Here is a 71,843-nt window from a genome sequence, read left to right on the forward strand (position 1 = left end):
TTGCTACAGAAATACTTGCTGACAGGTATTTTGAAATAATTGAAACTGGCATGATTATATTGTTTATTTTGACAAATAAAATATGCAGAATTTTAAAATACTGGGTGCAGAATTTTTAATTTTTTGGTACAGAATTCCCCCACAAGCTACACTCACTCACTCACTCACCTGGCAGATTACAAGGTGGTTTTCCCAGGGTGAGGTTTATCCATTGCACTCCAAGTGTGGTGACCCCTCTATATCCCCACTTGCAGGAAACTTGAATGAATAAGCTGTGGTGGTGGGGAGGGGAAATGTGTCTAGACTTTCCCCAGAGGGCGGAGGTTGGAGAACCCAACAACCACCAGCTGCCTCTGACTCCCTCTTTAAAACCTCTTCCCTCTCTATGCAGGATCTTAAGTTTTCCCAAAGAAAAAAAATCCAATAGGTCTTCCCCTCTATCCCATTCCCCCAGGTTTCTTAGCACACTCCTTCTCTTCTTTCTCCAACACTGATGTCTTCTGCTAGCTCACTTCCTTCAATCTCTCCTTCTGCTCCCATGACCTATAGCAGGGGTCAGCAACCTTTTAGAAGTGGTGGGTCCAGTCTTCATTTATTCATTCTAATTTAAGGTTTCGCGTGCCAGTAATACATTTTAACATTTTTAGAAGGTCTCTTTCTATAAGTCTATAATATATAACTAAACTATTGTTGTATGTAAAGTAAATAATGTTTTAAAAATGTTTAAGAAGCTTCATTTAAAATTAAACTAAAATGCAGAGCCCCCTAGACCAGTGGCCAGGACCCGGGCAGTGTGAGTGCCACTGAAAATCAGCTCATGTGCAGCCTTTGGCACGCATGCCATAGGTTGCCTACCCCTGACCTATAGTATTACAAACACTGAAGTGTTTAAATGTCAGGTCCCCAAAATTGTGACTTGACCTGTTTTTTTTTTTATTGGCCTTTTTAGTTTGAGATATTAGGGTACATTTGGTGATTCAGGGAACATATGTACAACTTATTAATTCTATCTGACATACTACTATGAAAATTGCTGCATCAGTAATGCCCCTCTATGTGTACCCACTATGAGCTGACAGGGTTGTCAGATCTCTGCTAGAGCAGGGACAATGATGGGTCATGACAACTTGACAACTCTAACCACAATGGTTATGCTAAGGAGGGTGAGAGAGTTGGGGAACCAGTTCTCTCCAACTTCCCTCAACAGAGGATGGTGTTTGGAGCAGTGGAAAGTTACCAAGCAGGCCAAAGGGACAAGTGATTAAGAAGGTTATAAAAAGGACTGCAGAGGAGTTGGGGGAGAGCGAGGAGCCATGCAGGCAGGAGGGGAAGGAGATTGGCAGCTACCATAATGAAAGGCAAGCTGAGGAGAGAAGGCTCCATGTTTCAGGACACAGGCCATACACTGGAGCAGGACTTGTGGCTTAACCAAGGCTTAACCAAGGATTCTGACCCGAGTCCCAAGAATGCTGTGGAGCAGTGAGGAAACTGAGGCAGGAAAATGAGTGGTTTATTATTTTGTATAGGTCGGTGTATTTCTCCTGCTATTAAAGAGAAATGTTGTATTCAAGTCCTGTGCAACATCTATGGGGGTTATGTGCTACACATTGTGTGATCCCTTGAAGAAGTAAACCAGAGAGCTCACACCTTCAGCTGAAGCTCTGGGAGTGGGGTGTTGATGCTAAGTGAGGAGTCTGAGGAGTTAGCACTGGTTCCAAGGATTTGACAGAGAGACTGCATGGGCTAAGATCTCAGGCTGGGATGCTAGGCAGAGGCTCTGCACCCTGAGAGCATACCTAGGACCCGCAAGCTAGGGACAGTGCCTAGGCTCTGTTCAAACTCCAGGGGCTGGATTCCTTCACAACAGTCTAGTGAATGGCCAAGAGAGGGTGCTTGAATGGACTTGTGGTGAACACTCAGGTCATGTTTTCAAGCATGTGTCTCAACTATGAGGTCCAGAAAGTGTGTTCTTAATGAAAGCTGAGATTCCCATCATCACGTGCGTCCAGGAGCTTGATATTTAAGAAACACCAAATATCATGCAGGATGGCAACACTGACTTCTTTTTATGCCCCTGCCAGTGCTTGTTTTCTCTTTCTCTTTCATCAGGATTATATCCTAACCAGTAAAAACACAAGAATGTTTTGTTTTCCCTTATATTTGGGTAAAAAGCAGGCTGGGGAAAAGCCAGCCAACCAACCCAACCTAGACACAATCCCAAGCATTCTTGTGGCTTTCAGACAGTAAATGCTCTAAGACAGGTACTGTTTTTCTTCTGTGTTTTTACAGTGTCCGATACAATGGGATTCCAGTCCTGATTGGCGTATTTGAGTTATATCCATAATAGAAATAACTGTGAAATTGGAGATAAAAATTATCATTCTTGTAATTATTTCCTTCATTGCTAGACTTAAATGATCTTTGTAATTTACTAGAGACAGGGTTGTAAGTCCTCTGGCAACAGTGCGAGTGGAAATGAAGTGATGGTTTATCACACGGTGGTGGTGTTTGAGTAGAAATCTGACACTGATTATACTGTTTCTGTTTAATTTTGTTCTGGATTGCCATGTGCATAGTATTAAGCCACAAGATGACACAACAGCCTTTAGCATTTTGGTTGCTAATTTGAATTTGGCCCAGCTCTGTAGCAATTTAAAGTACAAGAATATTGAAGTATCTATGCAAGACTTTCGTGAAATGGGTTGATAGCCTTTCAGTGCAGTGCAAGTGGACAGTTCCTTACAGCACATAAACCACCATCACAATTAGCTCACCCATCTACCCTCTCAGGCTTGTGAATGGAGGCACGAGAGGTGTAGCATGGCATTGCTATTCTAAGCCTGTTTCATAGTGGCACTACTTCACAGGTGTAGGCCTGGCTTGAGATGAATAAATGGACCTGAATGAGGCCCCATTTCTTGGGAGACTAGATTAGGGAGATAAATGGATCAACAGGCTGGAAACATAATATTTATACTAGCTAAGATACGGGTGAATGCTCAGGGAACCATTTATAGTGGACAAGATAACAATGGATAAAATAATCCTGGAACATAAGATGAGATACAAGATATGCATGGACAGTGCATTCTGTACTGAGATTGGTTCCTACAAAGTGAAGCTAATGTAAAGTTATAAAGCAGTGGTTCCCAAACTGGGGTTCACGAAATGTTACAGGGGGTTCTCGGGGGGGGTGGGGAGAATTCCCTAATGGCAGACAGAGCTGTCCATAGGGACCCTGGGTAGCATGGGGCTAGCAGCCTGGAGCCTTGGGGACTTCTAAGAGCTAAGCAGATCAAAGCAAACGTATCTATCACACTGAGAAGATTTAAACTTCAAGACTCCTTATACGAAATAGAAAGGGAGGTGGATTTTTTTGCTGTTTTTAAAATTAAATAGGCTGCTAGTGTTGTTTTAAAATTATTATGAAGAACAAGTTTAAGCTTTGTTGTAATGTGCATTGTTTGCCTGGACTGCTAAAGACCTGAATCCTTGTGTAGGAGGAACTCTTTGAGTTGGCTTCTTAAATACCTTCATGCTGTTTCACATCTGATACTCTTTGATGAAACATAGGAGCCAGAGCCACCAGTTTGGGGGGGGGGTGCCAGTACGTCAGCGTGCCCCTTCCCCCGTGGCTCCCTCCCCTTTTTTTCCGGTGATCCCCTTGGCGCCCCCCCCCCTTTTCTGGCGGTGCCGCCCTGGTCCCAGGGGCTTTGCCCCCACACCCCTTTTTTCTACTGGCGCCTCTGATAGGAGCCTTGTCTTATAACAGACTTAATCAAAAGTGATACAAGCTACAAAACTGAGATCTTGGAAGAGTGTTGCCATTTTCATAATGTAATAAAAATACTGTAATGGTAAATAAAAATTAATAAATAGCGTGTAATAAGCATGTCATAAAAACAAATTTTGTATGTCCAAGATCACTGCTTTTATAATTTATGCTGAGATAAGAGAGAAAATCCCTGGAAATATTAATTTTTAGGAGGGGGTTCACAAGACTTGACATTTCAGTGAAAGGGGTTCGTCGGTTGTTAAAGTTTGGGAACCACTGTTATAAAGGAAGAGATTTACTGCGTGACTTTGAGTGCATGTTACACCCTATAGCCACCCATTATGCTTGAGTCTGATCAGCTCAGCATTGCTATGCTGTATGCCAAATAAAGGAACTTGAGTGATGAGACTAGACCCCAACTAAGTTCTTTGGGAAAGTGGGTGGACAAGATCTCAGAGGCACCCCAACAAGGGGAAAAGGTGAGGGAGCTTGCACAACTTTGTTCTTGGGGGCAACCTGAGGCATTGTGGCCTGTGTAGGGTTGCCAGGTGTTTGGTTTTTGACTGCAATGCCTGGTTGAAAAGGGATCCTGGCGGCTCCGGTCAGGCTGTTAAAAGTCTGGTCGGTGGTGCTGTGGGTCTAAGGCAGACTAGTCCCTACCTGTCCTGGCTCTGTGTTGTGCCCCGAAAGCAGTAAGCGGGTCTGGTTCCTAGGCATGCTGCCCCTGCCCTGAGCACTAGCTCTGCACTCCCATTGGCTGGGAAGGGGGGGGTAGGTGCCCCTAGGTGAGAGCAGCGTGTGGAGCCTCCTGCCCCCCCACCCCCTGCTTAGGAGCCAGACCCCTTATGGGGTGCAATGCAGAGTCAGGACAGGCAGGGAGCCTTCCTTAGCCCTGCTGATCAGCAGCTGCCCAAGGTAAGCCTTGCGCTCCCACCCTCTGCCCTAGCCCTGAGCCCTCTAAACCTGGAGCTCCCTCCTGCACCCCAAACCTCTCATCTCCAGCCCAGAGCCCATACCCCCTGCACTCCAATCCCCTGCCTCAATCCGCAGCCTGGTGCCCCCTCCTACACACCTCATCCGTAGCCCCACCCTGGAGCCTGACCCCCATCCCAAAGCCCTCACCCCCTCCTATGCCTCAACCCATAGCCCCCTCCCAAATCCCTCAGCCCCACTCCCCAGCCTGGAGCCTTCTCCTGCACCCCAAACCCCTCATCCCCAGCCCCACCCCTACCCCAGAGCCTGCACCTTCCCTCCCACACCCCACCTCCCTGCCCCAGCTCAGAGCCACCTCCCACACCCTGAACCTCTCCTTTATGGCCCCACCCCAGAGCACGTACCCTCAGTAGAGCCCTCCCCAGCCAGGGCAGCGAGCCACGGAGGGAGGGGAATGTCGCGAGCAGGGGGCGGGGCTGGCAAGCCAAGGCCTGTGGGAACACAGGGGCAGACCCTGCCTGCCATAGGCCTATCTCCTGCGCCGGGGTGGGGCAGAGGGTTGCGCTCACGATGTGAACAAACAGGCCACGGCTGAAGGGAGGCCCTAATCCTTATCAGGCAGGCGGCCGCGGCCATGACAACGCCCCGTTTTCCTCCCTTATGGAAACTATAGTTCCCAGCATGCACCGCGGCAAAGACTACATGTCCCAGCATGTTTTACGGCACAAACGGACTATAATTCCCATCAGGCCCCTGGGTTTGATAGCCACACCCCCTCCCCCCGCGGGAAGCTGATATTGCGTCGTACATTGGTTTCAGTAGGTAGGTGCCTCTGGCTCCCTCAGACGCCACGGAAGCGAGGAGTCTCGTTCTCGCGATGTTTGAGATACAGAAGCGCTTGTGCACGGGGTTCTCGTTTTCACCCTACATGTCGCGAGAGCGGCGGGGCCGGAAGCTCCACGTCGGTCAGTTGGGCTCAGAGAGCGACGTCTCCGCTGCTGCTGGGTTGGGGCTGCGGAACCATGGTGAGTCCGGCCACGGGGCCAGCCGGGGCCGGGCCTTGTCTCCTCGCGGCTGGCTGGCTGGCTGGCGTGGGGGTGGACAGAGGAGCTGCCCGCTGGGCTGGGGTTGGGGAGGGTGAGTGGGCCGGGACATACAGGTGGTGAGGGGCGCGCAGGGTTCCCTTCTCCTGCGGGCTGTAAAGGAACCAGAGCCCCCAGCCGCTCCCCGCTTCCGCAGGCCAGCGCTGTCCCTGAGGCTGTGCGGGCGGTGCGTGGCAGGAATTAATCCCTGGTGAGATGCTGGGAGGGGATGTGCTGAGGGGACCAGGTCAGGGTGTCAGACCAGTGGTTACATCAACTCCCCTACCTATTTGCCTGGGGGTGGGGAGTCTGGTTCCTTTACAGCTATTTATGACAGCTGCATATTAAAATTTCATACAAATGAAGACTTGTTTGTACTGCTCTACATACTATATCAGTGGTTCTCAATGGGAGTGTCATAAATATAAAGGGAAGGGTAAACACCTTTAAATCCCTCCTGGCCAAAGGAAAAACCCTTTCACCTGTAAAGGGTTAAGAAGTTAGGATAACCTCGCTGGCACCTGACCAAAATGACCAATGAGGAGACAAGATACTGTCAAAGCTGGAGGGTGGGGGGGAAACAAAGGGTTCGCTCTGTCTGTGTGATGCTTTTGCCCGGACCAGAACAGGAATGCAGGTCAGAACTCCTGTAAAAAGTCAGAAAGCAATCTAGCTAGATATGCGTTAGATTCTGTTTTGTTTGAATGGCTGATAAAATAAGCTGTGCTAAATGGAATGTATATTCCTGTTTTTGTGTCTTTTTGTAACTTAAGGCTTAGCCTAGAGGGATTCTCTATGTTTTGAATCTGATTACCCTGTAAGGTATTTACCATCCTGATTTTACAGAGGTGATTCTTTTACTTTTTCTTTCATTAAAATTCTTCTTTTAAGAACCTGATTGCTTTTTCATTGTTCTTAAGATCCAAGGGTTTGGGTCTGTGTTCACCTGTACAAATTGGTGTGGATTTTTATGAAGCCTTCCCCAGGAAAGGGGGTGTAGGGCTTGGGGGGGATTTTGGGGAGAAAGACGTTTCCAAGTGGGCTCTTTCCCTGTTATATTTGTTACATGCTTGGTGGTGGCAGCAATAAAGTCCAGGGACAAAAGGTGAAGTAGTTCGTACCTTGGGAAAGTTTTAACATAAGCTGGTAAAAATAAGCTTAGGGGTTTTCTCATGCAGGTCCCCACATCTGTACCCTAGAGTTCAGAGTGGGGAAGGAACCTTGATGGGGGTGTGTGTGTGTGATTTATTTCATAATTATATGGTAAAAATGAAATCAGTTTTTCAGTAATAGTGTGGCTGTGACATTTGTATTTTTATGTGTGATTTTGTAAGCAAACAAAGTGAGGTGAAATTTGAGGTATGCAAGCCCAATCAGTTTCCTGAAAGGGGCACAGTAGTCTGACAGTTAAAGCTCATTGGTATTAGAGACACAAAGTGTGTGAGGTAATAGCTCTTATAGGACCAACTTCAGCTCTGCTCTGTGTGACTTGAAAGCTTGTGTCTCTCACCAGCAGAAGTAGGTGTTGTTGAGCAATAAATAAGGTCATCGTTTTTAGAACCTTCACATTTTGAAATGCCTCATTCTAGAAAACTTACCTTGGCATGAATTCAACCCGTGAAATTTTAGGTAGTTTTGTTTTGTATTGCCAGAGTTATAGGTGAAGTCAAAATCGGGGTATAATGGAAGGTTTAAAGTTCTTTTTTACTTTGTAGTGCTTCTTTTAAAAATATCATTGGCTTCTGTGTTTGTCTGATTTTTAAAGGAGTTGTTAGACTTGCATCAATTTCTAATGGACAGGTGTCTCCATTACACATCATAGTTTGTGATAGCTGGCTCCCACATTTTTTTCACAACAGAAGTACAAAGGAGAAAACGGTTTATGGGCATACTGGGCAAGATGTTGTATGGAAGCATGCACTGCCCTTCCTTTTCTTGAGCTTATTCTGTAGATAGATTTTTCCAGTTGTGCAGTTCAGGACCTCTTTACAAGCAATATATTCATGTGGATTGAAGAAAAAATGCACAAGAACAATCCTCTGTGCTCTACTGAGACCCTGTCCTGCTCCAGAGAAATCAGTGAGAATGATGCCACTCAGAACCAGTATTTGTTTATATTCTAAAGACTCTCTTAGAAGAACAAAGCAAACAGGTAGCTAAGATAAGGAGTGTGTGGGATGTGTGCCCTCAAAACAGAGCTGCCTAGTTTTATTTTAGGTTTAACCTTCAGTTTTTTCTTATTTACACTACAGATACGTTAAAACAGTTCTGTGCCGTTGTTACGTTGAAGAATAATGTAGCATTCTTAATTTTTCTGATCTCTAGCCTCTCCGACTCGATATTAAGCGAAAACTAACAGCTCGTTCTGACCGAGTAAAGAGTGTGGACTTGCACCCTACTGAGCCATGGATGTTAGCTAGCCTGTACAATGGCAGTGTCTGTGTTTGGAATCATGAAACACAGGTAAACTTTTTGTGCTGTATTCTATTTCTAATTAGAAACAGGAGTGTGTTCAATGTAGCAATATGGTAATTCATTGATATGTGTTTCCTGATCATAGTTATATACGAAGTGCATTCTTCTGCAGCAGACGTATGGAAAGAACTTTAAATAATAATATAATAAAATCACTGTTTTTTGTTTAAAAATCAAAACAAAAAAACTATAATTTGCAGAATCAGCAGGGTGTCCTCAAGAAACTCATGTTTCATGCTGCCACTTATAGTTCAGTGCCATTAAAGATCAATGTACCTAAGGGTGGTGCATTTTCAAATTGTAGCCTCAGAGACAAATAAGTAACGTGATATAAAGCAGATAGATTAGGATGTCAACCCAGCACTGAGCTTTCTGTTTATATGCTAAATGCTTTGAATATTAAGAGTAGTAGGGATGTGATGCACAAAATTGATCTTAAACTTATTTTTTTCTGTTTAATCTCCCTGAACTTGAGGCTCATTTGTTTGCAATCTGTGTGATGCCTCAGCATATGTTGTTCAGGTGATATCACAAACATTAAGAAACAGCCTAAAGAAAAGGAGTACTTGTGGCACCTTAGAGACTAACCAATTTATTTGAGCATGAGCTTTCGTGAGTTACAGCTCACTTCAAGCTCATGCTCAAATAAATTGGTTAGTCTCTAAGGTGCCACAAGTACTCCTTTTCTTTTTGCGAATACAGACTAACACGGCTGTTACTCTGAAACCAGTCTAAAGAAAGATATAGAAGTCTGTGGAGATCACATAAATCCCAGGATTTGTTGACTATATACAGTGAGTTTTATTTTTTGCAAATTATTTTAATTTTTGTTTATTCCAGAAGGTATTAAATGTTTTTAGACTTAGCAAAACTGCACCATACTGTCAATACCTCCTCTTACCTGACTTTATGTTTATACTCACATCTGTTAAAAAGGAGTACAGATCCCTTTCTCTAGGAGCTCCTTGACAGTTCTTAAACTTGCAACTATTTAAAAGTGGGCTGTTTTTAAGAAAAGCTGAACAGATTTTGAAACTGACATTTTCTCTGTAATATACCCCAATATTTCTAATTTTAGACTCTAGTGAAGACCTTTGAAGTATGTGACCTGCCAGTCAGAGCTGCAAAATTTGTGGCCAGAAAAAATTGGGTTGTGACAGGAGCTGTAAGTTGTCATTTTTTGTTTGTCTGTTTCATATACATTCCCCCGCTTTTCTCTTTACTTCGTTGCACCCTTACACACCATCCAGAAGTGTGGTTCTATATTAACTTGTACACTGGAAGAAGATAACAGATTATAGCTGTTTGTTTCCCCAAAACATTCTCCTAAAATCTGTTGAATAGAAGGGCACTTTAAAGCTCAAACTTTCATTTTAAAAACCGAAAAATACAAAGTGGTGGTTGACTTTACATTTAGGCCCAATCTAAATTACCAACTCGAATAACTTCTGGCACTTGCTTTCAATTTGTTTAAAAGATGTAGTATGCACAGTACCTTAACCATGTCCCTGTAATTAGGCTAAAGGACTTCAACTATTCAAGGTAATACGATTTTAAAAGTTTACCTGTTGTTTTTCTATGCTTTTCCTCAATTATTTTTAATACAGAATCTTTAGAGAAATTTTTGTTCACTTTTAGAACACTAAAGCCACTTTTATCCATTGAATGTGCTTCATACTAAAATGTGCTTAATAAGTCCATCCTACTCTTGCAGTTAAGAAAAGTCAGCAAAGTGTAACAGTTGACATCACAAAGTATACACCTGACAGGCTGTAAAATGTGTGTGTTTATATATCTCGTATATAATCATCGTTTGTTTTAACATTTTCAACCTTAACATTGCATTACTAAGGAAGAAAGTCTGAATTAATTTTGCGTGCCTATTTCTGTCAGCCTTTTTAATATTTATAGAAGCAGACTTGCAGGTACAAGCATGTATCAGTGTACTTATCTCTATTTGTAACCACTGAAATAAACATTTTCCATGTTACATTTTTAATCTGTCCTTTAAATCATATTGCCGTCATATCAATCACTGAAATGAAGTTGTTTTAATATGCATCCAGATATGCATGCAGTGTGTGTCTTAATTGGTAATTAAAGTAGATATTGTGTATACCCAACATGTTTCCAATCTGTTACAATTTTTGAATAAGTTTAAGTGGGTCAGAGGCATTTGACCTGATGGAAAATTGTCCATGATGCATTTCTATTTTTTAAATAAATTTATTAAATGGGCAGTCAACTTGAAAATCACTTTTTTTGTCTGAAAATTTTGTATCTACTATAGAAACAAGTAAAAGCTAAGATTTCTATGAAAGAAAATTTAGTGGAAAAATTAGTACTCTTACTTTGCTATCAAATACTTAGTTACTTGTTACTTTGTCTTGTTCATCGTCTACGCTCTCTGTTCAATGCATTGGCATAATGACACTTATATACATCTCTGGGGGAAGCTCACTTGCAAGCTTTTTTCTAGATCTGAAAGATGTTGCCTGCTAGTGACAGAAGTTAGAAAGCTGATACTGAAGAAGTAGCAAATAGGCATGTGTATGGAAGGAGAAGGGAGTAGGCCCAAGCCAGCATATATCATGTTGCTTCCTTCAAAAACATTTAGGATAAAATTTTCAGAAGTACCTAGTCCCAGTGACTCAGTGAGATTTAGGACTTGTCTATATAGAGCAACAATATACAATAGAGGGGTGTGATTTCTGAACTGCACCAATGTGTTGCACACTGACCAGCCCATGCAGACTCTTAGTTTTTGCCAGCAGAGTCTATGCAAGCCAGTGCACTTTAGAAATCCCTCTAGAATATAACAGTAGGGATCTATTATTGACTACCTGACCAGGACAGTGATAGTGACAATGAAATGCTATCAAAATAAAGAACTCAATAATAGTGGGGGATTTCAGTTATCTCCATATTGACTGGGTACATTTCACCTCAGGACGAAATGCAGAGACAAAATTTCTCGATACTTTAAATGACTGCTTCTTGGAGCAGCTGGTACAGGAATCCACAGGGGGAGAGGCAACTCTCGATTTAGTCCTGAGTGGAGCACAGGATCTGGTCCAAGAGGTAACTATAACAGGACCAGTTGGAAATAGTGAACATAATATAACAACATTTAAGATTCCTGTGGTGAGAAGAACACCTCAATGGTCCAACGCTGTGGCATTTAATTTCAGAAAGGGGAATTATGCAAAAAAGAGGAGGTTAGTTAAATAGAAATTAAAAGGTACAGTGACAAGAGTGAAATCCCTGTAAGCTGAATGGACACTTTTCAAAGACACTATAATAGAGGCCAAACTTAAATGTATATCCCAAATTAAAAAACACATTAAAAGAACTAAAGAGCCACTGTGGCTTAACAACCATGTAAAAGAAACAGTGAGAGATAAAAAGGCATCTTTTAAAAAGTGGAAGTCAAATCCTAGTGAGGTAAATAGAAAGGAGCATAAACACTGCCAAATTAAGTGTAAAAATATAATAAGAAAAGCCAAAAAGGAGTTTGAAGAACAGCTAGCCAAAAACTCAAAAGGTAATAACAAAATGTTTAAGTACATCAGAAGCAGGAAGCCTGCTAAACAACCAGTGGGGCCCCGGACGATCGACATACAGAAGGAGTACTTAAAGACAATAAAGTCATTGCGGAGAAACTAAATGAATTATTTGCATCAGTCTTCACGGCTGAGGATGTTAGGGAGATTCCCAAACCTGAGCCGTCTTTTGTAGGTGACAAATCTGAGGAATTGTGACAGATTGAAGTGTCGCTAGAGGAGGTTTTGGAATTAATTGTTAAATTTAACAGTAACAAGTCACCGGGACCAGATGGCATTCACCCAAGAGTTCTGAAAGAACTCAAATGTGAAATTGTGGAACTATTAACTATGGTTTGTAACCTGTCCTTTAAATCAGCTTCTGTACCCAGTGACTAGAAGATAGCTAATGTAACACCAATACCTAAAAAGGGCTCTAGAAGTGATCCCGGCAATTACAGACTGGTAAGTCTAATGTCAGTACAGGGCAAATTAGTTGAAACAATAGTAAAGAATAAAATTGTCAGACACATAGAAGGACATAAATTGTTGGGCAAAAGTCAACGTGGTTTCTGTAAAGGGAAATCATGTCTTACTAATCTATTAAGAGTTCTTCGAAGGGGTCAACAAACCTGTGGACAAAGGGGATCCAGTGGATGGCTTTTTTCTAGAAAGCCTTTGACAGGGTCCCTCACCAAAGGCTTTTATGTAAATTAAGTTTTCATGGAATAAGAGGGAAGATCCTTTCATGGATTGAGAACTGGTTAAAAGGCAGGGAATAAAGGGCAGGAATAAATGGTAAATTTTCAGAATGGAGAGGAGTAACTAGTGGTGTTCCCCAAGGGTCAGTCCTAGGACAAATCCTATTCAACTTATTCATAAATGATCTGGAGAAAGGGGTAAACAGTGAGGTGGCAAAGTTTGCAGATGATACTAAACTGCTCAAGATAGTTAAGACCAAAGCAGACTGTGAAGAACTTCAAAAAGATCTCACAAAACTAAGTGATTGGGCAACAAAATGGCAAATGAAATGTAATGTGGATAAATGTAAAGTAATGCACATTCTGGGGAAAAAAATAACCCCAACTACACACACAATATGATGGGGGGCTAATTTAGCTACAACTAATCAGGAAAGATTAGTTGTAGCACGAGCCCACCTGAGATGGGAGGCTTGCTGCCCTGCCTTTTGCATCTAAACCTCTTTTGAAAACTTTACATATTTTTATGCTCCCAAGTTAACACAGTTTAAAAATGGATTAAAAAAAGTAAAGATTTTAGGACATCATATTTGAAAGCTTTAAAGTGGTGGTGGTGGTTGTTTTTTGGGGCAGGGAGGACTTTGTGGTGTTTTTTGGGGCCATTATTTCCTAAATAGTTAAAAAGAAATCCAAGTTGGCAGTGCTTTTTTCAGTTATTTGAGTGCAACATAGCATCTGTTTTTCTTATAGCATGATGTTGCATCATTGATATCAATGTACGTTTTCCCCATTGACTTCAATGGGAGGAGAACAAAGCCCTTAATGCATGGAAAACACTTTTTCATGCTCCTATAATGTGAAAATGTCTAAGGGAACTTTAAACTTGCCTTAAATTAAAATAAGTGACCTTTTGGGCTAAGACCATCTTTGAGAAACTTTGATCATAGATGAATTCTTCGTAGTTATAAATGCCTTAAAATAGGATCATGTAATGTAAATTTCTGAACCAAAACTGTGTCAGAATAATTATGCTAGCTGGCATTGTTTCCTTTCTTCAGACTTCTAATGCGGTTCTTAAAGAACTTTTATGGATGAAGAATCTTTGAAGATGGAATATTAGTCTTTATTTAATACTTTTATAGAGAAGCTGATCTTAATGTCTTTATTTTCTTCTCATCTGTAGGATGACATGCAAATTAGAGTTTTCAATTACAATACCTTGGAAAGAGTTCACATGTTTGAAGCACACTCCGATTATATTCGTTGCATTGCTGTACATCCTACTCAGCCTTTCATTCTAACTAGCAGTGGTAAGAGATATTTTCGGTATAATTTGATTTTTCTCACATAACTCTGTTTATAAGATAAGTCTGAACAATGAGAAACTACATGGCCTGTACTGTTGTTGCTGAAATAAGAATTCTTGAGCAAGTAGCCTACTTCTCATTTGTCATCTCAAATTACTTCTTTCCAAGCTAGTTTCATGTTTTTAATGGAATCTCAACTTTACTTCGGAGCTGAAATGTAATAGGTTAAGCTCTTGTCAAAGAAGACCTGAAGTCTAGTTGCTTAATGTCTGCCAAACAAGAAGTTCATTTACATGCTAATGATCTGCTGTTTGGCATACTGACATGCCATACTTGGGTTTGACGTATATCAAGATTAATTTCATTTTGCTGGTTAAAACTAGAAGCATTGTAGTGTTTTCATAGTAAGATTTGTAACATGAGTGATATTGGAGTTTATATATAATGTCCTTTCATGAAATAGAATTGTTGGCTTCATGTTTTGCCCACAACATTCAATCTAGGTTCCCTAGTGAGCAAATTTAACTGTTATCTTAATCCTTTAGTATTGATGTGCAGTCCTTAGAAGTGTCTGAGATGAATTAGTGCTCTGACTGAGCCTGAGACTCCTCTTCTGTAAAGGGGAAAAAAAGTAGGCACTGGCCTGTCAGCTTTTCTTTAGGAAGTTAAAGGGAAGAGCTAGTTTTCCAGATGCCTAGAAGCAAAAAGAAGAAATGTTGCGTGCATTACAGAACCAGGGCTTAAGAGAACAAACCGAGGTGCAGTATCTCCTGAAAACAATCAACGGTATGGCTGAACTGACTGTGTTGCAAGAACAGTGAGAAGAATAGCTGGATCACACTCTAGATGGAATGGAGGCTTCATACAGAGTCAAGGATCTGCCTACGAGCAGTTTTTGCTTAATTCAGTGTGTGCCAAATTAGGCAGTTCATCCCTTTTATACCTCTTTGTTTTCAAGGAAGTCCATAACAATAAAGCAAGAAACTAAATCACATAGAAAACAGTGAGAGAAACAAAACTGGAAATCTAAGGGCTTGTCTGCATGAACAATTAGTCTGTGGCAAGCTGGGGTGTGAATCTACTCCATACTAGCCTGCCATGCACTAACTGTCCATATGGGGACTAGATCAAACCACAGTAAGGAACTGTTAGTCTGCTTAAAGTTGACGTGGACAGTTAGTTTGTGGCAGACTAGTGGGGGTAGATTCACATCCCAGCTTTCTGCAGACTAACTGGTCATGTAAACAAGCCCTAAATCCTTATACTAACAACAGAAGAAATTCTCTTCAGGATTCCAGTGTTTGTTTTGATGCTTGTGTCTTTGAAACTTGACCCTTTCCACAACTACTTACTTTTCAGCGTTTCAGACAAGGTTCCTCCAAGATGTTTGTATGTCTCTGGAGCTGTACAGGAGCTATGGGATATGTTACTCACAAATTCCCTTTAAATTTCACTTTTTCAAAACATAAAGCAAACTGTTTAAAAACAATGGTTGGCAGTCCTGGGGAAAGTCTTGGATATGACAGCTGATAATGTACACCCTCCTAATTGAAGGGATAGTGTGTTGAGGTTTTAACACACATTCCTTTCTCCAAAATATTAAGTGTGTTAACAAAAATCCCAACATTTGAAGCAGTAATTTAAAATCACTTTCCTCTCAATTGCTCAGCTTTCACTCTGCTTTTTGTGATGTCTCACTAAATTGCCAAAGTGTTTTCACACCTTTTTTTAAAGAAATCTTTCAGACTTTCATAAAACAGAAAGTAGAGGTCCAATTTCCCAACACCAATGTCCTCTTTAAGAGAACACCGAATGGCCCTGAAATGAGAACCACATGTTTAGCTGTGCTAAGCAGTCTAGACTATTACTAGGTTCTTACTTCTGGCAAGGTAGATACCCAGGTTTCGGTTTAATGCAGATGACTATTTCTTTTTTGGGGGCATGAGGGGAGGGAACAAAAACAAACCGTTGCATTCCCTGTAGTCATCCCCCGCCTCTCAGGGTAAACAGTCTTATGAGTAAAGTCCATAAATTATTTTGATAGTAGCAATGCTTCCCTTTAGGATGGACAAGCCTTGAAAATTGGGTTACTGAGGATTTTATTTTAAAAAAGAGAGTTTTAAATATCCATAATACCTAATTTGAATTTTTTTTCCAGATGACATGCTTATTAAACTCTGGGACTGGGATAAAAAATGGTCTTGTTCTCAGGTGTTTGAAGGACACACTCATTATGTTATGCAGATTGTCATAAACCCAAAGGATAATAACCAGTTTGCCAGTGCCTCTTTGGATAGGACGATTAAGGTACAGTAAATATACCTTTTAAAAACTTCATTAAATAATTACCAGACATGAGAAATACAACAATATAGCAATACAGACAATGGAAAAATTTAAATTCATAAAAAAGTATATGTGCAGTAATAGACTGTATACTACATACAAGGACATATATAAATTGGAATGACCTCAGTCAAGTTATAGTTGAACAATTATCGGAACCTGGATAAAGACTTTATATATCTGTGAAACGTCAAGATTAGTTATTGTATATGATCTTTGAAATGTGAATCACTGGCAGCAATTTATGGACTCTTGTGATTCCATTTGGATTACCAATAAGTGTTGGGGGGTGTAACTTTACTTTTATAATCGTCCACTTTCAGAGTCCGTTTTAGGGAAATGCAAGATAGCAGAGTACCTACATTGAGAGTCTTACTTCCCTTTCCTGCGATAGACCCTGAAGATTCTCATGCACAGTGGAGCCATTACTGGGTTCATGAGGCCATCTGGGCACTGAGATTTCCCCATGTTCCCTTGGAACTTTTGTTATGTGTTAGGACTAGAAAAGGCCACCTATACTTCAAGACTCCTTCAGCTGTTATGATTAATGGGTATGTGTGAGTGGGATTTGGTATGGTAGTGAGGAGGCAAAGTTTTCACCTAGGGCCTCAATGTACCTAAACCCTGCCCTGATCCATTTAACAAACAGTCATTTAGTATTTTAGATTTGTGATTCTAAAATCCACACTAACAACTAAAGGATATATGTATATTTCTGACTCGAACCGCAGATTTCTGAAACAATAGTAAGCTTAGTACATATAAGATGATGTATGGCATGTGTAAATGTGATATATACATGTGCAGGTTTTTCAGTCTACATACATGCACGGGGGTTTAACATGAAAGAGAGACCATTGAAGGATAAAGCTATTTTATTGCTTTGAAATATTGGCCCAAAGTATAATTTGATTTTTTTTCCCCACTACATTTAAGAAATCAGGATGCAGTGGTATAGATTTATTAGCTGTATCTTTCCAGTCTCTAGAATTTTAAAAATGCACTACTCAGAGCTCATTCTATCTGGTGGTGCTGGCCCATGAGGGTAAGATCAATACTTAGGTATGGCTGATCTTTTTCTTTGCAAGGTGTGGCAGCTTGGTTCTTCTTCACCCAACTTCACTTTGGAAGGCCATGAAAAAGGAGTGAACTGTATCGATTATTATAGTGGAGGAGACAAGCCTTACCTCATTTCAGGAGCAGATGATCGCCTTGTCAAGATTTGGGATTATCAGGTACAGTGTGTTCACCTCTTCGTGAACGCTTTAGTTGATTAATTTGGTTGGGCACCATCAGCAGCAAAGGCATGGAAATCAAGGCAAAGGGATGAAGGAGAAAAATATTCTGGAGTTTTCATGACTTTGAATAGAAAATAGAGAGATTTTTGTGATGTATTTTCCAGAAAAACTGAACTAGAACTAGTATGTTAAAAATTATGAGTAACATTCGAATTTACCGGCTGTGAAATATAGAAATCACCTTAAATCTAAATGTTAAAAGTTAACTTTGTCTTGAATAGCAGTGGCTTATTTTCTTGTAGAGTAGTGCGTCCTATTTTTTTATTTTGTGACCAATCGCCTTGCAATGGATTGGGCACCCACCTGCTCTCTGTATCCCTTTACTGTATGTCCAGAGAATAATTGTCTCCTTCTGTGTCCACTTGTACTCTCCAATCGTTTTGTCTGTTTTCTTCTTCCTCCTTGTTGCTTTCTGTTCTTGCTTATGTTCCTTGTCCTATGCATCTGTGATTTCCTTCTCCTTCTCCCCCCACTAGCTAGGTATGTGTTGCTTGGGTATTGATGGGGAAGTTATCCATTCCTAAGTCTGTGGCCTGAGCTGGATGCTGCAGGAGCAGAGAAGAAAAGGTTGGGCCTGTGGGACAAAGATAGCACCAGGCTTGGTTTTCCCTTGTGATTCTGTGCAGATCTATGTTTGGCTTTCAGGATTTGAAGCAAAAAGTACAGGCACTAATGAGTCTTGTATTAATACATTGAGCCACCTTGCTCTCAACAAAGTGTTTTGTAGATAGGAACCCAGTTAGCTTAGGAAACAAAGAAGCAGCTACACTAATGGGAACAAATTCATTTCTGGCGGTTGGGGCTTTTGTCTTAAGACAAAGACTCTAGGGTATGCTATTCTTTGAACAAATTGAAGTAGAAGTAAAGGTTACAGAAAGACTAGACATGCTTACATAATTCTTACATTAAATTTCTTTGAAGATAGTGATCTGAGAAAATTAGTGTTAATGTTTGTTTTTCTTGTATCTTAACTCTTATTGCAGAATAAAACCTGTGTGCAAACACTGGAGGGACATGCTCAGAATGTATCCTGTGTCAGCTTCCACCCTGAGCTGCCAATCATAATCACAGGCTCAGAAGATGGTAACTTTGAGTTTTCTGACACTGCATGTATATTAACAGTAGGGTGGGTTACATATCCTTTTGTAGGTTTGGAAGCCGCCTTGTTTCTTTTTTATTTATATGGCTATAGAACTAGTTACTATCAGTTTTAATTCCCTTCGCAAGGTCCAGTTTTTTGCTTGGCTTTTAGTAGTTCACTTCATCCCTACACTTTCTGACCCCCAAAAGCTGGCTTTCCTTGATCCATCCTATGTAGGTAGGCTTTCTGCTTTCTCTTAATCACTTGTTTGAGATGCTTGTTCATCCAGTTTGGTCTGCAGTCCTTCCCTATGAATTTTTCCCCTTGCTTGAGATGCAGGCTTCAGATATTTTCTGCAGCTTTGACTTAAAATAATTCCAATCTTCCTCCGCAGTCATAGATTCATAGATATTTAGGTCAGAAGGGACCATTATGATCATCTAGTCTGACCTCCTGCACAACGCAGGCCACAGAATTTCACCCACCACTCCTGCAAAATACCTCACACCTATATCTGTGCTATTGAAGTCCTCAAATCGTAGTTTAAAGACTTCAAGGAGCAGAGAATCCTCCAGCAAGTGACCCAGGCCCCATCCTACAGAGGAAGGCGAAAAACCTCCAGGGCCTCTTCCGGTCTGCCCTGGAGGAAAATTCCTTCCCGACCCCAAATAATGGCAATCGGCTAAACCCTGAGCATATGGGCAAGATTCATCAACCAGATACTACAGAAATTTTTTTCCTGGGTAACTCGGATCCCACCCCATGTAATATCCCATCACAGGCCATTGGGCCTATTTACCATGAATATTTAATTTGGAAACCCCAAATAAAGGTGAATCTAACTCACCTAGGGGTGGAAGGACATAGCTGAGAGGAAGGCTGGAGTACTGCTGCTGAGAAGCCTAGGGCATCTGCAAGCAGTGAGGCCCCAGTCAGTTCAACTCCATCTCGCTATCTCTGCACAGCCATTGAGAGCTGCCTGGCAGCTCGGAGGTCCTAATTTCTCCTCCCTGTGATCCCTCAAGCTCCCACCAAGAGATTCTTCTGTGCTGATTTCCCTCCTTTGGCCTATGTGACACTCGTGGTAGATACCAAATATCCCTCCAAACATCAGTGAGACTGCTGGGATTGAAGAATTACAGTTCTATTTCACTAAAGTTTAAATTACAGGTGTTAGTTTCATATGTGGTCTTTGGATTCTTGTTGTTGAATGCCATAATGTTTAATAGTTCTGCTGCTGAGAGAGGAGACTGAAATTGCATATATCTTTTTCTCCAGGAACTGTCCGCATTTGGCATTCGAGCACGTATCGCTTGGAAAGTACTCTCAACTATGGCATGGAGAGGGTGTGGTGCGTGGCCAGTCTGAGAGGATCCAATAATGTAGCTTTGGGTTATGATGAGGGCAGCATCATTGTTAAGGTATCTTAATATTAAATTGGAAAGCATAGATGAAAATGGTGATCCATTGCCACGAACTTCTGTTACTAAACTATTCTTTAATACTGAGACTCTGAAGTGATTTAAAAAAATGGGCACTTCAGTTTATTGGCATATTCCAAAAGAGCCATACATAAGTATTTAAAGTGAATGAAATGAAATTTGAACTTAATGGGCTGAGGATGCTTGTCTTTATATGCTGCTTTTATTAGCTTGGCCGTGAAGAACCTGCTATGTCTATGGATTCGAATGGAAAAATTATTTGGGCTAAACACTCGGAAGTGCAACAGGCTAATTTGAAAGCTATGGGAGATGCTGAAATTAAAGATGGAGAAAGATTGCCACTGGCTGTAAAGGATATGGGGAGCTGTGAAATCTATCCCCAGACCATTCAGCACAACCCTAATGGACGGTAATAATTTTTAATTTCAGAACAGAATTCTTGACACTTTAAAATTTAGAAATATGCTACACCAGAAAAATATACCTTCTAGATGGCTGATCTACTTCTAGTGATGCCCAATAGTCTGTGCACACAATTTTCATGCAAATGCTTTTTTTCTCAATCTTTAGGTTTGTAGTAGTATGTGGGGATGGTGAGTACATCATTTACACAGCTATGGCTTTGAGGAACAAGAGTTTTGGTTCTGCACAGGAGTTTGTATGGGCACATGATTCTTCAGAGTAAGTGTGGTTTTTATTTTGCGATGTATTAAACAAATGTATTTCTGCTAATTTCCAGACTACCTAAACTCTAAACTGGTCTGAAAGTTAAAAGCTGGATTGGGTAACAAGCATTCTGTAGTTCGGATTACATGAAACTTATATATTGAATGCACTTTTAATTTTGAAGAAATATCAAATATAGTAGCCTACATGTCTAGTATTTTATAGAGTTCTTTATGGCTGTACGGTATAACATTTTGCTATCTTGTTGTCTGGATAATTGTTTTGTAATGGTGTATTTTTCTCTGTGTATTTAGGTATGCAATCAGGGAGAGCAACAGCGTTGTAAAGATATTTAAGAACTTCAAAGAGAAGAAGTCCTTTAAACCTGATTTTGGTGCAGAGGGTGGGTTTTATTTGTGTTTCCTAAATCTGCTAGATTACAGATCTTAACTTTCTTGCTGGAAAAAATTGTTTGCTAGTGAAATAATAATTTCTTCGACATTTGCTGTTCTTTGCAGGTATCTATGGAGGTTTCTTACTGGGTGTCAGATCTGTTAATGGCTTGGCATTTTATGACTGGGATAACACAGAATTGATACGCAGAATTGAAATTCAGCCCAAACATGTGAGTTTTGTCAGGTGGCACTCTTTGAGTATATGTATATAACTTGTCATATCAAGGGTATTTAGAATATACTACAGGCTTTTTTGGATTTGTCAATCTCATGAAGCTGTTAAAGATAAAAATTATATTTTTAATTTTCTATACTTTTTTTGTAGTAGACTCTTACATAGACACTGTCTTCTAAACCCCTACACTGGATGTGCAAATGAACAAATATTTTGATAAAATGTGTGTATCCTCCTTTCTTATCACAGCACCTTAAAACCTAAATGCTATTGCTTGTTTTTATTTAGATTTTCTGGTCTGACTCTGGTGAGCTGGTCTGTATTGCCACAGAGGAATCATTCTTCATTCTGAAGTATCTGTCTGAAAAAGTTGCAGCGGCGCAGGAAACACATGAGGGAGTCACTGAAGATGGTATTGAAGATGCTTTTGAGGTAATTGTTGTTAAAAGTGGGAATGCAGTTAGGTCAGTGACTTCAGTAGGCTTTGGATCAAGCCTTGAGTACCGTAACACACTCCCCTTTTACAGACTAAAAGTTAGCTATGATGCAGAATAATGATTACTATAAACTTGCCCTAACATCAGTTAGAAATTGTATTTTGAGGTGTTGGGAGCTAATGGAGGAAAAAATGCTTCCGGTTGAAACTTGGGATAAAAGATCTTGTCCTTATAACAAACGTAAAGATCTCTAAAAAGAGAACATAAAACTGGGTAAAATAATAGTGTAAATTCTCCTCCAATTTTCAAATGTTGAAATTTACTTAAAGTTCAAGACTTGGTTAGTGGGCATATGCTGAATAATGTTCTTAACAAGCACTTCAGAAGAAAATGCTGGGCCCTTGTCTAACAAGTAAATCAGACAGCCGTATTAATAGAGTCTTTTCTCTAGCTATAGATGTACACAGTCCAGGTCAAAAATGGAATCATTAACCTGGATTTTAATAATCCTCCATGAAAGCTTTTTACTGAATATATTTGTAAATGTTAAAACAAATGTACATGTTTCCAGTTTGTATCTAGAATTCCATCTTTAACTTGCCCTATTGTGGAGGATGAAGTGTTTAAACTCAACTTGGGGGTAGTTTTTCATGGCTGTCCAAGTCCTAATGTTTACATGTAGTTGAGGTTTTTTATCACCAAAAGCACTTACTTTTTTTTTGTTCTTTTGTTTTTTGGGCAGGTTCTTGGTGAGATTCAGGAGATTGTGAGAACAGGGTTGTGGGTAGGCGACTGTTTTATTTACACCAGTTCTGTGAACAGACTGAACTATTATGTTGGAGGAGAAATTGTTACTATTGCCCATTTGGATAGGTGAGTATCTAGTTTATATTCATCTGTTAATATATTTTGTAAGGCTTTTTAAATCATGTTATGAAACAGTTCAACTTGTCAAGAAGTTGTTTGACTTCTTAGCATGCACTACTTTTTCTAACCACATTAGTATAATGTATATTGAGTAACATTGTTACTGCAATATCGCACAGAATAATAATGGTCTAATAGTATGTATATCACTAGTAAAACTGAAATAAGCTTTTAGATAGTAAGTACTGTCTTGCTATTATAAAATCTACTGCATCTTCAGTTGGAGACCTATAAATAGATTAAAATTCATTGTTTTTGTTATAGGACAATGTATCTATTAGGGTACATCCCCAAGGACAACAGGCTTTATCTGGGTGATAAAGAGCTAAACATAGTCAGTTACTCCTTGTTGGTCTCAGTGCTCGAGTACCAGACAGCGGTAATGAGGAGAGACTTTGGTATGGCTGACAAAGTTCTTCCTACAATTCCAAAGGAACAGAGGACTAGAGTTGCACATTTTCTTGAAAAACAGGCAAGATAACTATTTTTTCCAACTGTAAACAGTGACCATGTAAACTTGTAATTCCAGTTTAACCTTTTTCAGTTTACTCAATAGAGAATTCTCACATTACTGCATACATAAACCAAATGCTTATTAAAAAAAAAAATTGTTGCTAAACATTATATGTTCACATTTAAGAATAAAGCAGTCTTCTGTTTATACAACAGTCAATTTGGCTTGGGTAAAGGGAGATGATTTGGTGTTCAGAATTAAATTTCAAGGATTGCCGATGAACTTGGTAGACTACAGTTTGACTCTTGAAAAATCTGTTTAGGGCTTCAAACAACAAGCTCTTGCAGTATCCACAGATCCTGAACATCGCTTCGAGCTTGCTCTTCAGCTTGGAGAATTAAAGATTGCATACCAGCTTGCAGTGGAAGCAGAGGTAAACATAAGATTAATTTAAACAGAAAGTCAAGCTCATACTGCAAAACCTGCACATCTTGGGATGAATTTAACAGAGGGCTAGGCCTCAGGTGAAGGAAGGGGATCGAGATCAGATCCTTGAGCCTGCTCCCCTACCTGCACTGCTGTCCCCAGCAACCAGAGAGAACTTTCCCGGAGGTGCTCTATAGGGAATTGAGCTCTGTGGGTGGGGAGGGAGAGAGGATGTTCTGTTGCTATCCCTCTAGAAACCTACCTGAATTCCCTGAGAATACATACTGGATCAGGGTCATAACTTTACCTTCCAACTTTGTGCACTGTTATTGGAGCTACAGTGGAGACTAGGGGGAAAGGAAACAAAGCCAAGAATTTGTGCAGGGGAATGGGACTTCTGCATGGATGGGTGCTGACTCCAAAGACCTGCCACTTTCAGGTGCCGAACACCAAGACCCAAACTCCACTTCTAGTGCCCAACATAGATGATCTGGCCCATAACTAACTTTGAGGATAGTCTCGTTAGTTGCCCACTTCAAGTGGTCTCCTACAGTATGTGTGAACCTCTTATGCTTTGCAATCTGCACCAATTTTGATCTTCGACATTCTGGTTATCTTTCCGAGACCTGAAGAGGAGTTTTGTGTAAGCTTAAAAGTTTGTCCCTCAGTAGTGTGAGCATTGGCCTGCTAAACCCAGGGTTGTGAGTTCAATCCTTGAGGGGGCCATTTAGGGATCTAGGGCAAAAATTGGGGATTGGTCCTGCTTTGAGCAGGGGGTTGGATTCACTAGATGACCTCCTGAGGTCCCTTCCAATCCTGATATTCTATGATTCTAAGATCTATCACCTGCTTTGTTAGTCGTGTTATTTTGTAATAGGAACAAAGTGTCCATCTTAAAGTTAAGGATGGACAGATAAAGTTACAATATATTTTTTATTATTAAAAACATTTTGAAAGTCTTAGTTTTAAAACACAAAATTCCTGAACACCAGGAATACTAATGTGCGTTCATCTTGCTTTCCTCCTCTTACTAAATGGAAGATCCCACCAGTTGCCACATGATAATAATACATAATACGATTATATTATGGAGGTCATAGAATCTGTGACTTCCAGAGATCTCCATGACATTTGCTACTTCAGCTGTGGGCCCCAGAGCTCTCAGCTGCTGCAGGCAGCTGGCGAACTCTGTAGCTCTACAGGCAGCAGGGCCACCTCTCTCCCAGCCACTGTAAGCCACAGTAGTGGTGGGTGCTGGACTCCCCCACTCTCTGTTTTGTCAGTTTTTTTTTTTTTTTTAGTAAAAGTCATGGACAGGGCACAGACTTCCGTGAATTTTTTTATTGCCTGTGATTTTACCATGACTTTTATTAAAATAACTATGACAGAATCTTAGCCTTACATATAAGTGAAGTTGGGATAGGAGACCTGAACTTGACTGAATTTATACTCCTGCTAATCTGCAGTTTTCAAAGTCTTTCTTAAAAAAAAAAAAAAAAGTGAAAAATGTGCTGTTCTTTAATTTTAAAACCATTTAAATATGGAAAATCTCTTACAGTCAGAACAGAAGTGGAAGCAACTTGCTGAGCTTGCCATCAGTAAATGCCAGTTTGGCTTAGCCCAGGAGTGTCTGCACCATGCACAGGACTATGGAGGTTTATTGCTATTGGCCACTGCTTCAGGAAATGCTAACATGGTGAACAAGCTAGCAGAAGGAGCAGAAAAAGATGGCAAGAACAATGTAGCTTTTATGAGCTACTTTTTGCAGGGAAAGTAAGTAGCAAACAAAGGCTTCAATTGTGTTCATTTTCACTATTTTTATAATACTCAGACTGAGGTGGACCACACCTCAAATTCCCAGTCAGATAGCTGCCAGAGGTATGCTACAACAATTGCTTGTGTAGAAACAGAATATTTTCCTGTTTAGCTATCCCTTATGAGATGGAAAAGAAAGCCAGCACCTTGTGACCAATGGACAGTTTTGAATTGGGAGGAGGAGTTGTGTTGTAATTGGACATGCTGTATTAGTGCTCACCAGTATGGCTACAGTGGAGGATCTGCCCCTTCCATTTTATGGAGAAGTTTAACAAGTGACACCTACCCACCCGCCCTTTTCCTTTTTTCTAAGCAAAAGACTGAAATCTCTTGTGGTAATACAGGTATGGAAGCCTTGATATAAACTGTTTGCCCAAAAGTGTAAGAGGGGGGAGAACAGGTAGGGCATCATCTCAGTTAAAGAATGGCAAGAGACAGGTTGCTCTAGACAATTTGCTGTGCTCTGGAGCTTTCAATTGCTTTATTTTAAACAAATTCAAAAGTGCTCAATTTTTAATGTGACAAGCTTGATATTTTGAAATAACTTCTTGTCATGGGGTCATGACTCACCACCGCAGGCGCCTCCCACTGGTTGCTCTGGGAATTAGCTCCTGTCAGCTGCAGAGTGCCCTTGGCGCGTGGTGTCTTGCCCTTTGTCTGCTCTGCTGCCTTGGGACCTGCATTGCTCTCTGCTCGGCGGCCCCTCCGGCAGGGCCCCCTACTCCAGTCTCACCCTCTTCTTGGGGAAGGGGGGGTTAGCAGCAGTCTTTTGGTTTGCACCTGCCTCAGTGGCCGACCACAACCCCGAAGTCTAGCCCCTCAGCTCAGGGGCAAGTTGCAGTCTGTCTCGCCACACTCCTCGGTGGCCAAGTGCAGTATAAAGGGGAAGACCTAGGCCAACCTGCTACTCTGGGTCCCAACCCACGGACCGTCTAGCGGCAGCCTCTTCTGTCCAAGGTGTTAGATCCTTCCCTCAAGAGCCAGTCCTTCTCCCTAGCCAGCCAGGGAGAGACTGCCCTCTCCTCTGCTAGGTAGCCTTTATATAGGACCCTGATTGGCTCTCTACAGGCCTTTGTTGATTGGCTGCTGGTCTGCACAGCCTCTCTGGCCTGTTCCAGCCCTTTTTCTCATGGGGTGGGGCAGCCTGCCAACCACACTTGTATTAGAAGAAAAATCTTTTTGACAGTTCTGCTGTCTGCTAAAACTTTGAGTCTTACAAAGAGCTATTTTTTTTTGGTAAAATTATGAAGACATTTGAAATTTTTGGCCTTGTCAGAACACTTCACTCAAATCCCTGTACCCCCAGAACAAGAAGATTATAAATCTTAATTCATGGTGCAGAGATGTTAGATCACACAGAATTCCTCTTCCAATGAGAAAAGGAAAGATGTCTGTCATTGCAGCCAATGGCAAAACCCATTGACTTCAAGTTTCAATGGATCATAAAGCATATATATATAAAACTTTTGGCAAGTGGATTGGTACCTTATTTTTGTTCTATCAACTCAGTATTACTTTGAATATAAGGTTTACCTAGTATTTTTCTTAGTCATATTTGAGAGATTAAAAACCAATAAATTAGATTAATGCCAAATTAATCCCTGGCAGATCTATTGGTTATAATGTTATACTAGGTTTGTATTTGACCATAAAACTTTCTCTCTCAAAATGAAATTCAGGATAAAAGTTCCATGCTATATTTTGCTTACTCTGGGGTGCCTAACAGTTACTGCATGTGGCCTCTCAGAAAGACGACTGATCCTGTATCTCTCACAATAAAATGTGGTACTTCAGGTTTGAGCAGAAAGACTTAACATTTGGTTTTCATTACTTTAGCAACTTTATCATAAAGTATAAATTAAATGCAATACTTTTCTGTATTTTAAAAGAAGAAATAACATTACTGTATTGACAACTTCAATATTTAACCTTCCAGGGTTGACTGTTGTTTGGAACTCTTGATTAAAACTGGACGTTTGCCAGAAGCTGCCTTCTTAGCACGTACATATTTGCCAAGCCAAGTTTCAAGGTAACTTTTTAATGTATTTGAAGTAGAAATATGTTCCTTTAAAAACTTTTGTTTACAGCATATATCTGTGCGATTAACAGGGTTGTAAAAATGTGGCGAGAGAATCTCTCTAAAGTCAATCAGAAAGCTGCAGAGTCCCTGGCTGATCCCACAGAGTATGAAAACCTGTTCCCTGGATTAAAAGAAGCTTTTGTTGTTGAAGACTATGTAAAGGAAACTCATACTGACTTGCGGCCAGCTAAGGAATACCCACTTGTCACTGTAAGTAAAATATTTTCATTTCATTAATATAAATGATTCCATGCTTGGAGTTTTGATTTTACAATTTTTACTGCCAGGACCTTTCATGTAAGTGTATTTTTCTCTCTGCTGTTTGTTAGCCAAATGAAGAAAGAAATTTACTGGAAGAAGCGAAAGGTTTTGAACCTTCAGGAGTAGTAGTATCCCAGGTCAGTAATAAAACTGTACAAGAAAGTTACAGGATGAGGAGGATCTGGTATTGTGCAATAGCAGCTGTTCTGGGGACACTACACCCACCTTTAGTGGACAAATTATTGCTTTAGTTCGCTTTTGTTGCTACTTGGGGTCACTTCTCTTGTCCCATCAAAATTACACTTCCACAAGTTTTATTGACCTCTTGAGCTATTACTGACAGATTGTTCCACTAGCATGAGTTGCTGTACTTCAGTTGGGGCACTAAACGTAAGTACATAGTCTATTTTTGATGTCAAGTTTTGGTACTGAGCTAAACTATGGTTCTTTGATTTCTAAAAGATGGGTGAGAAATTCTTAATGGTACATCTTGTATGGTTGCTGTGAGTACAAGTGCAAATATCTACATTTTCAGCTGGATGAATCACTCAGAGCTAGGTCTTCCTTTGTGGTGCTATTTAATACAAATAGCTTCAGCTGTTTCCAACATTCTGAAAGTTAAGTGGTCTAAGAAGTGATTAAAACACATTTTTAATCATGACTAGATAACTTAACCTCTAATAGCCAGTGTACTACTATAAAATGGCACAAATTGCCAGATGGGGAAATCAGTTTCCATTTCTCCTGCAATAATTGGAAGAACTGCCTTTTAAGCATGTAGTACCTTAAAGCTTTAAAACCAGCCAACCAAACCTGTCCCTGAACTCTTAATGAGGGGAAAATGCTGACCTAGTCCTGCTTTGTTCTTCAGATGTAGGCCATTAAATATTCCCTCTTTCAAACATCTTTGTAGAAGGCCCAGGGAGTAAATTGAACCTGCTCCTATAGGCACGTTCTTTATCTTTAAGCCCCTTCATTTTCAGTTTAAACCAATTTTTACTTTAAAAATCACCAGTTTTACAAAATGTTTTTGCTGATTTTCACCCTACTTTTATTCCAAATATTTCAAATATAAGAAAATACAATACATGTATTATAATACATTAATCTGTATATGCAAAACTGCCTGAATTAAGGTTTTGCGTTAATGTAGAAGATGCACACAATAAATGAACAGGCACACATGCAAGCTCTGAAGTGCATGTGCATCTGAATGTACTGATGAATCTCATGCCCACCATGTACACATTTCAAGTGGTTAGCAGCTAATGGTTTATAACTCAGTTTACAACAAGTAAACTTTATTCAAATTAAAAGTTTTATTTAGGGATTAGAGAGGTATTTTCTTAAACTCAGAGGTGATGTGTTTTGAGTTCTGTTTTTAGTTCTACAGCAAACGACATTGAATTCTGTTCAAAGCATTAATCTACTGAATTTTTTCCCCTCCTGCTGTCCACCGCAATAAACCCTGATATTTACCCAGAAAAATTAAGATTTTTGCACTGATTTTTCAGCTGTTTTTTGTTGTAGTAATAAACACTGAAAGTCCCAGGAAAATAGTTAAAAACTGAAAACAAAGGGCCCTATTTAGTAAACCCTAAAAAACTCACTTTGGAATTTTGTTTTCTCTATATATTTTCAAAGTGAACTGAAGTTCTTAAATTGAAAATCTGAGAAGCTTCCATGCTGCTGTTGCATAAGGGAAGTTGCATTACTGTGTGGTCTCAGTTGTGACTTCCATTGTAACAAGAGAAACCTAAATCCAAATGTCAGCAACTGGAAAGTGCTGTTCAAAAGCTACTTGGGGAAACCTTAGACTTTAAGTGGAAGAAACAAGCCCTTGCAAGAAAGTATGATCTACTAGCATCCTTAATTTGGACTTTCAGGCAGAGCTTTAAGTCAATATTAAAAGACCCTGTGAATATGAAATCTCATTTTCATCTCCTAAGGAATCTGAAGAGAAAGAACTAGTTCTATCTCCTAAACCAGTAGTGGCACCTCCAGTTCCAGGAAACTCTGATCATCTTCCAATGACAAAAGATGAAAAGGTATACTTCAGTTTCAAAAATATAGCTCTGAGATGGAAAGGAAAGCTAACCTGAAATCTACAAGTTTTGATATTTTATTTCCACTGGGGAAAAAGTGATACATAGATTAGTATATCTGGACTAAGTACTGTGAAGTTTCACTTTGTGAGGATACTAACTTACCACTAGTCAGGGTTGATGTTTATAAAATACCCAGCGAAGAAAAGGGTGTGTGTGTGTGTGTATATCCTCAGTCAAAACTAGGTCCCACCTAGTCCAGCAGCTGGCCTTTGCTTGTTTATATGACCCGAGGCCACTTCCTTATGGAACAGCTGCACATGTAGTAGTAGAGTATGTTTAACTGAAGATATCTACTCCCAAGAGCAAAGTAGTTCATGTTTGTAGTTTTAAATTGAAGCACTGTTTGTGGCTAGGTCTAAAGAGCTGCATCAAAGTTTGTTTGCAAACATAACCAACTAAAGGATTAACAGATGTAGCAAGTGTAAAAATTTTCTTCCTGGCACTTAACCCTAAATGTTTTCCTTCTCTCAGGCACTACTAGACTTGGATGATTTGGATAACTTGGATGAGGAGGATATCGATACTACAGATATCAATCTGGATGAAGAGATCTTGGATGATGACTTGATTCTTATTCATGACTAAATCCATTAATTCATAATTGCAACACCGAGGAATTAAGTTTGTATGGACTACACGGATTGGAAACTAGCTTGATTTTTATACTGCAGCTGGACCATGTAGGTATAGTAACAGGGCCTTTGTTGCACACAAGAATTTTCAGATTGCAACATCTTGAAATTCATTTAGTGTAGTAACTAAGCAGCTCTCCATAAGCTGTCACATTTATCAAGAGAAACTCAAAATAAAGTGTTTAAAAGAGACACTAAAGAATTCCACTTTTATTTTTGCTTACCCCCATTCTAGGGAAATATATGCAATGTTCACTAAAACCATTTAACTATGTGAGGCAGTAAAGCAACTGTGACCCTACAGTCTGAGTGGAATGAAAGGCAAGAAAGCCAGGATCCCATTTCCTTGTAATACAGTTTAGCCTACATCTATCAGGTGTGCAAGATGCTATTTTCTCAGGGGAGCTGAGCATCTCTAACTACAGCACATATGCCTAAAATTTAGGCCCTACTTATATTCAGATGGGCAGCTATAGGGTTAGACAGCAGTAGCACACTTTCTAAAGTGACAGGTATCTGGTAAAACTGGATTAGTTACCTCAGCTGCCCCTAAGTGACTTAATACTCTAACCACTACCAGGCAACTTCCTATGAAGGTTTAGTTAAATAAACTTTCCTCAACTTACATCAGAGGTCATGGGTGGCTTCACTGCATTAAGGCTTAGACAGAAGGGGCTGACACCTCATTCAGGTTAGTTGTCCCCCACCTCGCTACTTAAACAAAACTGCTGTTCTGGTGCTCCTCTGATCTTGAAATGAAATTGAACACATTTAACATGAAGTTGCATGCAGAAGTGTCCCTTTTCAACTATATAAATGCATTGCATAGTAGTCATCCTCTCATACTTAGTGACTACATTCACTTCTTCCACTTGTGTTCTAGTGCTCCTCTGTAAAGGCCAGTTTTTCATGTATAAAAACAGACTGCTTGTTTTTAGTACTGATCTGTTTAGCAAGGGTGACATCTTCTAGTTTTCTAGTTGCAGAATTCTTGTAAAAACTGATTTGCATTACCCTACTGATTTCTTGGTATCTACAGTTTGCTATTTTATGAAAAGTCTGAACCACATACCTCAGTCACTTGTATTTTATTTTAGAGTTCTATACAGCTCTAGCCACATTTTGTACTTCCCACAAGTTAATGACAGCCTGAAATTTAACACTTGATTAAATGAGGCTTTTATTTCACAAAGCTGCTGAACTAGCCAGTGCTTCTTGATAAGCCTGAAGAGCCAGCTCTATATATCCTATCTTCTTTGATTCTGTTTTCATGAACACCTGTTTAAAGATAACAGCTATTAAAATGGTAATACAGTACAGAATTTATTATACAATTTCTGATTTACAGAATGACTATTTCTTGTGGCATCTCAGCACACCCCTTACTTTGTTAAAATTGTTAAGTTGGGTGTAGTGGTTTCTTATACATAACTAATGTTTGTAGTCATTTGATAGTTAAAGAGGGTTTCTTAATGAACTACGAGGCTGTGTGGCTACATATAAAGAAAGCAGGTATCAATGTGAACCTCACCTTTCCATTATTCTATCCAAAGCAGGAAAGTATACTATACCTTGATTAAATCTACTCCATGAACTTCCTGTTCTTTTGCTTCTTTTGCTGATTGACAGTCAGGGTGGAGCATATGATAGAGGTTGATTAAGCATGTAGCATCATCCATTCTAAAAACAAGTTAAGAGTAATTACTTACAGTTTTTTGGAAATACCATAGCATTTTGTTAGTACAAGTATGAAGGTACACCAGCCCATAACTAAGATCCAAGCAACACTTTGAACATCTCCAAAGCGTAAGTGAGCTTTTATATCAAAGGTGTCACATCTTGGTACTCTTTATGCTATATGCAGAATAAGAATGCTAAGGGGCACTGGCTAAGGGTGTAGAGAAGCTGACCCATGCTATGTCTTGTTTAAGGCCTGTGTTATTAATCCCTCCCTAGCATACATTTCAAAATACACAATGGGTCTTTATTCTGCCAAATGGCAATATTTATCTTCACCAATCCTGGAGTGTAAAATTGTTAACAATCCAGGTAGTTTCCAGAGCTTTCTCTGATCTAATGTTGTTTTCCCTACTAAAAACATTGAATCACATCTCCCAAAATTTAACTGAAAAGCAAATGAGAATTAGTCCTAAATGTAGATGACATGGTTACTTTACCTTTCTGCTGCTTTTTTGTGAGGTGATGAGTTTTTCAGTAACTGGAGTTCCTCAAATAAATTCCCTTTAAATATTTTCCAGTCCTACATATTTGATTTTAAGCCTCACCCACTACTGAACCTTTTAAAAAATTCATATTTTTTTCCCAAGATGAATTTCAGTGAATGTGGTAGCCACTATTACAAGAATCCCATCTCCCCTTTAAAACAAGGATTTAAGATTTTATAGGGTACAAAACATTCTCCAGTTTCCACTGTTTCATTTGTCAGTTAAAATCAAGTATCATAGTTGATACATGTTCTTAAATGACATGTCATGACTATCCCTGGTCTTGGACTAACATTTCCATCAAGGTTGTTTTAGAGCTATTAAAGATTGATTTGTAAATTAACAGTATATTAGCTACTTAAAACGCATACAGTAGTCTAGTGATAGCTGAAACAGCTCTGCGGGAATAATTTCTGTTCTTTTGCTGGTGTTCAAGAAAGTGAAGTCTCAAAGTGGCTGGAATGAGACATTTTTAGTGCAGGTGCTCTTAAGCAAGTAAAGTACCTCAGTGAGGCCCTGGAAACTCCCTGGCAAAAACCATAAACTGCCAAAAAATGCAGTCGTTTCCCCAATTTTAGTATGTATATAATGACTAATGATACTTCATTTACACCCTGTCCTCCTAAAGGATAAGGCCCATCCTAAAATTCCACTTAAAATCATGAAGTGATCAGTTTACAAAGTATACATGTATTTTAAGATTGAGTCTCAACACACCACTGAGTTAAAATGTGCCAAAAGTTATAAACCGCAATTATGATTATTTTTGTTTTAAGTTAAATTCTGCAGGAACTAAGAGGTACAGGTCAGTATTGGCTCATACAACCCATATCTTTTTTGTATGTATATCCCTTTGCATAAGCCAAAATCACAGCATCTTATAGGAAAAATTTTGCAGTAGGTATTTTCAGGACTATTTGAAATCAGATTTGATATTAACTGTTTATATCTTAGGAAAACAAAGCAAAGCTAGTGTCCAAAGAGCACTTACAAATTTCTCTGGATCATATCTATTAATAAGCCATCTGTCTTCTTCCTATTTACCAAATACCACACCATTCCTCCAAAGTGTCTTGTTGAACGTAGAAGATCATATTTGGCATGTTTATCAATGTCCTCATACGTCTGATGATGAACCTACCCAAAATGAGATTTTAGTTTACAATCCTGAAACTGCCAGAAGAGTGACAAAGATTTACCTTTGCAACACCTGCAAAAGGTCTAAAATAGTGCTGACAGCACACAGCCTCAAAACACTGTCAAACCTAGATGGTTGTACGTAAAAATCTTAGATATCACATTGGGATATCCCAATTCTAGGGGGTAAATTAGAGGGATGTACTGACAGTCACAGCTAACATACTTTCATTATTTTGGGAAAATGTAAGTCTGAAGCCTTCAATCTACTCCTTCACTATGCTCAAGTGACAGGATCTACACCCAAAGCAGGGAGGAAGCAGAAGATGTATGCTTGGTGTATATCCATGCAAGGAACCAGCAAGAGCACCTGCAGTCTCAGACTTCAGTTTCAATAGATGCTGTGAGGTAAAATGTGTTAATAGTTTATGAATTTTTTTTAAAAGTCTAAAATTTGCCTTTTCAAAATATCTACTTCAACTTATTTTTCACACTATATCCCAGTTTGAACAATAAAAACAATTGCTCTTTGGTTTGTAAATCAGTTTCACTTTCAAGTTCTGACATAGCAGGAAGCTTCAGAGTTTGGGTTATGGGAATGGCTTAATGTTGATTTCAAGGAACTACTGTAGTAAGATGCTATTCAGCATGAGTAAGGGTGACAATCAGGCTCAATGACATCTTATGGTAGAGTATAGGAAAGATTATTAAGAAAAAGTTAAGGGAAACAAATTCTGCTAAATATGGAACTATGTTCTCATACATTTTCAATTAACACTGAGAAGTTTTACAACTATATCGTGCACTTGAATTAAGAATACAGGTTCCAAGAGTTAAACAAAATGGATACGTAAAACATTAAATTCTTCTTTATTCCAATTAGGAGCACTGGGCACTTTTGAAAATCAGGCCACCAGCATGACTTAAAGTTAGGAGCCAATCTTTATAAATCTTAGCTAGTGCCCCTAAATAACTTCTGTAGCTAGTACTAACAAAAGTACTACTTACTTTTTTCACTTGGAATCTTAAGGTCTATTTGTGTCTGCTCCAGTCAAATTTTGTAAACAAATAACTCTACTCATTTGAGTAGTCTTACTGAAGTCAACGGGACTATCTAAATAAGTAAAATTACACATATGCCTAACTGTAGGTAGGAGAGTATTTCTTAATGTTAACAGTATAAAATTAAAAATTCATATTTCAAAGCTTATCTTTGACACAAACTACTTCCCCAGAAAATTTTTGTAGCTACTCTTTTCACAATAAGTTGAGATTTTTAGCTTGCTTACTTTGTCCAATTGACAGCACTGTACATAATCTGTTTGTGTGGGTCTTTCACACTACCACAACGGAGAGAAAAATATTGATAAAGAGCCTACAGCTGGGGTAAGTGTAGTAGCGGAAGCCATTTAACACATTTCATTCACTAGATATCAAGTTGGTAGTGTCCCTTTAACTTACCAGAATTTTGTACATATTATATAGTTTTGTATGTATTGTTCACTAAAGTTGAATTTGTTTTGAAATGGTAAACATGTTGATAGTGTTACAAAAAAGCAACGGTTGCATAGATAATTTATTAAGTGAAAATAGAGAATCAGAAGTAGATACAATTGGACAGTGATTTTTGTTTTCATAACATGCTGATCTCATAGAAAATTGCATATTAAAAGAACCGTACATACATTTTCACTAAATTTTCAGCTGCATTTTTATATCTATGCAGCCATTAAAAGGCAATATGATTTTTCAATCACTGTGGTCCACAGAGAACTCATTCTCATACAAACAGAAACCTACAAGTTGTCATTGGCATTAACTTTCCTATTAGAAATAATAAAATGGACTTACTCTGATATAGTTAGCTGAATCTGGCTCAAACTGTGCAATGCACAGGTTAAGTACATCTTCATGACGGTCCTCACGAAACACAGTCTAAAATGACAGTTGTAATTCAGGAATGAATTTTATATTACCCCTTATTCTAAAATGAAGAAATTAAACAGTCAGTACTTTTCTATTTTAGGTAATGACACATTTCAGGAAATGTCAACAGGTACAAGGCCAAGAATGACAAGCCACCTGAGTGCAATAATTGCCTTTAGTTTCCTTACTGCAATAATGAAATGAAATATATAAAAGTAAAGAAAAACAATTTGTTTGCTGGAAGCCACACTGCATATTCAGGTCAGGCATGTAGTCTTATCAATACACACAGTAGTTAAGTGTGGACCTCTAACAGACAACTCATTCCATCTGATTCATCTGCACAAAATTTGTTTGTTCCTGACTAACAGACCTGTAAATTTATGAAAATGAGCTATGCTGATAAGTATCTTTATACAAGACTAACTGCATGCACACTACAGGTTTCTAAACCAATATCACTGAAGTGGAACAAAAACAAGGCCTTTACAACACACTTAAACACACTATACCAGAAGAGCAACACTAGTGATGAATCTCAACAAAGCCAAAAAAAAAAATTACCGTAAGGTTTTCATCTTTGAATATTGGTGGTGGAACAAGTTTGCGTCCCTCTCTCGGGAAGTACACCTGAATCATCCTGTCCCGTTCTTCCCAGGTGGCCTTACGTAATACACCACTTGGTTCTCTAACTACAATGAAACGCTCCTGAAATCAAGGGGGGAAAATTTTTTTTTTGCACATTTTATCATCATATTTTTCCCTTAGTATTCTGAGGTGAGGTGGGGGAAATCTGGCTGGAAAAATCCTACTGCACAGCAGCTCAGGATAAGCAGAAATTCTAGAAACGGGCTTTCCTAATCACTTAACTGTAAACTTGTCCAATGTCATTCATATTTATGCTTGTTTCTCATGTTCTAGAGATGGAAAAAAAACTAGTTACAATAAGGGAAATTCACTGAACACTTACTGAATAATTGCAAATATCTGGCTTTCTTCTGAACAACCAAAAATGATCTGACTCCCCTCCTTTCCTTTCAAGAGAAATTCCTGCATTACAGCATCAGAATGTAATTTTTAGTTCTGCTGGCAATAAATGTTTCCTCAATTTTATACTGTACTTACCTGAGGCTGAATTCTGATAACATTTTAGTGAAACCCAAGATTGTTCCTTTGAAGTTACAAGTAAAAATCAGGTAATAGTCAAGAAGCTCTCTTGCAGAATATATTAGTAAGTTACTCACACGGTGTGGAGTGCTATAAGTTATATCAGTAAACACATATTTGACAGTTTCAGTTCCTTCCAGGATCCTGTCTTCTGCCAACACATCATCAATTGGCTCTCGCTCACTCAGAACCGGGGGCATTTTTAATAGTTCTTTAGCTTCCCCAATGGCTTTTCTTGTGGCCTAAAAAGAGAAAATCCAATAACTGTACAGTGAAATATCACACTGGATTGAAGAGTCAATTCGGAAATGGGATGTTAAAAAATAAACTTCCCTAAACTTTTACTACACTGAAATATATTCCAGAGAGAGACACAGGCTGGCTAAAATACTATGCAGGCGATTCTTATATAAATGATATACCACTAGTCCTGACTTAAAAACACTGCTTTGTCATACTCTTGAGTACTTCTCCTGAAGGAAGACTGGAAATTGGGAAAGGTGGACAATAGATTCAAAGAGAATAGTGAAGGTGCTGAAGTCACCTAATTTATTTCAGCTAGTCCCTAGGTGCATTAAAACATCACCACCTGCTTAGGAGAGACCCAGGATTGTGGTAGTAACAAAACTGGCTTAAGTTAGGAATCTCAACCATCCAGAGGTTCAGCCAGGGAACAGAGAAGACACTGCGGGCAAAAGATTTCCAGGATTTTAGGTAGTTTGGACATGAAACAAACATACACAGAAAACACACAAACAGAACAGTAAAGAAAAAAATGAAGTTTAATTAAAAAAAATCATCCTAGAGAGACACAACTATATGCAGTTTACTCTCTTCCATATAGAATAAACCAAAACCCAAGAGAAAAGGAGAAAGAAAGACTGCAGGGTAAAATATCTTCTGAGATACTTAGAAGGACATCACTACATTGAAATCTAGTCACTTAAAAAAGTTAAAAGCATCTTTGGTACTATAATACATCTGTGCCCAAGTTGCCCTGCCTTTTTGTTAGTTTACTGAAGGTTTCATTTTCCTTTAAAAAAAAAAAAAATTATTTCACCCCTGCAGTTATGCTGAATCTCAACTTTTCCACAGGCCTTAATGACTGCGAAGTCATCAACCTACTACAGCCTTTTACTAAACAAAGACAGACTGCTAAGGACAAAGAAATCAGGAGTTTGATTCACACTGCTTGAGTAGAGTTGGTATTGAATTTCAAAAGACATTGAACAGATTTAAAACAATTTTGTTTTTAAATTGTGTTTTTCTGGTAACATTTCCCATTAATCCTTTGAAAAATGTATGCCTACTGACATTCAACTCCTCACACAGAAAAAGCTAATCAAAGGAAATTGACCATCATTTAGAGTACCAGTAAAATATGTTATTTACAAAATGGAATGGAATGGTGTAGTAGAGGATAGAATTTCAAATATATTTTATATAACGCTTAATATAGGTCTGTCAGTAGGACAGCTGTATTCATGAAAGTATACAAGAGCTTTATCTGTTGTAAACCTTTTGATTAAACAAATACATATTTTTTAAAAAGAATGGCATCATACCTCTGCTAGCTGTTTTTCTGTCATTAATTTGTAAGTGGGTGGTTTAAGCTCCTGTTTAATGGGTCTAAAAATCTTCTGCAAATCCAACCCCGTCATCTTAGAGAGTAAGCTCTGAACAAGTTCATCCGTAAAACAAGGCTTTGTGACATCTGACTTCTTTTTGTCTGAAAGAGATTTTATAAAAATTAGATTCTTTTCTTTGGCTTAGACTAACATCCAATAGGCTCAAAGTTCTGAATACCAGACCTGTGTAGTTTAGGCATATGCCAGTCAAGAATGAAACAGACCAAGAAGTGAAAAGTGTAAGTGACAAGTTCCTTCAATACTTTCAAAATTCAAGGCATTAGTCTGGAGGGTAAAACTCCAAAACATACTGACTGTTTGCAAGTTAGGCGGTGCTCAGGAAAGAACCACTTTTGAGCATTTTCAGGTCTAAAACATACTGAGTTTGTGTTTAGAGTATCCTGTTCCACCCCAGGTCTCCAAGCGTTCAGAAGATAAAGGGGCGTATAGGTCCTGGAACTAGTGCTGCCGCACCCCCGGGCTTGAAGTGGTTTCCATCATGTATAGGGTTTACCGTTTGGTTCAATGGCTCTCAGCACCCCTGAAGGGGTGGCGCAGCTCTGTCCCTGCAGGCTCTCCAAGGCTTTCCAGAGTCAGCCCGCACCAGCGAGCCAGGGCTTTCCTACCCAAGGCGGGGAGCGGGCGCGCAGAGGCGGGGCCTTGGCTGTTGCCCGAGGGCCAAGAGCCCAAGCGGACGCGGACGGAGGAGAGATCCGGCGAGCAGCGCAGCCCGCACCCCGGCGCAGGACGCGGGGCTGCGCCAACACACCCACCAGCTCGCTTCCCGCCTCGCTCCCTGTCCCTTCCGCAGGCCATGGGCTCGAGGCGCGCCCGGCAACCTACCGGCCTCTGAGCCCGCGTCCTGGCCGTACCTGCGGCTCCCCAGCAGGGCGCGCCCTGGGCGCTGCACCCCGAGGGGAGCTGCCGCGCGGCGCCACAAGCGCTGCCACCGGGGCACTCCGAGGGCCGCCATGCCGGTGCGCTACTCGGTCCGCCGCGCTCTCACAACGCGACTTCCGGGAGGCCGCGCTAGGCACGCTGGGACGTGTAGTCCCTGGGACACACCGCCGGCACTGGGCCCCGAGGGGTGGCGGGAAGGGAAGAGCCTGAGAGGGGGCGGGTCAGTGTCTGCCATGGGAGACTGCCAGAGGCGGAGCCATTGAGAATATGAATATTCATTGAGGTCAGTTTCTTAAGGCCAGACAGGTGTCATCAGGAGGGTGGAGGCAGGCCTAGAACCGAGATAAAGTAGGAATTTCTGTTCCACTGGAAATGCAATGTTTGGGGGGGCCGGGGACCTCTGGATTGGAACAAAAAGTCAAAACTTTGGAAGTTTCCTGAGAAAAAATTTTCAGAAGAAAAAAAAAAAGTGGATTCCAGGTCAGAGCAGTGGCTGAACTGCAATAGACAAATAACATAGACACAACAAATAAATAGATTTCTAAATGAAAAAAAATCAAAATATGCTGTTCTGACTCTTATTGAGTCTTGAGTTGACTCTTATTGAAATGCTTATTTTTTAAATGTTGTTATCAAAACAAAATTTGGTCAAACAGACCCATTCCTATGGAGTGTTTTCATTTCGACGAATTGATGTTGTCCAATGGAAAAATGTTTTGACAGAAAATTTTTGACCAGCTCTAAGCAGCAGTTTACTTCTGTCTGCTATGGTCATTCATTAGCTGACCACTGCTGGTTGTTTCTCCCCATGCTTTTCTCTGCAGTTTTGGGAGCTGGATCTGCTATATAAACTAGTATCAAAAGTAAGTATGTAAAATATATTTTCTGAAAAAACAAAAAGCCCCCAATCCCTTGTGTGTTAGGGTATACAGACACCACACTAGCCAGAAAGGGGTTAATGAGAAAGTGTGGGCTCAATCAGACCTGCTTTGTTACACCTGTGAGCGATAATAAGCTTGGAAAGAGGGGACTGAAAGCAGGAAAGCTCTGTGCAGTGATGGTTGGTTTAGAAAAAGAATGAACCTTTTGTGTTATTCAACTAGATTCAATTAGCTAGGTCTCAGTAGACGTTCGGAGACTACTTGAAAGAAAGCCTGGCTGGGGCCAGGCTCTTTCCAACTGCTCTTGGAGTCCAGAATCTTCTGGGGGTGGGGAGCTGGTAGATAGATAGGCCTGGTGCAGGACTTTTATGCTTGCTTTGTTCTCGATTAGTCTGTTTTTTCTCTGGTATCTATGGAGATATGAACCTGGGAAGGGGCTATGGGAAAAACCTAGAGACAGACCAGAGTAAGAGGTAACCCAGGGGGCTTCACTAGACAGACCTTAGCTACTTGCTACAGGGTCCCTGGGCTGAAACCTAGAGTAAAGGGAGGGCTTGGTTTCCCCCACAAGTGCCCCAATGAAGGTGGTCTGAAGATCCTTTTGCAGGTCTGAGCTCAGGCTGAAGACTTAATGTGAGACTGGTGGACTTTTGTTCTGTAGGATTCTCTGTTGCCCCTGAAGGGGTGGGACTGTTTCTGACCTAGCTGGAGGACTGAATCAGAAGAATCAGTACACCACTGCAGGGCTGCAGCAACTGTTTGCAGAGTGTGCTGCAAGAGAAGACCCTGCTATGCTATCCCCAGCCATGATGGGTTGTGCTGGCCGGTGAGTCACACTTCTACATCTTGTATCCCCAATAATGTCATACTTACAGAAACTTGTTTTTGGCAGAGCCTGTAGACTCATCAGATACAGAAAAGAAAAAGTAACTAATAAAATGTGTATGTTTTCACCAACACGCTAACCAGCATCCTGGGGGGTTTGGTCTTACAGGGAATGTTATTTAGCACAGGTTTTCTTTTGATTAACTGCTATGGACCACTGGCTAAATGGATTGATAACTTATTGTCAAAGCAGGAATTACAGTAGTGCTAGTGTAACCTTTAGGGGTGGGCTACAGTTCACTTCAATTCCCATCTCCAGTGCCTTAAAAAAAAAACCCAACTCCCATAGAAAGTAGCCGGAGATCCAGACTTCATCTCTAAGGATTTTCAGCAAAGATTGCACAGGGTCAACCTCCCCACATTTGAGTCCCAAAAGGAACTAAAGAAATTAATGTAATTAAATAACTTCGTAAAATCTTATGATAAAGAAACCTAATTTTTACCGCATGACATGGCTATTTTATAATCCACAGACATTACCGTCAGTTAAACATAAAGAAAAAAATTTAAAATCTGAACAGTTCAGTCCCCACAGAAATTCAGTGAGAAGAAACTGAAAGTTCCAAAAAGCTTAGGTTTTGTTCACCTATGTCTCAGTTAAAAGGCTTTGATCATCAAATCTATAGTCTGCTGAGTCTAAAACAACACCTTTTCTCCACTTGCTTGTCGGAATCTGCAGTTGGAATCCATACATATTCTTCCTCTGCTGAAATCACTGCTAGCTAGTCAGCTAACTAATTAATCAAACACTCGATTAAGTGTACAGACTTAAAGAAAACCCGGTTACAAGAAAATACAAAACTGAGAATAGCAAAATATAAATGACTCTTTTCCCATTACCACATTTAAAGAAAAGTTGGTGACTCAAACTAGTTGAGACAATTTAACTAGAACAGTTCAGTTAAAATCAAAACAACATTCAAAGCATACAATTAAAAAATAAGTTACTCTCCCCTCCCAATTTCCCCTTACTATAATTAGCATTCTCCTACTTCCCTGTTAGAGGGTTAACAATGTCACAAACTTGCTGTAAAATGCTTCAGAGTTAGGAACAACAGCCTGCTTTCTGCTCCTGGGCTCAGCTTCGCCCAGCTCACACAGGGCACATAGCCTTCTACAAAGCAGCTGCCCTGACTGCTTGCCCTCATGGAGTCTGAACCCAGCAACAGGGAACCATTGGAGCATATCCAAAACTACCATACACAGTTCCAGAAGCTTCTGGATGTGGCATGCTTAATCGGCCTAACAACAATGACCCAGACACAACTCACTTCTACCTCCTCCAATGGGTCTCTTAAAGAGATATCTCCCTATTAGGCACATGGGTTACACTAGGAAAAAAGGAAAATGTTTCAACTGAATTTGTTTTAAAAAATTCAAAGAAAATGTTACAACAGAAATTGTAGATGGATTGTGTTTACAGTAATAACATACTTACCAAATCTGATATGGCAGTCTCATATGTATAGCAGACTTGCTTGTTTGATAAACTAGAATGGAAAAAAATAAGAAAAAAGGTCAATTAAAATATCAATTATTTTATTGAAAATAATTGGCATTCTACAAATCATACCTTACAGAGCTGATCAACAAACAGAATTTCCACACTCTGGGAAACTCCAATATTTTGAAATTTGTTTTCATCCAGACAAAAAAGCCACAATATCAGAACTTTTCACAGAACACAAATTTCAAAAATACTCCTTTTGCTTTGGAAATGTTGAAGTATTTCTCTTGCTGGCTGTCTGGTTGAGATCCTGTGCAACTGGTTTGAGAAACTGAGTTTCCTAAATTGGGAGCATGACTGAGAGGCAGGGAAAAACCTAAAATCCACATAAAATTAAGAAATATAAACAACATCATGCCCCATTTCTTTTTAAGCAAAGTGCCACATATCCTTCAATAGGGACTTTGTCTAAAAGTTAATGAATGATGTGCCTGGCTATTTTCTTTCCTAATCACATGACATATCTTATTAAAGGGATGGAGGGTGTCTCCTACTTGGTAGGTTTGCTAGTGGGTGCAGTGGAATGGTTAAAAGGGAAAAAGAGAAGGTGACTAAAACTTGAATGCTGCTGTTACTAACTAATCTGTATTCCATAACTACTATCATATATAGAGAAAATATGATGTGGCATAATTTTCTTGCTGGCTATTTCATCTGGTTCCCTTATAATCAGCTTCTGGTATGGGTATTTATCTTGTTCTGAGCTTGACAATCTGCCTGAGAGGGGGAAATTCTGTAGTAATTTTGCATAATATTAAGATGCTATTGTTTTCTTTATGAATTTGAGACTTGTATGACCTATCAGGGGATAAATCCATATCCTAAATGGCAAGCTATCTGTCTAGCACATAAGAAGGGATAATTCCAAAAAAATGGGCAAATTAATCATTCATTTTAATGACTTAAAAATCAATTTCCTAAGGAAAGAATGTCTCTTAAGTTGAGATACCAGTTTCCTTCTCTTTTCTGGAAGGAGTAGCTATCTGACTTGTGATGGTTTTAGTCTCATGCCCTCCATAAAGCCTGTGGTATTTAGTCTTTAGAAAGCTAAAGTAATAAAATAAATGCCAAACATATTTAAAAACAAATAAAATTATATCCCTCAATAATATCAAATATCAGAACTCTTTATGTAGCAGATCCTGTCTCCTAGAGGGATAATTGACTGGAGGATTAAAAGATGTGAAACAGTGAAAAACTGTTTAAAACATGTGTGTTGTTTTCATTTTAACACAACCAGCATCCTGTGACTTACACGAAATGTTATTTGAATAGGTTCTATTTTCATCAGCTGGCTTGGGTATTCTACTACTGGTTTGATGGGTTGCTGTCTCTTGTTGGCGTCATGTCACAGCAGGAATTACACCATCTCGGGGGGAGGGGGGAGAAAAAGGGAGCATTATGTTTTTGGTAGTATGCTTAGTGTGATGGCAGAATTTGTTTCACGGTTGGCAGGCTGATGAGTTTAGATAGGTAAAAGAAAAGGAGAGAGAAGACAAAACATGGATTTTATTGTCACAAAATAATCCATCTTCTACACATCCTACCTTATTCCTAAAGAATAGGACTTGGCATAGTTTTTACCTTGTGTAGCTGCTTGGTCATTTTATGCTGTGGCCTCTTGTTATCCTGGCTTCTTAACTATGTGTGACAAAGAAGAATGTAAGTATCCATAAAAATTATAAATATATAGAAGTACTGTCTTCTTTCTTAATTTCATACTTAAATGACCAGGCTACAGCCACTGTCTGTCTACTTTTCTGGCTTATGTAGTGGAGATTCTTAAAGGAAAAATGAAAATAGGAGAGGAAATTTACAGGTTTCTATTATTAATTTATAGTCTACTATACATTGTATTTGTGGAATGTGTAACATGGTACAATTTCCATCTGACTAGCTGGTTTGATGCCTTCCTCATTGGCTTCTGAGTTTGACCATGTATCAGAGAAGAAAATTTGAGGTGGTATTCATAAAATTAAGAAGGCACTATTGCTTTAACCACTTTATTTCCCTCTTTACATGATATGTCAGGGGTGCAGTCTCTCTACTATATGGTAGGTTCTTTGGCTAGCATATCAAATATTATGATCTAGTAGAAAAAAATCAAAATATGTATGTTAATAGGTCTTAAAATTATTTCCTTTAAAATATAATTATTGACCAACTTTAAAAGTTCTGCAGCACTGGTTTCCTTCTTAGGGAGTAGAGCTGGTTGCTCTGATTTTTTTTTTTTTTTTACTGTTTTTCTTATGGAGCCTCAGAGTTTCTCTACAAATTTACCAGCTTGTGATCATCAGAATGCACTGCGCTGTGTCCATGTCCGCTTCCACCTGACATGTCCCCCAAAACACTGCTATACTAGAGCAGTTAAAAATACACATGGACATAAAACAAATGAGGTCACCAGTGGTCTTTTTTGTGGCCACAACAGCCTCCAAAGCATGGGTAGAGATTGGGGAGGAACACGGGTGGGCATTGGCTCCCCTAATCTGCATACATTGATAGTGGAGGGGCACAATTGAAAAGTTCGGCCACCCATGAACAGCTCGAGTCACAGCCCCCTCCCGAAAAGCAGCAGCCCCTCCCTGTATCATCCAGCTGTTGCTCCTGAATAGCTGTTACCAAGGGCAGTAAGATGCGCCACCATGGTGTTTGTGCTGGTGCCGCCAGCAGGGATTGGTGCCCTGAACCATGGAGCCTCCTCGGGAGCTCCGGACAGCACCTCTGGAGACACATGGGGCCGATGTGCATGGCGGCATAGGTGGCTCTTGTGAGTGGAGGTGGCATTTGGTCGCCGGGACGCTCCCCTGCTCCCACCTGGCTGCGGCACAGGGAGCCTGGGACTCTGGTGAGTTCCCGACCCACCTTCTCCGGGGCGGGCTTTGGCTGAAGGGCCGCAGGAGGCAGGGACAGAGAGATGGGTCGGCCCTTGGACATGTATATGTGCATGTTTATTTGTTTTTCCTAAAGTTAATTAAGTATTTTAGAAAAAAATTGTCAGAGTGGCCACCAGCAAAAGTTGGTGGCCACGTTCTGAGGCCACCAAAACATTTGTTGTGAGAAGCAATTTTATATTTCAACTCCTCCCGCTGTGCTTTGATTAAAACCACTTCTTGATAAAATGTTGTTGTTTCTACCTTTACTTCTAAATGCCCTGAACTCTGGAACTTTATATCTGCTTCTCTCAATCTCCATGTCCTTTTTTCTATCTATCTTGGTTTTCCTTGCTATCCCATTATTTTTCTCTTCAACTTCCATCTCACACTAGATTTACTGTAGTACCCTTCCACTTGTTGCTAGGTTTCTCCTTGCTGGAATATCAGTAAGAAGCCAATGACCTGCCATCCAACCTTTGCAGTCCATTTTAAAGGGACAGCACATTTCATTGTTTACTTCTACCAATGTCGCTATGGACTCCTTACTTAGTATGGTCAATTTACACTATAATAGAAATATGAACTGCTCCAAAATTATAGGCCTCTATCACCTGAACTGAAGAGAACTCCCTATTAATTAAACTATTATAGCATTACTAACTTCTCTTACATAGTGCTCTTTATCTGTAGATCTTAAAGCACTGCACAAGCTTTTTCCTAAGGTAAATGTGACAGCCAGTCTTCCTAATTCCTCCTCTTTCTTTCTTTCAGTCACAGATTAAAGCCACAATTCAGCAAAATATCCAAGTGCATGATTAAAATTAAGCATATGCTTAATTCCCATTAATTTCCAAGTGGCTTAAAATTAGCATATGCTTAAGTGCTTTGTTAATTCTGCCTAAATTCTGTTGTTTGCCTCCTGAAAAATGGGAATTAAAATTTGGGAGAAAAAGTTTTAAAGCATAGAATCATAGAATATCAGGGTTGGAAGGGACCTCAGGAGGTCATCTAGTCCAACCCCCTGCTCAAAGCAGGACCAATCCCCAATTTTTGCCACAGATACCTAAGTGGCCCCCTCAAGGATTGAACTCACAACCCTGGATTTAGCAGGCCAATGCTCAAACCACTGAACTATCCCTCCCCCCATGTCTTGATTGTAGTTAGGCTGAAGTTAAGCAACATCGTAAAATATATTTTGGTTGTAATAATGGGTTGTAATTGTATTGGGATGTTATTATTTTATTCAAGTTGGTTTGCACAGCCCTGTTCAATACTCGGACACAATATGTTTGAGTTTCAGCATTAGACTTGTCTATCATGGCTTTTTTTTTCATTGCAAGACCCAAAAGAACACATTCTCTTCAGTTACACTGGTACAAATCTAGTGAAGTCACTCGGGTTAGGAGAGTGTAACAGTGGAGAACTTGGTCTTTACTGTTGTAAAATGTAATTATTGTGTTTAATTTATTTGAATGATGCTAAGAAAATTAAAAAATAATTTTGAGGAAATGGAAAAGAGGTTGTCTTTCAATTTTTGCTAGGAAGATCTCTGGAGTGACAGCTATACCCTATAAGGGAATTGGGAAGTTATTTGGCTACATGTATAAAAGCCACTTCAGACCTGTTCATGCATTTGGATGGCAACCCAACGTTCATTTTAATTCACAGAAGTGCTTGAAACAACAACAGAATTTATTAGACTAGATCCATGAGAAATTAAATTCACATTCATTCTGTATTCATTCTGGAGTAGTAACAGCTGCTGTGAGGATTAGCCTTTTGGCCAGTCAGATAAAGAAAATACCAAATACTATAGATGGAGGTATAGCTAGTTACTATACCTTATGGTTTTTTTTATAAGTGATTATACCAGGTTATACATTGTAAGGAGAGTGATCACTTTACATAAGCTATTACCAGCAGGAGAGTGGGCTGGGGGGAGAGAAAACCTTTCGTGGTGATGATCACCCATTTTTTCATGGTTTGTGTGTATAAAAACGTCTTCTCTATTTTCCACAGTATGCATCCGATGAAGTGAGCTGTAGCTCACGAAAGCTTATGCTCAAATAAACTGGTTAGTCTCTAAGGTGCCACAAGTACTCCTTTTCTTTATACCAGGTTGGTGGATTGGATTTTTGTTTAGTTCAGAGGCAGAGTAAGGCAATGATTTTGAGACAATGTGTGTAGTAGCCAGTGTTGGTTTATAGTTATACACTTAAGGTATTTCACCAGGATGGGATACTGAATAGTCTAACAATTAGTAATGGGATATGGACTGTTTTGTTGTCTGTTGGTGGTCTGAATTCTGCCCAGGACAGTTGCTGACAAAAAGTTATAACCAACTGATGGCTGCTTGGTGTGCCATGTGAAACACATTAACGGTCAAAGTTTGGATTCTCTTGAAGTGTCAACAACATAAAATTACCTCAACAGTTCGTGTTAATTGGTCTTTTTGTTGGCAGTTTCAGGAGGGGAAATGGATTAAATGTCTATGGAGACTGAATTGTCTCTCCTGGGTTGGTTGGAGTCTTATGGAGGAAGAGTGTGGGCAAAAAATCTGCATTGCTGCTCTCTTAATTGTCATAGAATCATAGAATATCAGGGTTGGAAGGGACCTCAGGAGGTCATCTAGTCCAACCCACTGCTTGGTAGATAGATAAATTGAGGTCTTCAATTTACAAGGCTTCAATTTGACATCTTTTGTGAACACTAAAATCACCACGAGAAATAACTTCAGGAAAGGAAGGATTCTTCTCTGGCATAAACACTGGAAAATGCAAAATGTAATGCTTTATAGCTGTATTTCCAGCTGCTCTTGAAGAGGAAACAGACTGGGCCCAATGTAAGTGTGCTGTGTGTCTGCGTTTGATGGCATAACTTTTGAAAAATTAATTTGTTTTGCTTGTTCCTGATAAGAGAGAATCTGGCAGTTGTGTGGAACATTTTTCTGAGGGACACATTGGACTGGGTTGGAAGTTGTTTCCATCAGATCTGCATACATTAGTCTGATGAGAAGTTATTTCTTATTAAGGAGACAGAGTACTCAAGTGTGATGGAGATGGCATTTACAAAGGTGGTTAATCTTGTGAAAAATGTCTTGAATGAAATAATATAGTTCAGTGGTAAAATAGTACATTTAATTGCCTGCATTTTTCCCCCTGTATGGACTCCATCTATGGTACAGGTTTGATTGCTGAATTTTGTTTTACTTGCTGAGCTAACTGGAGCAGTATTTGAAAGTGGAAATAGTACCAAATAAATCACTACATATCTGTCACTTCAGTTTAAAGAAAAATTATTGCTGATTTACCCCAAATTCACCTCTCACTCTGCCTAACCATCTTTTAGCATTGCCCTTGGAAACATTCTAGGCAGCTGTCCCACAGTCACACAGCAGCAGATGACTGTGCCAAAGGCAATTTTTGTCCCCACTTTCACTGATGATTATAGACTTTTTTTTTAAGCGAAAAAACCCCATAATCTCCTGTTTTGGGGAGTCACAGTGGCCATTTTGCATCCTGGAGACTTCACTGGCACTGAAGCTGCTCCATGGTCCAGCTTCTGAATTTTGGCACTTGACAGCCTGGATACAGAAGGGAAGGAATGCTATCTGCACCCAGAGCCTGCTCAGATGTAACCTGAAACAGAGACCAAGGCAAATGTGGAATTCTCTCTTTACATTGCCAAACTGAACTGTGACTATCCCAGCAGCGGGACAAACAACCATTTCACTACTACTTCACTCATGCCAGACTAGAGATTATTCGCCAGTGTTAGACTGCAGGAGTGATGGAGATGTCTGAAGAAATTAAATGACCCTGATGTCACGTGCATTGCTCTGTCCTGTGAATGGCATCAGTGATCTAACAAGTCTCTCTCATCTGTCTCCTATAATCTGTGTATACACTCTTAGTGCTGAAAAAGGGTGAAATACACAAAATGGTTTCCTAAGTTTTCCTTATCTGCTGCTCTCTGACAAGGATTATTAGTAAACATAGAAGAGAAAATATGCCTTAGTATTTTACTTGTGCCTAAATTATATGACTTGTTTGTAATTTACACTGAAAGCTGAAAGAAAAGCAAAACACATTAAGAAAAAATGTATGCACTCTTTGATTTAAAAACGTTTGGCTCTTTTATTATATGTCTGGGCCACAAGAGGGCATGATTGAGTTTTCAAAGCTCTATTGAGAATTAAAGTTAATTAATGGATGTTAATGTAAATTTATTAACTATTAACATTAATGACCTCAAATTTGCCTTTATCCCTCACAAAGCTTCCATTATCTCACATTAATAATTATAAATTTATATACAAATTTTGACTCCAGCAACTGAAATCATGTAAAATGTTTGTACTAGATCAGGGGTGGGCAAACCTTTTGGCCTGAGGGCCACATCTGGGTATGGAAATTGTATGGTGGGCCATGAATGCTCACGAAATTGGGGGTTGGGGGGTGGGTTTTGGGGTGTGGCCAGAAATTAGGAATTCAGAGTATGGGAGGGGGCTCCAAACTGGGGCAGGGGTTTGGGGGGGGGGGGAGGGCTCCAGCTGGGGATGTGAGCTCTGGGGTAGGGCTGGGGATGAAGGGTTGGGGGTGCAGGAGGGTGTTCTGGGCTGGGACCAAGGGGCTCAGAGGGCAGGAGGGGGATCAGGGCGAGGGGAGGAGGTCAGGGGCACAGGCTCTGGGCAGTGATTACCTCAAGCAGCTCCTGGAAGCAACGGCATACTCCCTTTCCAGCTCCTGCGAAGCTAGGTGGCTCTGCATGCTTCCCTGTCCACAGGCTCCACCCCTGCAGCTCCTATTGGCTGAGGTTCCCAGCCAATGGGAGCGGCATGGGATGCGCTTGGGGAAGGGGCAGCATGCATAGCCCCCTGGCTGCCCCTACACATTGGAACCAGAGTGGGGACATGCTGCTGTTTCCAGCAGCTGCGCGGAGCCACGGCACGCATGGAGCGGGGCAAGCTCTGGACCCAGCTCCTCGGCAGGAGCTCAAGGGCCAGATTAAAATGTCTGAAGGGCCAGATGTGGCCCCTGGACTGTAGTTTGCCCACCCCTGTACTAGATAAATTAATCCCACTCAAATTCATATTACTTGCTTTGTCGTTCTGTTAGGGCTGTTCCAAAGCCCATTGAAACCACTGGAAGCCTTTGTGTTGTCTTCAGTGGATTTTGGATTAGGTCTATAGTGTTCAAATAAAGGTTATTCATTCTTTTTGGGTCTCTTACATTAATTGTATGTAAAACTTATATTAAGAACAAATAGTGGTAAATTAGGATGAAATTCAGTAAGGACAAATGCAAAGTACTCCACTTAGGAAGGACCAATCAGTTCCCATACAAAATGGGAAATGACTGCCTAGGAAGGAGTACTGCAGAAAGAATCACAAGTTAAATATGAGTCAACAGGGTAACACTGGTGTAAAAAGAATAAGTGAACATCATTCTGGGATGTATTAGCAGGACTGTTGTAAGCAAGACATGAGAAATAATTCTTCTACTCTACTCTTCACTGATTAGGTGTCAGCTGGAGTATTGTGTCCAGTTCTGGGCAGCACATTTCAGGAAAGATGTGGACAAACTGGAGAAAGTCCAGAGAAAAGCAACAAAAATGATTCAAGGTTTAGAAAATATGACCTTTGAAGGAAGATTGAAAAAAATTGGGTTTGTTTAGTCTGAAGAAGAGAAGACTGGGGAGGGGGCATAACACTTCTCTACTACATAAAAGGTTATTATAAGGAGGAGGGAGAAAAAATGTTCTTGTTAACCTCTGAGCATAGGATAAGAAGCAATGGATTTAAGTTGCAGCTAGGGCGGTTTAGGTTGGACATTAGGAAAAAATTCCTACCTGTCAGGATGGTTAAGCACTGGAATAAATTGTGTAGGGAGGTTGTGGAATCTCTGCCACTGGAGATTTTTAAGAGCAGGTTAGACAAAGACCTGTCAGGATTGGTCTAGATAATACTTAATCCTGCTAGGAGGCATGGGACTGGACTAGATGACCTCTCAAGATCCCTTCCAGTCCTATGATTCTGTGATTCAGTATCATTCAAAATAAGCTGGAGCTCAGTTGCAGAGTAACTTTACTACAATATATATTAGCTATTTAACCCTACTTTTTGTCTTCTCTCATAGCCCATTTTCTGACCTTACCTTCCCGCACTATGAACCTCTTGTGAAGGACTCTGCCAAAGGTCTTGTGAAAACCCAAATCAATTGTATCTACTTGTTCTCCTTTAGCCATTATTTTGTTGACACTCTCAAAGTACTCTGGTGGACTGGAGAGGTATGATTTTATTTTAAAGAAGCTGTGCTGGTTTGTCCCAGTTCATCTAGATGTTTTATAATTGTTTCAACCAGTTCACCCAATATTAGACTATAACTTACTAGTCAGGAATTTCCAGAATCACACTACCACCTCTTTGTTAGGTACAGTATTTGTTATCCTGAAGTTCGCTGAATTTAATAAGAGATTGTGTAATCTTGTTAGCAAGCTCATTCACTTCATTCTTCAGTTCCTTCAGAACTCAGAGGAATACCCTCGGCTCCTGGTGACTTGTTGCTGCTGAGTTTACCAATTTCTTCCAACCCCACCTGTGTCTCTGACAGTACTTCCCTTTTTTCACTTGAAAAGAGCAAGTACCTCTCCAACATCCTCCTTGGTAGACTGATGCAAAGAAACTTAGTTTCTCTGCACTATCCTTCTCAATTGCTCCCTTTACCTTCTGATGCTCCATCAAACAGTAATTCTTTCACAGACTTCTTGCTTCTAATATCCTTGATGCATTTTTCCAATGTCTTTGATTAATTGTTCTTCACATTCCCTCTTAGCCTTCCTAATTTCCATTTTATATTGGCTTCCGTTGGTCTGGAATTTTGTTCCTTTTTCCCCCTCTCCCCTCCTACCTTCTTTGGCTCAAATGAACTTTTGTATTTTGCCATTTAACCTCAGTGAATTTTTTCCCTTGCCTTCTGGAGCCTTTTTTGTGGTTTTTTTTTTTTTTTTTGTATTTTGTTCAGGGCTATAATAGTATCTTGTGACTGTTAATGTATGCTTAAATAGCCTCCATGATGAGGCTAAAGGATACTTCTTTCCCCCCAGTTTTGAGTATCTCCTCTTATTAAAAAGAATCCCAGTGCTAGTGTCTTGGTATGATCCAAAACTTAATACAATCCAAATTCAAAATGTCATTATGAAGTCAGGATTCTGGGTGCTGCCAGGGAAGTTAAACCAGCTGCGCTCTCCAGTACAAACAAATAAATCTACACTATCTTCACTCCATACTCAAATGAAAGAAACCGCTCATGCAGTCAGATATTTTTATCACATAGAAGCAGAAGATACAGCATCAGTTTAAATTCTCAGCCAACTTTGTGTTTTTTGTTTTAAAGAGTGATTGTATAACTTGTTTCCATTTTCTTTTAAGCAGAATGTATTTTTGAGTCTACTACTCGGAACTAAAGGTTGCCTTTACTCCCAAAATTAAATGAAGTAGTCAGCTACTTGTTTCAGTCTTCATCATCTTACAATAACAGTCCCTGGCTATGTTCACTGCGCTTATTTTATTCCAACCCAGCAAGTCAAAATATTAGAAATTAAAAAAATACAATAAACATATAATTGTTTTAACCAAACATAATTATTGGACAGAGTTTTTTGCTTACAGTTACAGCCATGTAACTCTCTTGATATCAGGTGAATTGCTAGGTGTAGCTAGTGACCTGATCCAAAGCCAGATAGAAGTCTTTCTTTCCATTTATCTTTGGATCAAACCCTGAAAGCAGAATTTCACATAGTACAGAGATAAGAGGTAAGTAGCTGATTCCAGGAGAGCCATATCAGGAGGAAAACTACTTCAGCTTATACTGGTGAGAATCTGATCTATAGGTATACTGCAAAGCCCATTTTTTAAACTGGCTATTAAAGAATCATAGTTGGCTTTAATTCTGTGAAAGCAAGTGTGTAGCTAGACATCTGTAATCAATCTGTTAGCTAATCTATTGTCTCATCCAGTATATCTGTGATTTTTTTTCTATTGCTTAAACATTCTGCTATACAGTGCACAATATGATCATTAACATGTCTGTTTTTAAACTTGGACTAGCATAAATGCCTAGTGCTCAGTATACACATTCTACACATTTAAATCAAATAAATAACACAGCTGGAGCAGTTGGGGAGATATGGCAGTGAGTTTCTAAAAAAAAAAAAGTATAATAAAAAAGCCAAACAAACAAAGCCCCTGCCAGTACTCCAGAAGAAATATCACTCACAGGAATGTAAAAATTGCAGGCCCAGGTCTGCCTCACACACTCCATGCTGGCTGCCCCCACTTGTCAGAGATGAAAGTACAAGATGAGGAGTCCAAGTTTGGGATATATTTATTTAGGGGATGGAAGGCATCCCTAATGCAAGCATAATTCTGGAGATGTGCTGAACCAGAGATATTTCATATGCTGTAGCTGGTAGACTTAAGTTAAATTTCGAAGTTGGAAGTGCTGGACTCTGCCTGGATACAGTTTTAATGTTTCACATGCCGTCTAGTTTAGATAACTTTTTCTACAACTGGAACAGAATGTTCCCATGACAGCCATTAAATAGAGCTCAAAATTTCCTCTCTCAATTTGCAGTAAAAGCATGATAGTACCATCTATAAACTCAGGCCCTGATCCTACAAAGACTTAAAGTTTAAATAACTTTAATCCCCAGCAAGAGGGAGAGAGCCAGATTCCATCCCCTTTAAAGCACCACAGCAGCACAAAGGGGACATCACAAATGAGAATCTGGTCTAAAGTGACTATCTTATCAAAACCAGTGTTTTACTTTCCTCCCTCCACTGCCCCCTATTACTTAGTATTGGTATTGCTCAGCAGTTTACTCCTGAGGGAATTCTATGTCAAAAAATTAAAAATGTGCACAATATTTTAAAATTCTGCAAATTGCATTTGTTAATAAATAAATGTGGCTCCAGTATGGCAGTGTGGAGCACAGGCCACTGGCTGCACAGAGGTGGGGGATCACCCTAAAGCCCCTACTCCTCACTCGGCAGTGAGGCTGTACCTGACCCTGACATGGTGCAAGGGCCGGGCCTGCCCCAGAAACACCTGGGGGTCCTGCCCCTCTGTGCCAGGTGCACCAAGTGTGGGTAGGCAGGCTCAGCCCAGCAGGATCCAAGTGTGGAGGGGCTTAGTGTGGGGAGATCCAGGTATGGGGTGTGAGGTTTCTGTGTGGGGCAATCTGGGTGCGGGCAGCTCAGTGGGAGATCTGAATACACAGACTCCTTGAGGGGTTCTGGCTGCAGAGACAATGGGACTCTGCAGGGGATCCAGGTGTAAGTGGTTGGGGCTCAGCGGGGTCTGGGTGTGGGGAGTTGTGGCTCGACAGGGGAGTCTGGCTGGGTGTGGGTGGTGCTGGGGGAGTGGGGCTTGATGGGGAGGAGGTCCAGGTGCAGCTGGTTGGGGATCAGTGGGGTGTGGGTGGGGCTTGTCAGAGGGGTCCATGTGTAGGGAGGTAGGGCTTGTCAGGGTGAGAGTTCCATGGGCCTGCTTAACGGGGGAGCCCCAGCTGCTGCTGAGGGGATGCCTCATGCCAGGCTCCCGCTTCCCCCTGCAATTCCCCTATCCTCTTTTCTGCTCCATTCCCCTCCTCTACCCTATTCCACCCCTCTTCCTCCTCCGCCCCTTCCCCCCCCCCCGCCTTCCCTCATTTCTCCATCCCTCCCTTACCCAGCCCCACCGCAGGCACACACTGTCGCACAGAAAAAAAGAAGGCTCCCAGCACACAGAAGGGGCGCACAACTGGCACTAGGACCCAGGAGGCGGCGTTCGGCTGCAGAGTCCGCGGAGCCCAAACAGCTTCCTTCAGCTGGGAAGCTCTGCACGTGCAGAAATGAGGGGTGGGGGCAGATACACATAACCCCATGTGCCCACCCCCCGCCTCACCTCCGTTTGGAGGGGGGCTTTCCCCCTCAAAAACCTGCACCCATGGTCGTCCCGCCCCGTGCGCCTTCCCTTTGCTTCCCTGCCGATTTCTGCAGGGAAGCACAGGAGTTCTGCGGTGGGGGAGGGGGCGTTTTCTGCGGGCACGCAGTCATGCAGAGCCCCCCCAGGAGTAGCAGTTCTTCGGTCCCTGTTTCATGGTCTTTCCCTACACATTTATGCAAACCTCTTCTAAACACTGACTTCTTTCAGAATACTTAATCATACGTACTGCACTGTGTGCTGTAGATACAGCTGTCTTGTTCATCTTATACCAGCTGTGCTGTTGGTTGGATTATAGTTAAATCATGCTGAGTTCACATTCAGTTACTCTTCTAAAGAATAAAACCTGGTATTTTCTCCCATGTTTCTCAAATGAGAATACCAGTTTCTGCTAGTACGTGGTCTTATTGTTAATAGCTGGGATTGTAGTAACTGGTAGTGCTATATACCAGAAAATTCAAATTGGGTCATCATTCATTGCTACAGTCTTAAAGCTAAATCCTCAACACAAATACAATTCCCTTTATCAACAAAGGAACACTAGATGGCACTGTCCGGCTTTGTCTCACAAAAACTACAGTAGCAGAACTTTCAGACATGAAAGAATCTCCATCCTCCAAAAATATTTGTAATATTGTGTCTTTATTATGAAAACAATTAAAACATTGAAATGCTCTGTTTCTGCACTCTGAAAAGTACGAATGCATTGCAGATGCTTTTTTCCTGCACTGTGATTAATGGGGAACATTTCTTTGTTAGACTCGTGTGTACATCATTTGCTCTCCTTTCATCTACTGTAAGCCTATCACGTTGACAAATCTACAGAAAAGGGGAATTTTCAGTTCCTGATATCATCAGAATGTTCCTTACTGTAGAACAGGAAGAAATAATGTGGCCAGCATGCCAACCTCCCATTTTCCCTCAAATGACCTTTAACACAATGCAAGGCTTTGAAGAGAGGGGAAAATGTTAATATTTTAAACAAAAGTTGTTTGGAAAACAAACATTATTCTATGGTGAAATATGTTGTATAGAACTGAGTGCAATTACTTCTATTTAATTAGCATTTTATTTTGGATGGCTTAAAACAGAAAGCAGAGTATTCAGAATCACTTCATTTGTATACAGAAGTACATAAAAGTTCCTCAAGGGCTGGATCCAGAATCAGGCCCTAATTAGATAAGTTTAGTTCATTATGGGGACCTCTCTCTCACTCACATACACCCTTCTCCTGCTGCCCCGGAACCCTTTCCCCATCTATATTTTGTCTCCATCTTGCTTATGAATCTTCCCACTCCACCATGTGTATCACTTCTTCTTCATGTTGCTTTATTCATTTTAATTAGAACTTATTAAAATTATGATGAAAGTTTTTTGGAAGTATTTTGGCTGATTTTGACAAGCTTATAGAGGTGGTTAACACTTTTTTTTAAATTTGAAATTTCTATTATAACTTTGCACAAAAAATAAAATGTCTTTTTGTGCAGAACTGTCACCGTTTTTTTTCCCAAATGGGCTAAATTTAATATCTTTCCTGTTTCTCCAGAAAATTTTGCTATAACTTATTTGACTTCTGGCTAGTATTGTCCTGCTTTAAAGAGGTGTAGATGGAAATCATTTATGTAAGAGCACTTTATGTGTGTCTTTGGACGTGTATCTCTGCATCATATTGGATGCATTGTGTCAAAGCTGCACATATGGGGTGGATGATCTTCAGGCTACAGTACATCTAGCTGCCACCAGGAGACTTCTGGCCCTGCCTCAGATCTGTCTCAGCCAATAGAGGGAGGAAACACAAACTGGGAAATGCAAGCTTTCGGGGACTGTGTGTGTGAGAGAGAAATAGCAGGGTGACATAGTAGAGGAGAGGATGGGAATAGGTGAGAACAGTAAAGAGGTCACAGAAGGACAAAGACAACTTTGTCCTACCCTACCCTTTGCTTTAGCACGTCCTAGTCTTTCACTCTGCAAAGAAGGGGTAGGAGAGGACACACTTTCTTTCTACGTCCCCATCTTTCTTTATCCCCCACCCAAATACTCTCCCCTGTGACACACATGAACAATTTCCAGCTTTTTCTATTCTGAAGATACGACCAACTTGGAAGACATGGCCAGAGAGCTTACTGCTGCCTGCAACCCTGCCACTTATTTGGGGCACCCATCAGATTTGTGCTCATATGTGACAGATCACATCACCCTATGATGTGGGAAGGCAAGACAAGGCTAAACCTGATGAACTGGGCTGTTATTTCCAAGAACATGGTTAGTAAAGACATCAGTGCAATAGAGCTCCCTCCTACAGGAAGATTAGTAAAGACCTAAATCAACTCAAGTTAATATTGAATATCTGTAGAAGGCCTGGGACAGCAGCACTGAAGAGACTAGTCCCCGCAGTATTTGCTCATGAAAGAGAATCTTCCCTTTTTAGGAGTTGTATATATTTGACTTCATTTTGAGTCATTTAACAAACAATGCCCAGATTAATTACTGAACTGCATTCATCCTTTCTGTAGCAAGCAACCTTTTAATACAAGCAAAAGACTGGTTTTAAGGAGACCTTAAACCCCAAGCTATGTCCTCATTGCCTTCACAAGCCAGCTGTTCATCAAGAGCCTCTCCCCAGAGGACCTTCTGTTTCTCCCCTCTGACAGGAGACCAGCCGTTTATATTCTTTGATGGGTTATCAGAGTAATGAGGTCCACCTGCTCTGACTGAGTAGATTAGTCAGAAACACAGCTGCTTCCCCTCAGTCCGGCCAGGGTGGGGAGGTAAGAACTCCAACCCACCCACTCTACAGGAATTCTGTTACCAGGAACGGACAAGACTGGGCTAGGATCTGGTTTGGAAGGCAACCCAGTCCATAGAGATCCCCTGGGAGCAGCAGAACGTTTCTGGGATCACCGCTGGTGACCTGAAAACATCCCTTTGCTATTTACAGAGCTAAATTTTTTTTGTTTTGTTTTTCCCCTACATAATGTCAAAATCAGGGCAGGGTGCTCTCCTACTGAGACCCTCAAGGTCTTAATTTCCCCTGAGACTCCTTCAATAATTCTTAGTTTATTAAAAGAAGGCCCCCCTCAAAATGAATTTTAGAAATTGCTGTTCTTTAGTAGTGGTAAAGTGACAAAAACGTCTCTCATAAATAGCTATATTTTCAATGACAGAATGGCCAAGCAGTGGCCAACATCCTTCATAGCAACAGGACATCCTGAGCTGTGGCAGCTGGATTTCCTCTATGTGGATTGAACTAAAGTTCTCAACAATAGGTCCACATATAGGTATACAGTACAAAAAAGCCTACAAACTTTCAGAATACCATAAGGTATTCTGTAGGATTAATACACTTGGATGGAAAAAATGTATGTGGTCTGTTTTTGTAAAAGTTTTTGAATTTATTACTTATTTACTCTGTCCCAACAAAAGGAAAAACCTCAGATTATGTGAGAGAATTTCAGGATGTGGGTGGTCATAGTTGAAGGTCTTACAGTGAATGTTCAGTGAAACATCCTTGGAACACAAAATTCAAATGAATGAATAATAAACTAAACCAATGTAACAGTGACTGCATTATAAACAAACCCTGATGCTGAAGGAATCATCTAGGGATGTCAAAGTTCAGTAATTAGAAAGAAAGGGAAAATTGTTATCTATCGTTTATTCTGAAAAGAGAAGATCATTTGCACTTTTCTAAATACAAAACCAGAGCTAGATCCTCAGCTTGTGTAAACTGACATAGTTTCATCGAAGCTGAGGGACAGACTGATTTACACCTGCTGAGGATCTTGTTCATATCCTTTATAACAGCAAAACTAGTGTCAAAGTTGAACTACAGAATAATAAAAAAGGGCTTATGCCATATACCACGTGATAAAAGGAGCTGGAAAGGGCACATTAAATAAAGTAAGTTATTGTATGTCACTTTACAATAGTGCTAGTTATTAAGCAGAAAATCCAACTCTGGGCCAAGTCAAAGACCTTTCCCCTGTATAAGCAAGTGGTGAATTTGACACTTTGGACCAGATCCACAAAGGTATTTAGGCTCCTAACATCCACTGATTTCAATAGAGAGAGACAAGATGAATGAGGGAATATCTTTTAATGGATCAATTGCTGAAGTAACAGAAGTTGGTCTATGTAGAAGGGTGGTCACCCGCTCCTGCCCTGAAGGGCTTGAAATCGGCCCTAGAAGAGGGCTGAGGCTGCAAGAGGGCTGCTGCTAGGGAAAGCAGCAAGCCTTGGCTGATTGGGGAAACGGCCACGGGTGCGGCCACGCTGCAATGAGGGCCCAGCTGGCCTTTATAAGAGGGCAGTGGGCCAGAAGGACACAGCTTCTCTCTAGATGTTGAGAGGGAGGGGCCTAACTGCTGGGAGCTGAGCAAGTTACCTAAAGTGGAGCAGGGCTGGGGAAAGGCCAGAAGAGCTGGGGAGCTCCAGCCTGAGAAACCCCCAGGCTGCAGGCCTTGATGAAGGTCTAGGAAAAGGGTACTGAGGTTGCAGAGGGCAGCCCAAGGGTAGGCAGAAGCAGCAGGTCCAGACTCTCCTTGCCGATGATGAGTGGCAATTATACTGTAGTCCGCCCCAGGGAGCAGGGGCTAGATGGTGACTGGCAGTAGTCAAAGACTGAGGCAAGGTGGGAATAGAGGGTGGGGGTTCCCTGGGTGGGGGGAGACCCAGATCTGTGGGGGCACTTCCAGGAGGCAGCACCCTGGTATGAAAGGGGCACCGAGGTCCGGGAGGGACCTGAGGCCCAGCAGCAAGCGGGACACCAGCCTGCAGAGGGCGCTCCAGAGGCTGGGAATACTAATTCCCTGTGAAACCAGCAGGAGGCACCGCAGGGGTGAGTCCCACCCTGTTACAGTCCAATAAAAGATATTTCCACACACCCACCTTATCTGTCATATCCTGGGACCAACACAGCTGCAACAACACTGCAAACATTGATTTCAGTGGAAGTTATGATTCTAAATACCTTTCTGGATCTGGGTCTCTGTCTGTAGCTGATGCCCTTCACAAAATGTGCAATACAAAGATGGCTTGTGGATGCAGATTTACAAATGTGATTTGTATGACAATAGTGCCTAGTTCCAGATAAGGGGACAAACACCTCGCTCAAGATCAGTGTTGTGTGGAATTGCACCCTGAGTAAGCCCACTTGGTAACTGTGCCTTGCCTTCTTTGCTCTACTGGCAGCAAGGAAGATGAGTGGCATATGAATGGGGTCAACCTTTTTGGGCCATTGTCTTTGCTATTGCAGCTGAAATGTGGCACAAAGCTTCTGTAATGTACCCAAGTCTCTGGCCCCACATCATGGCATAATCAAATCATTAATTTTCCAACTTGTTTTTTTAACATGAAGGGTTTTTTCCTCAGCTTTCATTGCTTCTTTTAGCCACTTAAAAAGTGATAAGAATTAATTTGTAATTGAGGGAAAAAGTCAATAGCACTTCATCCTTAATAGGATTTGAACATACCACCTTTCAAATACAACACAGATGCTTATCAAAATGAGGCTATGGTCTTTTGTTAATAGTCATGGGAGTTTAAAAGCATTCAGAAGATTAAAAAAGATTTGTTTTATGCCTGTGTGCACCCTATTCCAGGTGGTTTGCCCTTGTCAGCTTCCAAATCTAGATGTCACACTTCAGGTCACATCTCTTCAGTAAATACATGTGGGGTCAGCAGCGCCCTGTCTTAGGTTGGCTGTTAGCTATTGAACAGCCTTTGGGGCAGATAAGTGGGTAGTCATCTGCTAGGCTGTCACGTCCTTGTGCGTGAGCTTGATTATGAGGAATTTCCTCATGTTTCATTGTTGAAGAAAGTCCTGCAGAATTGCTGGAGACAAACACTGAGTATCTTTTTATGGTCAGGCTGCAGTGGAAAAAACAGTTGGGCGGCTGGGTCGTCCACTAGCACACGTGCCTGCTGCTACATGTCATGGCTTATTGTTGTCAAATTAAGCTGACAATGTCTTAGTATGAAGGCCTAGAATTTCTTGAGCCTATAGTTGATGTACCTGTCGTGGGGAAATTATATCAATATGCTTTTCATTTTCACTTTCTATTTTTATTAGAAAGTAGCAGGCTGACCCAAGATGAGACTTCTGGTCCTTGTAGTATCAATGTAATAACAGTATCTTACATTTTATTTTATCTAGAAGGATGTCAAAGTAGCTTACGCAGTATTGACAGTATGCAGAAATCACTTCACTTGGGTAAAATGCAGACAGTTTTGGGGTAAAACTGCAGCAAGTGTCTAGTAGCCCAGTGCAAAACTACATGACTGTTGGGACCACCTTATTCAATGGAAGTTGCAGGAGGGAGCTTAGATAGGCAGAATGTAAATATCCAAGTTGGAATTTCTTTGGGACACACTTACTTACCACCATGCTTCTCTTCCCTACATGGATTAATGCTGTTTTGGATGTATTTCCACACCAAGCCCACAAGACACCCACCAGTGTGGACTGTACATATCTGGTGATTTACATGCCTCCATCCCAGTGCAACTGTTTTGAAGACTTTGAAGAGTTGTACATGTCTAGCATATATTTGTAGAGTTATTGTTCATATGATCCATTCATAGATACAATGTCCTCTTTCTATGAACGACATTGACTGGCCACTCTGTATGGGGCACATTGTGCTTTGCTGTACTGCTACAAATCTCCATAGTAGGCAATAGTTTCTTTTGACTTACAGCAGTGAGATAAACTAGCCCTATTATCACTCAACAAAAACGTTATTGCTAAAGTCCAGTTCTTTTAAAAAAAATCATGCAAAATATTTATGACAAATTCCATAAGATATTGACCTGTTTGGCATAAACTCTGGCCTTCTATATGTTTCCCAGCTCACTTCAATAGATAATGTCACCTTTGCTATGGTCCCTGTATGCCACCCTAGCCATCTGGGGAAGATCTCTCCAGTACAGGCACTATGTGCAGTCCCTTTTCAAATCCTGGTGCAGGGGAAGTTTTAGGGTTAGGGCCAGGGGCCAGATGGAACGTGCCACGAGTGGGAGTGCCGAATATATTTTTATGGACATTCTGGAGAACTCTGCTGCTGGAACCAGCTGCCATTACTTAGTGCTGTCATTTATGGTTCAGATTTTCAAAAGAGCTCAGCACTTAACAGCTCCCATTTAGGCACCTAAATAAATGTCCATATTTTCAGAAGTACTCACCATACCCAGCAGCTCCCAGTGAGATCAACGGGAGCTATTGGGTGATGATCAGTACTTTTGAGAAACTAGACACTTCATAGAAATGCCTAAATGAGAGCTAAGGTCTTCTGAAAACCTGATCCCAGTCTGTAAATATATTTAAAATTATTTATTAAACAAAATATGTGATTCTTCAGTTATGGAAATGCTTTAGACCAGAAAGAAGGAGCCAGAGGTTGTGCCTAGATATTCCAGTTCACATGTGCCTCTTTATAAGTGCTTTAGAGCAGAGGGAGATCTCCCAGATCCAAATCCCACTGAGCTGAAACCAAGAGAGTTGATTCAAGCTGGAATAAGATTCCAGTCTCCATCGTCTAAAAGTAAAAGATTGAATGGTTATTTTGAAACTGAGGACTTAGTTCTGGTATTAAAGGGACTAGCATTTTTTTAACTTCAGAAGTTCAATGAATGCTTCTTTTTACAAGGCCAATTAAAATCCTAAATCAAAATTGTTTCTAACCTTTTTTCCATTGCTCAAAATGTTTTACTTGGCTGCTCATAAACAATCATTCAAAAGCCATACCTGGTGAGACTTGCTCTGCTAGCTTCAGAGATTATGGGCCCAAAAGCTGCATTCACAATGTTTGCACCTTGTGCAGATCAGGTAGGTATCTGTTGAAGTGCGAATATTTCAGCCCACAATGAGGTGCGGGTGTCACTCCTGCCCCCATCCAAAGGCAGGCAACCTGACTGAAATTTACCCCAAAGAGACTTTCCCAAAGGCATACAGGAAATCTATGACAGAGCCAGGAATAAATCCCAGATTTCCTGTCTCCCAGGCTTGTACTTTAACCACAAGGCCTCCCATCCTCTCTTAGTTTGCTGAGGAAGACATTACACAGCATATTCTCTTTCTGATAGTCTTTCATTACAGTTACTATTACATCATATTGTTCTGTGTTAGGTTAGCCCCATCACAAACACTTTATGATGTGCTGTCCAACACACATGCAATAGATACTGTATGAAATACTGTTACCATTCAATACCTATACTGTTCATGCTTTGAGCAAATGTAGTACTAAATGAAAGCAGATATTTTGAATTAACCAGGGATAGTTTGGATACACAGAAATTCATTGCCTGATTTCCCTGCCAACATCACAGTTGCTCATACTTCTGCTAATCTAAACAACATACTGTGGAGAAATTTGGTATGAATCAGCTTATAAATAGTTAAGTTACAATAATAAATATACTTCTACAGTGCCTCTTTGATTCATACAACATATATCTGCTCGTGCACATGTGGCATTTTGTACCATGAAAGACTGATGCACTCTTCATCATATGTCATTGTGCAGCTAAAATTGAGTGGTAACATTTTATGGATACTTATTGTGATTTGTCATAGGAAAATAAGAAGACTGTAGTGCACTCAAAAGGTATCTAGATAGACATTGAAATATATGGCTGAATGCGTGATATTTTTTAGGTACTTTGCCTCCAGCTTCAACTTTCATAGCTTTCGTTCTGTACTGCTCAGTTTGCCATCATATGTTTGTTCTTTAGATAACATTACTCGTACAAATTCCAACTGAAGCAGGATCAGTAATTTTCAGCCTGTCTTGATGGCATTTATAATGCAGTGAAGCTTATGGAATTCCATTCTACCTTTTTGTTTTCTAAATTACTCCCAAATAACTTAACAGAAATTCTAGTAACTCAGGGGGAAATGGGCTGTGCTAAATACCCACTTATCTACATAAAGGATGATACTTAAAGCACATATAAAACAAAAATCTGGGACCAAATCTGCAATCTTCTTGCCTGGAAAATCTTCATAAAACTTGGTTGAATGTTTGAAAGATTTGGTTCTAAAGGTATTTAAGGAAGTGAAGATGAGACCCAGAATATTTTCTAGATACAAGGATGACTCTCTCTCTCTCTCTAAAAAAAAAAAAAAAAAAAAAAGCCAGCAGTCACCACTCAGAGATATCTGTCTCTATAACTAAAGTAAAAATGTAGGGGTTGCATGTGCTCATTGCAGTCAACAATAGTTTTGCCGTTGCCTTTGAGAGGAGCAGGATCAAATCAGTAAGGCTCTGATTTAGCAAGATGGTTAGGAATATATGGAACTTTAAGCACGTGTATAGTCCCCTGAAAGTCTGTGAGATACACACATGCTTAAAATTGTGCACGTGATTAAGTATCTTGCTGAGCAGGACCTAAGTACAGTATTGCAGAAGCCACTTGGTGTTACCACTTTTGGTAAAAGTTGACTCTTTAGTGGAGACCACTGGGGCTAAAACAAACAGAACTATAGAATAGCGGTAGATTAATAAAACCAATTTATTTTACAAACTATTTTTTTTTATAAAAATAAATTGGGTTTTTTTTTCATAGTTTTGAATCTCTTGTACTGTGAGCTTACTCATTGGAATGCAGTGGTAATATGCAAAAACTCTCAACTCAGAAAGCAGGAGGGTATTGAAGCATTGAGAGTAAAGTAACCTGACTGCTAAATTCCAGAACTGAATGGGACAGTGAAGATACATCTTTTCAGTGTACTCATTGTAATGTCAGTCAGACCTGCAGCTAAATAAAGATTGCAGTGACGTGTGAAAAGACTTTAGAAAGTGGCACAAAACAGTATTTAGACTGGGATTTTTCAAAGGGGCCTAAAGGAATTTGACACCAACTCCAGTGGCAGTTAGACACATTTGAAACTCCTAGCCTTAAAGTCTAGGGAATGTGGCCAATTAAGTTGCTTATTAACATACTTAGTCATAAATGTCAGCGATTGCTATTATGTTAGGTGAGATACCTGAATTTGGCAATCTCCATAACAAACCCAAATACACCTGTTACAGTACATTTATTGCAATCTGTAGGCACCAACCTGCAACTCCTTTGTGCCCAGAATTCCCATTGACTTCTGTGTTCTCCATGTGAACAGAAGGCAGGATGATACCCTTTCTCTCAGAGTTAGAATAGCAAATATTTTATACTATATGCATTCTTTTAGGGGTTAAATATGTTCCATGTAGGTAAGTGAATAGAACTATCTGATGCCTCGTGGGAAAGAGATTATCCTCACCTGCTTATAGATTAAAAAGAAAATGAAGACTTCAGTCCTGCAGTGAGCTCCATAGGGTTGATCCCTGTGCAGGATCAGGGCCTAATGCTTCAGAAGATAAAAAATAAATGTTTAAAAAATGACAGTCTACTTAATTAGCCATCTGCTTTTTACTGGACTGAAGAGTTGGAGGAGATGGTGTATCTTGTTCCCCCACACAAAGCTTTGATGAATGTGGAAATGAAGTGGCAGAGATCCAGATATGGAACTACAGGCTTAAAACAGTGTAAAGTTGAAGGTTCCTAAACCAGGTGGTTATCAAATTTAGACTGCAACAAAGCAATAGGGAAAGTAATCTCACAAAAGATATAATTTAAATTTGAGTGTCCTTTTGAATAAGGAATTGTGTTTTGATTAATTTGAGAGTTGATGAGGGAGGGAAGCTTCTGATGAGTCTTCTTCAAGGATCAAAATATTAAGAAATTATTTTTTAATAAATCACATCAGAGTCCAAAGGGTGCATGTGTGAGTACATATGTATGCGTGTTTCTAAACAAACACTATGTTACCTTTGGGTTAAGGTTCCTAGACTACATAAGATATTAATGCAAAGTATAAAAGGCAAGGAAATAAGCAATTCATTCATTCAAAACCCTATCTACATTCCACTCACCTATTGCCCTTCTCAACCTCAACTACCTCCCTTTCTACCACACATTTCCCCCCCTGAACAACCAAACCTTGATCTCCAACCATGTTTATAGGTTATATAGGCAAAAATAAAAGGGCCAGAATGTCATAGTTTGCTTGGGGAGTGTTTCCCTAATGTAGACACTGGGTAAGACAGCATTATGGCTGTCTTCAACGGATCTCCTAAGAAACCGTAGCATAGCAGGTATATTAGTGATGGTGCCGGAGAAGGAGGGGTGCTGGAGAAGGAGTGGCAGGTCTATAAATACAAGTGGAAATATTTGGCTTCCTGATGCTGCTGTCTGATGCCCCAAAGAGCGTAGGTAACAGTACCAGTGGAGCCAAATGTCTGCACCAAGTTCCTTGGCCCTGAGATACTAGACTATCGTCCTCTTGACCTCACTTTCTCTCATTTTATTGAATCCAAGAGTTATGGGGGAGGGATAGCTCAGTGGTTTGAGCATTGGCCTGCTAAACCCAGGGTTGTGAGTTCAATCCTTGAGGGGGCCATTTAGGGATCTGGGGCAAAAATTGGGGATTGGTCCTGCTTTGAGCAGGGGGTTGGACTAGATGACCTCCTAAGGTCCCTTCCAACCCTGATATTCTATGACCCCAATCCTGAAAGATATTTAGGCACCTACTCCCTTCCATCTGGGTCTAGAGAGCATTATAAAAGTTTCGCTACATCCCTGTACTTTTACATACAAAATTGAAAAATATATAGGAAGAGATACAGTAGTACATTTCTATATTCAAAATCTAGGCTAAGGCTTATATGTTACCAGACCAAAAAGAAAATGTATTTTCTATCATCCTATGGTATTAGACATGAATGAAGACACAGCTTTATTTTAGGTAGATAGTGTAGTTTGAAGTTCCAGGATTTTATTGTACATCTGCAGACAATGTTTTTTTAGTGACTAGAACTCAGTATTCATGAGGTCTGCTAGTACTTTACCACTTACTCACTGTGTGACGTGATCCCTTACTCAGGCTGAGCAGTGCCTTACTGCACAAGTGGACCCAGTGACTTTGAGACCACTTAGGATGTAAGGTACTGCTCAGTATAAGGGTATCACAATTTGGCCTTGTGTGACCTTGGTCAGGTCATGTAGAGAGAGATTTTCAAATACACAAGTGACTTTCAATGAGAGCTGGGTATCTACCTTCCCTTTGGGCCTTTGAAAATCTCCCCCTTAACATCTGTCTCATCTTATATGAGGCAATTAAAAATACTAACTCATCTTTGGAGAGTGGTTTGTTGTTCTTCAGAGTGTGGTGCTATATAAATCAAAGGTAATATGATTATCAGATTCTGTCATTGTTTTGCTTGAAAAAGTTGAAATTAAAACAAGTGAGGGAACATATAAAACAGTATGGACTAGACTCTGTCATCCTTACTCACAGGGAATATTACTCCACGTTTAGGGATATTGATTTAAATGGCTCTGTGTATTTTGTGCAATTGTACTTAATATTGTCACTCCAATAAACCATTAGGTTCTTTTCATGCTGTTTTTTATAATTCTGATTTCCTTCTGAAGAATATCTGTTGTATAATTAGATGATCTTAGTTCAGACACAATTAACAAAAACCCACAGATCCACAGTCTGTTAGACAGCATTTAGTTTGGGGACACTGTCTACGGATTGAAGAATTAGAAGTATGTCTGTTTAACAGCTGAGTGTAACTGGAGAACCACATAACATCATTTTCTTTCAACACATCATTAAAAATGTTGGGTTTTGTCATCTTTTTATTTTCCTTCCTAGCTGATTTGGCGGAGACTCACAAAACCCTTTCTTTTAAAAAAAAATTAATTTCCAAAATGATACTTGAGTAAGATGCCATGTGAGGCTTAGGGACAGGAATACAGTGAACATTTAGCCATGTGCACTTTGCTAACCACAGACAAGAAAGTCGGTTGTGATTTTACTTTTATTTGTACAGTACTAAGTAAATGTATACAAAACAATATTTATTTATATCATAAGTTATTGTAAAGAAGGAAGATGATGATGTAGTCAGTGGGGTTCTGTGCAGGTTCAAGAGTCAGTCTGTGTCCAGTTGCAGGACTGGGACCTTAGGGGGGAAAATATTATACCCAATCAGAAGTACAGCCAAATGTGATGAAGCATGATGTATAAGCCCAAACATTCTCATCAGATTGTAGAAGAATATGTGGTCTGCTGCACCTTTAAAGTTTCGGTCTACTCTGCAAAACAGCTCCTTCCTACTCTGTGTGTATTCAGAGTCCGACAGCTGCTTACTATAGTGACCAAATTAAAGGCTGACCCTTTTTTTTCCTTACACGTACTTGCACTGCAGAGCCAGTTCTGCTAGGTGAGACTGAACTGGACTCCATGGGACTCTGTGCAGAAGCAAGGGTCTGCCCGCACACAAGACACAGGATCAGAGCCCTCATCCTCAGTAGCTGAATACAGGTTTGTATTCACTTTGAAAATCTTTCAGATCTACTAGGGTAGGTAGGGGATGGAGAGTTCATTTTCAATATGAACAGTTTGCTGTATTGTCAGTACAAGTTTCTCTATGTTCAAAAAGAGATCATTTGCAATGGGACAAGTCTTGTCCTCTCCTCTGTAGCTTTGTGAGGGCCTGAGCTAATTGGACTGATGTATTTCTGCTGCATGAAAGGAGGCAGGGTTTGAGAATGGTCAGCTCTGGTGTTCTGTTGCAAAGTCTGATATTTTACCAGCCACCAATGTTTGCTAATCTGTGAACTTGTTTGTACGCCAGAACTTGTGGTTAGGACTCTGAAAGGCCTTAATAGAGTGTGAAGAGTGTTGAGTTGGCTGTTCGTGCAGTAACACACAAAATGAACTAACAATCACGTCAATGGTGTGTTTTATAGGGAATTGGCATTAAACCATATCTATTTATTACTTATGTGTGCTGTAATGTAAGGTAAGGAAAATAAAGTGAATTCCTCATAGAATATTTTGTAGTTCTGCAGATTTATAATTGAGAACATTATCCTAGGAGTTGAGTGAAGAGAGAGGGGGCAGAAGTGAAGAATGAAAGTAAATTAACTATAATTAATCTAGCATACAATCTGCCTTTATGAAAAAACTTTAGAAAGCTAATACACTTAACAAAAAAACAACAGGCTGCTTGTAGAAATTCTGCACTGGCTAAAGTTATTTTTACCTTTTGTATTACTAAAGAAAGAAAAAGATCCTTTATCTCTTGTATGAACTGGAACAATAACAAATTGAACTTCTTTTATTATCTGTAAAGGAAACAATTTCTACATAGTGCTTGACCAGGTGCTGCTGAAGCACAGACACTTTTTCACCCCACCTTCCATTGGATGTTTCTCATTGGCAAAGTTTGTTGGCTCTAGTAAGGTGGCCAGCTGGTTGCTGAGATGACTCTTTATAAAAATGTCTCTTGATAGATTCTTTGGGCTAAATCTAGTGACGGATGTTAGCATGAAATTAGAAACCAACCCCCAATAGCAGTGACAGTTAAAGGTCTCCTGCACCTGGCCAGGAGCCTCTCTTCTGAATGAGGGAGACTACCAAAGGAGTGGGAGTGTCCTTTGTTAATGCAGGTTTGTCTGCTGCTGGACTACTTTCCCTGTCCTATTTTTCATGCCTGTATCACATGCATCTCCTCAGTGTGATGTAGAAACTACATCAGATACAAAGGAGCAATGCAGTGAGCAGTTCAAATTATGAAGAAGCTGTGTTTGAAAAAAGTCTCCCTCCCCAAACAAAAAATTCTCTGGGCAGCAACCCCCCAATCAGAAGAGCAGCAAGAGTGGTGTGTCAACTGAGGCAGCTGCCACTTTGTAATAAAGCCTATCGGGTGGGTGGGAGGAGGGGCAAGGGAAGCACCCCTAGTGTAGAGAGTTCACTGCAGAGTCAGTTCAATAAAACTTGTGCTTCCCAGTTCTGGCAAAGCTTTTGGACATTTCAAAGGGCTTGATAAACAGCAATAGCCTTGTCTCCCACACATTAAAACTTCATCAATGACATTATGTGAAAAGAAGAAAAACCTGGCAGCACAGTAAAGCAAAGGGTAAGGTGTTCCTTGGATAGGTCAAGGTGCTCTAAGTTCCTCTTGCTGCACTGAAATAACAGCAGTTTTTCTGGCAGAAGAACATCTGTAACCTCCGTCTGGACCGAAGAAGCACATCTGTTCACAGTTATGGGTCAGTGCCCATACAGGAAGCATAGTTGTACTGCATACAGAAAAGAGGCTCTGGATTATAGATACAGAAAAGCTTAAAACCCGCCTTTTTAAAATCAACTGGAGGATAAAATGAATGCAAATCAGATCCATAAAAGAGTTAAAAACCAAACAAATGCTTCCAGCCTGATAAAAATCTAGAAAAAGCTATAGGCAACAGGAGCAGGATTTTCATCTAATGTTCTATTCTCTTCTCTTTTAAAATGATTTAGTTCAAACCCTGATTATAAAATGTACGGTTGAATAAAATTTGTATCGGTAACACAGCAAAGCCCAAAATGAGCCCGACATGCTGTCTGATCATGTGGATTACATCACACATTGCATATTTTGGATTTATTTTTGTTTTGCCAGCTCACAGCTGTTGTCAAGGTTTCCCCTTTCCTCTCAATTAGCTCCTGGAAATAGTCCTAAATGAGTATGGAGGGAATACTGAAGTGCTTTGAATTATAGCAGTAATATTTACCAGCATATTGCATATAAACTTGAAATAGTAACCTCTAAAATATTCTGCCTCTTGTTACTGGATTGCCCCTGATGAGACTCTGTTAATTTCTTCTCTTCATGTTACTTTACTCTGTACAAACTTTGCCCCAAAATACTTTACAAAATCACTGTACAACTAAGGCTCTGGTCCTACAATAAGCTCTGCATGGGCACAAGATCTTAACTTGTTTGCACTGAAGTCAACAACAAAACTCCCATTAGCTTCAATAGGAGAATAGTAGGGCACAAAAGGGCAGATAGGACTTAGAGAGGTAAATAAAACAGCCTGGGACTTACCTTTGTATGTCACAGCATCAGCTAGTGATTTATTTCAAGTGAATTAATAGCCTGAAGCTAAGCTCTACCTGTCTTAAACTAAAGTAAGCTGTGTTAGCTAACATTTTCCTCTTTTTTTGGTCATACTTCTTGACATCCCTAATATGAAGCTGAAATTCACCTCATATCAGGGTAGTGTATTCCCATTTGACTGCTGTAAATTACTGATGTTAGAGGCTAAATTAGGAATCTGAGGCACTAAAAATGGCCCACTGCATAATTGTTGATGTGCACAATAATGCATGTGCTAATCTTTCATTAAAAAGGAAACTGTTTTCATATGCTCTATTTTCTTTTTAACAGGGCTGATAGTAAGTGTAAGCACTTTAGCATCTAAAAGTA

The 71,843-nt window shown here is 40.2% G+C and overlaps 2 protein-coding genes across 5 annotated transcripts; one reads left to right on the plus strand and one right to left on the minus strand.

Annotated features, from left to right (window-relative positions):
• The first annotated feature begins 5,623 nt into the window (after positions 1-5,623).
• On the plus strand, positions 5,624-38,194 carry COPB2 (COPI coat complex subunit beta 2). 3 transcript variants are annotated; one of them, XR_012160813.1, is made up of 23 exons: positions 5,624-5,733; positions 8,116-8,253; positions 9,344-9,430; positions 13,692-13,818; positions 15,974-16,122; positions 17,250-17,396; positions 18,443-18,542; positions 19,819-19,961; positions 20,192-20,391; positions 20,553-20,663; positions 20,963-21,051; positions 21,167-21,273; positions 21,567-21,710; positions 22,458-22,588; positions 22,907-23,114; positions 23,419-23,529; positions 25,081-25,295; positions 27,274-27,366; positions 27,447-27,627; positions 27,747-27,815; positions 29,628-29,726; positions 30,258-34,188; positions 37,942-38,194. XR_012160813.1 is itself a non-coding variant. In XM_073359989.1 (22 exons), the coding sequence occupies exons 1-22, from the start codon at positions 5,731-5,733 to the stop codon at positions 30,369-30,371; spliced, it is 2,766 nt and encodes a 921-aa protein (XP_073216090.1). In that variant the 5' UTR covers positions 5,624-5,730; the 3' UTR covers positions 30,372-38,194. The 3 variants fall into 3 exon arrangements, 1 of the variants encoding a protein (XP_073216090.1); XR_012160814.1 differs by having other exon boundaries at positions 37,969-38,194; XM_073359989.1 differs by having other exon boundaries at positions 30,258-38,194.
• On the minus strand, positions 27,360-39,537 carry MRPS22 (mitochondrial ribosomal protein S22). Of its 2 annotated transcripts, none has more exons than XM_073359990.1 (8): positions 39,345-39,537; positions 38,439-38,602; positions 36,951-37,115; positions 36,271-36,414; positions 35,632-35,715; positions 33,635-33,780; positions 31,990-32,098; positions 27,360-31,696 (listed from the first exon to the last, which is right to left on the minus strand). In XM_073359990.1, the coding sequence occupies exons 1-8, from the start codon at positions 39,472-39,474 to the stop codon at positions 31,604-31,606; spliced, it is 1,035 nt and encodes a 344-aa protein (XP_073216091.1). In that variant the 5' UTR covers positions 39,475-39,537; the 3' UTR covers positions 27,360-31,603. The 2 variants fall into 2 exon arrangements, with proteins under 2 accessions (XP_073216091.1, XP_073216092.1); XM_073359991.1 differs by lacking the exon at positions 39,345-39,537 and adding an exon at positions 39,016-39,318.
• Between the last annotated feature and the right edge of the window lie 32,306 nt (positions 39,538-71,843).

The sequence above is a fragment of the Lepidochelys kempii genome, chromosome 9 (assembly GCF_965140265.1).
Source record: "Lepidochelys kempii isolate rLepKem1 chromosome 9, rLepKem1.hap2, whole genome shotgun sequence".
Lineage (NCBI taxonomy): Eukaryota > Metazoa > Chordata > Testudines > Cheloniidae > Lepidochelys > Lepidochelys kempii.

Bases quoted from the DNA above. Each gene is read 5' to 3' on its own strand.
- COPB2 (XM_073359989.1), top strand. The intron at 9,431-13,691 runs GTAAGTTGTCAT...TCTCATCTGTAG, and splicing joins ATTGGGTTGTGACAGGAGCT to GATGACATGCAAATTAGAGT. The intron at 25,296-27,273 runs GTAAGTAGCAAA...TTAACCTTCCAG, and splicing joins AGCTACTTTTTGCAGGGAAA to GGTTGACTGTTGTTTGGAAC.
- MRPS22 (XM_073359990.1), bottom strand. From the start codon at position 39,474: ATGGCGGCCCTCGGAGTGCCCCGGTGGCAGCGCTTGTGGCGCCGCGCG. The intron at 38,603-39,344 runs GTAGGTTGCCGG...AATCTCTTTCAG, and splicing joins GGACGCGGGCTCAGAGGCCG to ACAAAAAGAAGTCAGATGTC. The intron at 32,099-33,634 runs GTAAGTGCTCTT...ACTTGTTTTTAG, and splicing joins GATATGATCCAGAGAAATTT to AATGGATGATGCTACATGCT.